The sequence below is a fragment of the Nelumbo nucifera genome, chromosome 2 (assembly GCF_055504915.1).
Source record: "Nelumbo nucifera cultivar China Antique chromosome 2, China Antique-T2T, whole genome shotgun sequence".
NCBI classification, from domain to species: Eukaryota; Viridiplantae; Streptophyta; class Magnoliopsida; order Proteales; family Nelumbonaceae; genus Nelumbo; species Nelumbo nucifera.
Genome location: NC_142650.1, coordinates 1792680 through 1853627, shown reverse-complemented (window position 1 = coordinate 1853627; position 60948 = coordinate 1792680). Strand labels below are relative to the sequence as shown.

The 60948-nt window shown below is 37.1% G+C and overlaps 3 protein-coding genes and 1 pseudogene across 6 annotated transcripts; all 4 read left to right on the top strand.

Moving 5' to 3' along the window:
* Nucleotides 1-2054: 2054 nt before the first annotated feature.
* On the top strand, nt 2055-26629 carry LOC104594499 (uncharacterized). 4 transcript variants are annotated; one of them, XM_088898684.1, is made up of 9 exons: nt 2055-2213; nt 2370-2488; nt 7331-7410; nt 7517-8431; nt 8646-9001; nt 12274-12458; nt 12661-12727; nt 17181-17290; nt 23580-26629. In XM_088898684.1, the coding sequence occupies exons 4-8, from the start codon at nt 7678-7680 to the stop codon at nt 17244-17246; spliced, it is 1428 nt and encodes a 475-aa protein (XP_088754810.1). In that variant the 5' UTR covers nt 2055-2213; nt 2370-2488; nt 7331-7410; nt 7517-7677; the 3' UTR covers nt 17247-17290; nt 23580-26629. The 4 variants fall into 4 exon arrangements, with proteins under 4 accessions (XP_088754810.1, XP_088754811.1, XP_010253095.1 ...); XM_088898685.1 differs by lacking the exon at nt 17181-17290 and adding an exon at nt 16482-16558 and having other exon boundaries at nt 23580-26619; XM_010254793.3 differs by lacking the exon at nt 23580-26629 and adding an exon at nt 16482-16558 and having other exon boundaries at nt 17181-17406.
* Nucleotides 12734-16475, top strand: LOC148801869 (uncharacterized). The gene has a single exon (XM_088898686.1). The coding sequence runs from the start codon at nt 14750-14752 to the stop codon at nt 15683-15685; it is 936 nt and encodes a 311-aa protein (XP_088754812.1). The 5' UTR covers nt 12734-14749; the 3' UTR covers nt 15686-16475.
* On the top strand, nt 25350-33828 carry LOC148801868 (purple acid phosphatase 3-like; annotated as a pseudogene).
* Nucleotides 33829-40906: 7078 nt separating this feature from the next.
* Nucleotides 40907-42127, top strand: LOC104594498 (non-specific lipid-transfer protein 1-like). The gene is made up of 2 exons (XM_010254792.3): nt 40907-41328; nt 41907-42127. The coding sequence occupies exons 1-2, from the start codon at nt 40979-40981 to the stop codon at nt 41914-41916; spliced, it is 360 nt and encodes a 119-aa protein (XP_010253094.1). The 5' UTR covers nt 40907-40978; the 3' UTR covers nt 41917-42127.
* The last annotated feature ends 18821 nt before the right edge of the window (nt 42128-60948 follow it).

Below are 60948 nucleotides of genomic sequence, written 5' to 3'. Positions count from 1 at the left end.
AATCTCCCATGCTCATGAGAGGTGATCATTTCAGCCCTGCCTGGAAATTCCGGGCTTGGGCTTGGGCCTGGTTTTGTATTCAGGCCCGGCCCGGGCCCACATCAGGCCCACATATGTATAATACTTCAAGCTCGGCCTGACCCGCATATATTTAAACTTATACATTTTGTATATAATGTATACATATGTATACAAGTTATTTTACATTATATTATATATTTTATATATAAATATTATAAATATGTAATGTTTGATATATATGAAAGAAATTAGCCCATAATCAAGCCCGACCCGGCTTAGGCCCGTATATACCTAGGCTAGGGCTTATGTTTCAGGCCCAGAACCCCGGGGTTCACTTAGCTTTGATGAGTGGCCACCAACCTCTCCTCAGTACAATTGTCGCCGATCTTTGTTCAAAGGAAACACCACAACATCAACTGTTGCCAGTCTCTGGAAGCAGACTTGCCGATAATCTCTACCGCTACCAAAATTTAGGGTTCCACCACTATTGAGGTTACTAGTTCCCTTGGATGCTGCCATTGGAGCTGAATTGCCTTGCGGTCTAAACCCAAAATCTCTCGCCAAAAGACAAAGGAACTCATCCATGATTTGTTAGTTTCTTTCAGCTTCCCAAAATCTGGGCGCAATTAAGATGGGAGGGAAGAATCCAAATAAGACATTATAATTCTCAATTGTGAATTAGGGTGAAGCAAGGTGGGGGGCTTATGCAATGCTGGTAGATCTCAGGTGATGTGATTTGTGATGAATGTAGAACAAGATAAGGTGGACCATATATCGAGGATGTAGTCGATGAGCCCAAACCCCTTGCTTTAGTCGACTCGTCGGAGATTGAAGATACAACTGGCGATTGAGAGAGTTGTTCTGTAAGCTGATGGACCAAAGATTGAGGATGCAGCATGTGAGCCCAACCCCCTTGCTTTCTGTCAACACGTTGGAGATCAAGGATGAAATCGACGATCCTAGCCCCCTTGCTTTAGTCGTTGATTGCTGCTATTTATTGAAAACTGAAAATGAGGAGAAAAACGAACTAGATCTCAGATTTGAGTATCTCTCAGATTTCAGGAGACGTTGGTTTGATCCCTTTCTTTCTCTCTCTCTCTCATTCTCCTTCTTCTTCTTCCCCTTGTCTCATCACCGTTGCTAGTAGCGGACCCCTCCACCTCCTTCCCCTCTCTCTCTCTCTCCCACTCTCTCCTTCTCCCCCTTCGTTCTCTCTCCCCTGTTGACCTGTTTCATCTCCTTTAACTTTGGTCACAACCAGGGATGAGGCCTCTACGTCTATGGATGAACTCAGAGAAAGGCAGTGATACAGAAGACAGTGATGTTGCAGAGAGATGATGACATCACTGTAACATGGTTGAAATTAATTTCTAATGATTCATCAACCCATGGACCACCCCTACTATAAATCAAGCATACGAGGGTTGGGGGGAAGATTTGGGCTTATTGTTGTCACTGTCCTCAACCTCCGGGTATGGTGCAGTAGTTGACAAAGATGGAGACGGTCGGAGGAAGATAAAGGGAAGAGAGAGGGGTTGGAGAAAGAAGGGGGTGTCGGGTTGACAGAAAGGGGATGGGGTAAAATTAGATTTTAAAAATATTTAAGCATCACATGGTGCCATGTGTGTATGGGTTTTGATGAAATATTAGCAGATACTAACGATAAGAGTAGAATTAAACAATTGTCATAAATAGTAAGGGTGGTGCCACTCAATTTTTAAACATGAGGGGTAAATTTAATCAATTAGCTTAAATCATAATGATAGTTTAAGAAATTTATCCAAAAAAAGCGCAGCCGTTCTTAAAAAAAAAGAAAAAAAAAATCGTTACGAGCGGGAAATCTGACGATTTACTAGCCTAGCGGCCTTAGCCCTGTGTCCCAAATTCCGAAATACTTAGAGTATGTTTGGTTCGCAGGAATAGAGGTCCGGAATCGGAATCGTCAGTTTGATTGGGTGGAATCGGAATCCGATTCCCATTCGGGGCGGAATGGCCATTCCCGACCCACCCCTTCGGAATCGGATTCCCATTCCAGCCAGTTAAGAAAAATTAAAATGACAAAAAAAACCCCACAAACCCCCCGATTCCGAGTTTCCAACCTCTTTTCTCTTCTCTCGTCACTCCCTCCTTCAAACCTTTTCTGCAGTTCGGCAGTTGAACTCTGAAGATCCGACCTGAATTATTCCGGCCAGGTAAGTCATCACGGATCTCTCTATCCTTTCCTCTTCTTCTTCTTCTTCGAAATTCACCGCCCATGCTCTGACTGAATCTTCTTCTTCCTCGCCTCCTCTTCCTCCTTCTTCCTTCTTTTTTTATCACTAACTGAAATATGGTTTTATGTTTTGCAGATCCGCTCCTACTCTATTTGGGATCGATCTACTTCTTCACTGCTACCATTAACGAGATCTATCTACTTCTTAACTGCTACCATTAACGAGTTTTTCGCACCAATCAATCCAGGCAATCGGTGAGTATAGTTCATAGTTGATAATCTACTGATTAATTTGTTATTTTGATTAAACTATCTGCGATAGTTCCTTGTACAAAGTTTCTTCCAAATCTCCCTCACCCAGTGAAGAAGACAATCTGGTATAGAAATTGTTCCTTGGTGGGAAGCATAACCAACCATAAAGCTATTGTTAACAGCAAACAGCCTTAACCAGATATTCCATACCCTCTTTGTTGAACTTCTTCCAAATTTATTTCTTTCAGCATTGTAATCACTAAATCAGAATGTGTCATATGAAAAGTTTAATTGCTAGGATCTCAGTATGTCATTTCAGCTGGGCTAGACTAAATTGATTAAAATTTAGGTTATTTCAGAGGAATGGACGGTCTGTTATTTTATGGTGGTGATTTGGGGACAACTCATTGTTATTATGTGTTCATTTAAATTGGTGGTTGTGATCTCTTATTTTATTTTATTTTATTTTTTGATCAATAAGTTGTGGTCTCATTACAGTTTCTCATTGACTGTCCCTTTCTAGTTTTTTTTTTTTCTATGTTTTCTAATTTCTTTCAAGGAGACTAAAAATATACTGCATTGTTTTTAGAAATAATCAAACCATCTAATGAAGCACAAGTTGGGATTTAAACAAAAGAAATAGTACATCAGCCCATTCTTAATCTGTACAAGCTCTACAAACACAGAAATAGTACATCAGCCCATTTTCATTGTGGGGAGACAAGAAAAGATTCCAAGATTGTATAGGATTAAGCTTTTGCAGGAAAAAGAATATACATTTTTTTCCTTCTGAAACAGGGCAGTATTTTTTCAGGTAACTGTAGCAGGAAAAGACTGATAAAAAGAAGAAATAAAAGAAAAAAAGAAAAAAAGAAAAAAAGGAAAACATTAACAGCTACAAGCAAGAGTCAAGACAAAATAACCCAAAACAGAAAACAAAAAACACAGTGTTGGCCATGGGGGGCAACTCTTCAATCTGTAACTGCTATCCTGTACCATAACAACTTTTTCACAGTAACTTTCAGAGACAAAGAGAATGTTTTTAGACCCAAAAGGATAGTTCACACTTCCCAGCAGTACTTCAGTAATTCAGCCCGCTCTTTTATCCTATCTGTACCAAAAACCAGATAGAACCTTCAAAATCAAATAGCCTAGTTGAATTTATAAACCGATCAATCCATGGTGTAACGTTAGCCGATGATCAGCCTAGTTGAATTCTGGATGGAGCAGGAAGCTTCATTGTGAATGGCATAGTATTACGAGAAGAACATTGAAAGATTCCAACTTCTCTGTGTCAGCTGATGTCCATCCATATAAGAGAGAAGCAGAAAAACTTTTTATATGTTAATGGGGTACCATGCAACATTGTATTGTCTAAAGTGTCTTATTGAGAATCTCTCTCTGTCTGTCTGTGGATTCCTTTCTCTTTTGGGTTACTTTTGTGCAGCTTTCGATATCCACATTCTTCCTCCCCCAGCCCCAATCCCCAATCCCAATCCCTGGCAGTGAGCTTCAAACCTCAAAGCTAAAGTTACAAACATAAGCGCTCCCTGCTGTCTCACAGTGCCACAGAAGTGCCCATTTATATATCAGAATCTTTTGATATAATTTGCTTATACATAATGGATTCAATCCAGCCAGGTCGAATCATGAATGGAATCAGGTGGGGCATGATATTTCACATAGTATCATGATGATGATCATAAGGTAGAGATGATAGACCCAGTGTAGTGCACATTTGTCTTTTATAGTTTAAAACAGATCTGCCAAACTACTTTATACATCAAAGTTCTAACTGGGTCTATCATACCTTCCTTCTACTAGGGGTGCCAATTCGATTGGGCTTTGCTTATTGTTGGAGAAATTGAGTGTTAAGATGATATAATTCTGATGAATACTCTAATCGGATTTTTCTACAGATTATTTCTTTTTTTTGTTTTTTTCTTCTTGCGTGGAATAGTCTAACCACATCTTCCTGGAAGCTGGAAATGTCAGAGACATGCCTATCCATACCGGTTGTTCTAAATTTACCATGATTTTCTTTTATTTTAAATTTCCCCAAAGCATTTCTCTTTGGTAGAATTATAGTTGCAAGTGGAATCTGTTCGTTTTCAAATCTGCATGTTATGTGGTTTTGGTGTTTCTGTCTCTGTCAAGTGTCAGCAGTGAGTGAGAGAGTCTTTGGGGGAAGCTTTGGAGATTATCAGCAAAGGGAGGTTTTAGATAATTTCTTTAAAAAAATCTCTATTTTTAAATGACTATTTATATCAATCTATTATGATGCCAACTGACGTGTTCTCTGGCTGGTTGTATGTATATGTCGGAATTTCAAGCTTGAGTTCTCTTTACCATTATTAGAGTAAAAGAAAACAAGCCAATTTCAAAGTTAAAATGATGCTAACCAGAACAATAGGAAATTCTTTTGATCTCAAAAGATTATTTCTATTCAAGGTAGAAATCAGTGGGTTGGGTCACTGAGATTACTCACAGCCAATGAGCCAGTAATTGAGATGGTCATTTGTCATTTTAGGTATAAGGGGCCATTTATTAACAGCTGAAATGGCTGAACTGAAACAATAAATAATCAATCCAATTCCAGCCATAGTCATTAAGGAAACAATAAGTCCATTATTTCCACATCAGCTTGTTCTCTTTTGCTTCTCAATCCCATGAGAATTTTGTGGCTTTTTATTTTAAAAAATAAAGAAAATCAGAAAGGGTTACTTAAAACATTCAGTTTCCTTAATTTTTATTAGGAAGCTGAATACAATCACTCCCTAAGGCAGGGTATGATTCAATTCAGATCTCCTACCCACAGGATACTACAGCTGTACATTGGGAACATCTTGAGTATAGTCATAAGCTGGTAAGAGGAGCCACCTTGAGTGTAGAAATAGTTCTTGGAATGGCAGACTTAGCTGGGCAGAGGAACTCTATCTGGAGGTAGGAAATTATTCCGTAAGAGGTTCAAACTGTCAGAGAGGTCTCCTTGGTTGTAACTCTCAAAGGAGTAAGAGTTAGCTCTATATCTGAGCTGAATATCTGAAGGGATAAACTGGACTTGGTCCTGGGATTTCATGTATAAGCTTGTATTGTATTCTGTCACTGTTTGTGGTGTTTTAATTATGTTTACATGTAATGTAGCAGTAAAAGGGGCCAGTTCTTGATACAATGGTAAAATTTCACACTGACAAGAATGGAGAAGCAGATTTGAATATAATAGTATCCACTTCGGCAAAAAATGCCAAGGATTTGGTCCTTATCTGGTCGACCCCTCCTAAGACCCCGGATAGCTAGGACCAAAGTGGAATTTAAAACCTGAGTTCTAATTTACTAAATGATATCATGAGGGTCTGTCTATGGGCTCAAATCTTGAATTTCCTAGTCTTTATTGGGGATCTACTCACTGCTGCTTTTGCTCCTGGATGGGTTTTTTCAGAGGCCGCTTTGACATGTCAGCATCATCATCATCATCATCCTTGCCTTATCCCAAGTTCCCAACCATATGGAGTCAGCTACATGAATCCTGTTTTTCCATACAGGGGATGGGACAAGTTTTATTTTGTTTATTTATTTTTTTGAACACGAAACTACAAAATTTATTCAGATGTAAATGCAGAGCCCATAATTTAATAATGAACATGACACTGAATAGAGTGAGATGATGGAATATACATCATACATGCAGTTGACCCAGAAGGTTGGAATAAGGCTTTATTGAGTTCAGTTGAATTTAGTTTAGTACATGGAAAGGTGGGAGGGATTACTATTACTTGGTTTATGCATTTTGTAATGTTTTGAACTGGTTTGTTTTTGAAGAATTTTGCTAATCTTACTTTTGGAATATGCTATTTGTACATTTTCCTAGAGCTTCTTTGAAATTGTTTATTTTTTGGGGTAATATAGTTTAAGTTGTGTGTGTAGATTAAGGAGAACAGTTCTTCATGGTTGGTCAGGAGTACCGTATGGTAATGGTAGATGAAAAGTACTGGCATCCAATGCCTGATGAGTAGCATACAACTAGAAGGTTTAACAGTCTCCTGTGAAGCTAAAGGCACATCTGCATATTATTTTCAAATTCAGCATCCAAAAACTTAAATTTCTTATTTTTATTATGGCTTCACCACAATGTTGTCTGCTGTCTACCATCAGGGATTGCAATCAGAACTATGAATTTTGAAGGGCTCAACAGAGGAACATCACATCTGAAATAGCTCTCCCTCTCTAACTCTCTTAAACAGCACATTATGCCACATGCTAACAGATAAAGATGGGGAGAACAGATGGGAAGTTTTTGTCCGCTGATGTTATCTATGAGGGGATGTCTAAGTCCAATTAGAAAAGTGAGGATAAATCTTGAACTTTAAGAGATTGGTAAAGTATGAAATGCCTGGAGAGTGCATACAAGGCTATATAAAAAATCTAATAAAAAAAATATTGAACTTTAAGAGAATGCTTTCCTTTTCAAGCTAAATCTTGACATGCATTACTAACTCTAGCAGTAGGGGTCAACATGGAACTTCTCAGATTGAAAAGGAGTAGGAATGGCACAGTTCATTGAGATCAAAAGGAGATGAGATATTCACCTGGGTGATACATTCTCTGCTGGACTGATGTTTTAAATGTTGTAACCTCCTAAACAAAAAATGTAACAATTAATTAATATTTTCAATCTGTTTCAACAAACTGATCTTTCTGTGCTTTTTTTTTTCTGTATATTTTGGAGGTAACCTATTGAGAATCGATTTACCTTCTTGCCCTCTGATTATTGGACTTGGACTTGGTGGGCTTTTTTGTGTTTTTATTGGACTTGTTTTTATTTGTTTATGTGTTTGTTTATTATAGGCCATGGACTTAGAGATTGATGCCCAAAAGTTGAAGAAAATCAGAGAATTTTGATCAGGTTATATTCCAGAATATATCAGGTATAACACTCTTGAATTCCTAGAACAAAGTTTTTTGAATATATTTTATTGGGAAGTTCCCTTCTTATGTAGAATTTTCTAAGAGTTTTATTTTTTGTTCTTATAGCCTGCCCATTGTTCATTTTGTCTTATTGTCCAATGGAGCGAGAGCAACCCTTTCCTTTCTTTGTTCTCTGAGCCTCCCTCTTGAGCAACCCTAACTCGAATCCCAGACAAAAATAAACATCCACAACTCTCCATTGAAATTTGGTTCATAATTATGCGCCAATGGACATACGAATCGCACACTGGATTGTTGAATTTATGATTCTACAACCAATCGAAGATTGCGTGGTGAACACTCTTCTTTATGTCCTTCCCCTCTCGGACAATGATCTCCGTCTCAAGAAGGCAATACTTTTAAGGAGAATCTCTTCAGAAGTATCCAATGGTTCCGTTTCGGAGAGGGTTCTTGAATCACTAGAAAGGATTGAAGAGTTAGAGTATATGGAAGGAAATTCCATTCTGGAATCGATGAAGGAAGCTTATTGCGCGGTAGCAGTTGATTGTACAGTGAGGTTATTACGGGAGGGTCCGGGCAAGCGTGCTGATTATTTTGATTCAGTCAAGAGGACCTGGATGGCCAGGATAGGCAAAATGATTTCAGGAAAAGCTGGGTTGGTTTCGGAACAATTGAAAGAGACGTTGGCACAGATCGAGGCGACAAAATGGAGTGCCACCGGTTGTCAAAATGTCTTAAACAAGGATACGCGAAATGATGCTCTTAGACTGCTAAAAATTTTTCTAAACGAGGCAAGAGAAGCAATGTTCCCCTCTTTTCTGGAATTCACAGCTGAAAAGATGAACGAGATGGGATTGGAAAAGAACGATTTTAGTAGTGTCTCAATACCTGATCAAGTTGGATTGGGACAGAGAGCAGCGAGTTCAACTCTCGTCCCCGAGGGAGATAAGAATTCTGAAATGCCTATAAATATACCTACGGAAGATGGCAAGAAAGTGATGCTTCATTCATCGTCTATTGGTTAGTGATGCCATTTCCTTTTTTGCTTCACTCTTTCCTTGCAAAATCATCGTGTTTTTAGTGCACTGGTTCTCTATTTTAATTTACTGGGTTCCTCCTCTTTCCAAATTCATTTTTTTTTATTCGTAAAATATGTGTGTTATTTGACTTTTCCAACATATAAAGCTATAGTTCAATCATTTAGCTTCTAAAGAATCTGAGATTACTTATGCAGCAAGAATGGGTGTGGATACTGCATGTAATAAATATGATTGCTTGCCGACACCTGAAGTTAGTAAAATACAAGAAGCTCTCAAGTCAAGTACTTCAGATCTACAAACATTGGTGAAAGACCCTCTTCTTGATGCTTTACACATTGCAGAAACTGTACTGTCAAACACTGCAAGAGAAAACATGAATCATAAACCTTCGGAAGAAAATCAAGATAAGGTAGATGCTGCTGTATCAAGCCATGATAATGAGGGCATCGTGGAGGTTCAAGCAAAGAACAGTAATATTGGAAACCAGAGTTATCAGAATATGCCAAGGCCTAGTTTGATGGAACGGAATAGTACTGCCCGCACTTATGAGGTGATGTTTGAATGACTCAGTTTTCTATTATACTTGATGAGTTATGGTATATGTTATTCATCAGGGTTCTAATTCTGTATTGCTCAAGAAATTCATTTACTTACTTTTTACTGCATTATACATCTTTAGGTGTCATTTCTTGGTGTTATTATCATCATCATCATCATCATTATTATTATTATTATTATTATTATTATTATTATCATCATCATCATCATCATCATTATCACTTATCTCTTAACATTGTACATATTAAATACTTATATTGTTTTAATTTGCTTCTGGACCATTCTTTTGGTTACAGATTTCAGGTAATTTTCGCTTGCATTTCTTTATACCCTTAACAGTTCATAGTCATACATGAAACTATTTGGTGCATGCACAATTGTGCCCTCTTAATGATTCACTTCTGTGTTACTATTGGATGGAAAGCCCTCACATGAACTGGAGATACATGAGGCATGCTGTAAATGTTGGGAGAAAAATTCTTTGGGTGAAATATGAACTTGGAGGGCTCAATTGTGCGTCCACCTGTATACACACAATCATATCTATGTAAGCAATAAAAGAGAAAATTGTTTAGTGACAAATGAATGGATAAGTACTCACATTTCAAATGCACCTTTTACCTGGGATGTTTGAAAATTCTTTCTGTATTAATAATTTGATGAACATTATGGTGTTTGAAAATTCTCTTGTATTTTAAATATTTCTGAGAATGTCAATTTAAGTGATTGTGCACTCTGTCTCACAAAATAGTGGATTCCAAGTGATATGGTTTAGAGATTGGTCATTGCAAAATGGGCCAGTCAACATAATGGCCAATGTTAAGGGAAGGGATGACACAGCTATATGTTGCATTGCCAGAAATTATCTGGGCCAAATGTGGGGATAAAATAAGAAAGAAATGAAAACTCTACAATTGGCATGCTGGAAGTGGTAACTGCAAGAGAAGCAATTGTTTTAGTGAAAGACTTGAACATTACAAACACATGCGTTGAAGGTGACTCTAAATTATTGAGTAACTGCTTGAATAGGAAATGCAACCTATCATAGTGCATTAGGACAATTGTTTTATACACTTCAGACTGCAAAGGTGTATGGATTAAATGTTAAAACCTCACATGCCTGTAATGAGGGTACTCAAGGAGTTGACTTTCTAGTGAATAGAAGATTCATGGATAGAAAGTGAATTAAGTAAACAAGATGGACAAAAACTAGATAGGATTGTAAGGGATGGTCCTGCCTAACTTAGGGCACTTCCTTTCTACTACCAAAAAGGGCCTTTGCACTATCTGTTCACTTTTGGTCAACTTCATCTGGTGTGCTTTTCTTGCTCCCAATTTTTCTTTTGGATACCTGTACCCAAATCCACTTTATTGTTCTTTCCAGGTTGCTAGGTCCCCCACTTTGGGGTTGGGTAGTTAAAAGTTGAAGTTCTGTTTAAAAAGAACCTCCCAAGTCCCAATAGGTGATGTGAAGGATAAAATGCAACTATTTACAGAAGTAAAGTTTATCCCACTCACATGTTGGATTTGTGTGTTCACTATATCCATGTCAGAAATCTGGGTTGCACAAAGATAGAAATTGGATGTCACTTGAATTGCGTTGAGTTTGCTTAGTGATGGTCACATGTCTCAACATTTTAACCATCTTTAATCAACTCAAGAGAGAAATATATCCTTAATAATTACTGACTGGTTATAAGAGAAACCAATAAAATGAGAATCTTCTTAAAATCATACCAGGAATAAATTTCAACAACTTCTAATTTGGACCTTCAAAATGTCAGAACTTAGTGGACTTGATTACCTCATCTAAACCTTGTTCGAACCATATGGGGTTGGCTACATGAATCCTGTCCCGCCATTCTGTTCTGTTCAGTGTTATATCAATCGTTAAACTATGGGTGCTTAAATGATTTATTATTATTTCCGCCCAAGTCCTTTTTGGTCTACACCTAGCTCTATTAGCCCCTTCAACTTGTAATGGATCACTTTTTCTAACAAGTGTTGTAGGTGATCTCCTATGTATGTGAATGATTTCTTATTATTTCCGCCCAAGTCCTTTTTGGTCTACACCTAGCTCTATTAGCCCCTTTCAACTTGTAATGGATCACTTTTCCTAACAAGTGTTGTAGGTGATCTCCTATGTATGTGAAGAAACCATTTCCATCTACTTTCTCTCATTTTTTGCCTATCGGAGCTACTTCTAGGTTCCTTCGCATGCCTTCATTTCTAAAACTGTTATTTCTAGTTTTACCACTCACCCATCTAAGTATTCGTATTTCCGTCACACTCATTTTCTGGACATGCTGTTTTCTTAACTGTTCAACACTCTTGCTCCATACAACATAGCTGGCCTCGCAACATTTTATAGAAATTTCCTTTTAGCTGAAGTGGTATTCGCCTACCACATAAGACTCTAGATGCATCCTTCCATTTTGCCCATCTTGCTGTATTTCTATGGACAACATCCTCTTCAATCTCTCCTTTGTTATGAATTATTGAATCAAGGTAATGGAAGAGGTCACATTGAGTTACCTCTTGGTCTCCAATCTTAAGTGTACCCTGAATTGCACTCCTATTATTATTAAATTTACATTGCACATGTTGTATTTTAGTTCTACTTATTTTAAAACTTCTTGTTTCTAATGCAGTTGTCTAATTTTGTATTTAATCATTCGCTAGTTTAGTGGACTTGAATACCTAACATACTTTTTGACTGAATTTCTAATTACTAAAATAACTAAAAGGATACATCAAATGATCAAACCAAACTAACTAAAGTTTAAGGCTATTCATGATCATATGATGCTCAAGAACTTCCCTTCTTTGGTGTGACTCCATGAAAAGCCTTGTATTGAGTTATATGTTACCCCATTCTTGATTCGGGAAGAGAAGCATGACTCCTCCAATTATCTTTTTATCTTAATCTTTATTTTTCTTGCTCCTTAATTATGTTTAATATTTATTTCAAGCTATTTCCTTGGTAGAAAATCATTTCAAACTTGTAGTAGCTCAAATAGTTATTGTAGAAGTTTTTTTATGAGTTCTAACCAGCTTTAAAGTCCATCCGATTTTAGGCATCTTTCAGGAAGTAATTTGGAGTATTTAGATTAGGGTGATAAATCTATCTTGGCAAGCTGTTAAACTTAACGTGTTGCTGTTGTTGAGAATAAAATGAATCATTCTTAAATATGTGCTGTGTCAAGATGTGCTTAATCTAAGTCTATTGTTTTTTCTTTAACTAATAGGATCTTCTCTCTACAGTGGGATGATGCTCAGGACCGACCTGAAGGATCATCAAGTCATTCAGAGAAAGTTCACTTACCTAGCCCAAAGAAAAGGTCTCTTTCTCCCTTAAAGAAGTACGAAACGATGAAATTTGCTAGGAGGAGGAAGACTAAGAGGTGGAGTTCATTGGAAGAAGAAACTTTGAGAGCTGCTGTAGAAAAGTATGTGTGCCTTTCAACATGGTTATTATTCTCAACATCATTGCTTTTGGTGGAGTCTTACTAAAAGAGATGCCTATCTACATGTCTTCTCATAAGTTACTTGGATGTTTATTTTACATATTCTTATGTTTCAGTAAATAATTATGCTGTAATTTGATGAGGATAGTCATTTTTACATTCACATTTTTCTTTTCATGTGAAGGTATGGAAGAGGGAATTGGAAGTTCATTTTAATTAGCTATCGTGATGTATTTGAAGAGAGGACTGAGGTAAGTATGTTTTGAACTCAAGCAGGGTAGGCAACCTATATAGAACTTCTGACATCCCAAGGCATTTCATTAATCAGACAATGTCTATTGACTAAAATTAGAATTTTATTTATTTACTTTCAGAGAAATAACTATATTGAGCTACCGCATTAATTGCATAGGTAAATGCTAAAAACAAGTATTAGCTTTACCACTAGGAAAATTGAAGTATTTCAAAATTTCATACATCTGTGTCAAGGTGTTATGTGATTCTTGGAAACAGTGGAACTCTTAAGTGCCCACCTGGGTGGTGGAATTTGACAAAGGAAAACTTAAGCTCTAGGTTAATTTCTTTGTTTTATATTATATACTAACTAGCAAGCATGCAAATTGAAAAGTAGAAAAATTTTTTGATAGATAAAAAAATTTCATTTCAAACCATGGTAAATCGTATCTTTATTTCCTGTCTTTTCCCTGCCTATTCCCTTGTTTCCCAGTCAATTATGAACCTTTGAACACCTTGTCTGCAAGAATGGATATTTTGTTATATCAATTACTATATTAAGGACTTCTCTAATATAAGCAAATGATATAGTATCTTTTGTTATTGTAAGATAATTAATATTAAGTAAGGATTTTGATGTTCAACTTATATGCTTAAGCAACTACTGACTGCCTGGACCCTAATACAGTAAATGGGGAGTAAGGGGTAGGGGTGATCATAGCTCGGCCTGGCCCAGCCTGGAAATTTCTGTGCCATGCTTGGGCCCAATACTTTAGGTCTGATCCACACTTGTGATACATGTTAATTTTTGTAATATTTTAGTTTTTTTTGATAGAATGTAATATTTTAGGGTGTATATCATAATATGACACCTATTATACACATTATATATAATAAATCTCTTAAACTTCCCCTACTGTTTATTTTAGCTATTGTCTTGCGATACCCTTAAGTTTTCTGACAATTGTCATCATCGTTAAATCGGGACGGAAAAGATGATTTTATGTTTTAAACCTTCCGTTAACTCTCACACTCTTCCGATCTGCCGTTGCTGTGAAACCCTTCCCGGCCTTCTCGTCTACGTTTTCTCCCACTGTCACCTGTAATCCGCGTAGGTGTGTCCGCACCCCCTGAATGGACAAGAAATAAAGGATTTCTCGGGGTAGGTCTGTTCACGGGTCGGGTTGGGTCGGTTTACTGCAGTTTTTCCAACCAACCCGACCTGGTCGGGTTACCTGACATAGAAACCGAAACCGACCCAGTGTTAAGCAAAACCGACCTGGTCGGTTTGAGTCGGTTTGGGTCGGTTTCGGTTCTAAGTTCATCCCTGTGATAAAATTTTGCTAATTTAAAAAACAGTCATAAATTGAACATCATTTCAGCCATCTCCTATGATAAAATTTACATGAAAAGTTAATCACAAAAGTTGTTTATTAATCACTATTCACTAATCCAAAGTTTCTTGCAACCATTCAAAAACTAGGTGGCCTAATGGGCTTTGGAACTTCATGTTTGAACTAGGAACTAAATCGGTTAAGTTCGCGTTGGTTTCGGTTTTCTTGTGTGGAAACCGAAAACGACCCGAATAACCGGTTTAAGAATTTGCACAACCCGAAACCGACCCGTGCTGATGAAAACCCAACCGACTCGGGTTGGGTCGGTCCGGTTTGGTCGGTTTGGTCAGGTTGGGCCTTCTTATGAACAGCCCTATCTCGGGGCAACCCCCCGGTTCCCCTACACATGGTTAAGCCATAGATGAATGAGCTGATGTAGAAGGCCATGTCGGGGTTCTCTCACTTTGTTCCGCCACTGCCGCTGCAAGTTGCAGCGGTGGATTTCATACTTTTCTCTCCACCACTCGCTGGTCAAACACCAACACACTGCCAATTAGAGAGGATTAGAGATATTTTTGCCTTGTATTCAAGGCCCTGTACCTAAAACACCACCGCCTGGTATTACTGGAATGGGCGAAAATCTCTTGTCCAATTTCTTCCAATTGAACGATCATTGCATATGGGGTTACGACACAGAGAAGACCAATGCCATTCTCAGCTTGTTCAATGTCACGAGTTACAGTCATAGCAGTGGAAGCAGGGTCCACAAGGGTTGATCATATTTTGGGGTTTCCGGAGCCAATAAAGGGAATAAATGCGATTGGGGAGGAAGCTCCAAAAATCACTACAAAATACATGATAGGGGAGGACATAGAAGACGGTGAAGACTATGTGGTGGACAACCCCTTCACCAACACCCTCGCCAGAAAACGGTTCCTCGCCAGAATCAGGAAGGATGCACACTGTGACGTCTCTAGGAACAACATCTGTAATGGGGTTTCAGTGAACAATGGGACCGGGCTTCTTCAGTGCTGCAAGACGCATTGCCGCAATGTTCTTAGAGACCAGAACAACCGTGGGCAGTGCGGGCACAAGTGTGGGTTTGCAGAGCTTTGCTGCCATGGGAGCTACACCAATGCACCCTACAACACCAGCAACTGCGGCAAGTGCGGTAACAAGTGCCGTTCATTCTCTCTCTCTCTCCGTCCCTTTCATTCTCTCTCCCCGTTCGTTCTCTCTCTCCCTCTCGAACCTGTTTCATCACCACCGCTGCTGCAAGCAGCAGCGGACCTCTCCAGCAGCGCCTCTCTCTCTCTCTCTCCTCTTCGTTTTCCCTATTTTCTTCTTCTTCCTCCGTCCCTCCTAGATCTACAACTCCCACCGGTGCTTCTTGACTCGCATTCGAAGAGGGCACTGACACCCCCTTCCCCTGTTCGTTCTCCCTATTTTCTTCTTCCTCCGTCCCCCTCCCAGATCTGTAACTCCCTAGGGAGGAAAAATAATTTAAACCAACAAGTGTGTGGATGCCACCGACACGGTTATTGGAGGGCTTTGATGGTTTCTTGTCCCGGAAAGACATGGGTACCCTTGTTTCCGTATCTGCCCTTCTGCATGGCCTCACTGGCCGATTCCCCTCACTGAGCGAGTCAGTTAGCAAACCTCGTTTATATGCTGCATGGGTTCTGCTTTGCTCTCTGCAGGTCTGCATTGGATTAGGCATCGAAGAGACAACCGGTGGAAACCAACCGCAACAACCCTGTCATCGGAGACAGGGTTCTTACTGCAACTCCACCGTCCACTAGTTTATTTTTATAATTTTTTTTGTCACTGGAAAATCCAAAAGATCTCTACGGCAGGTGCTGGCGGTGCTGCTAGTGGAATGGTTGCAGAGTGGTTCACTGTAGCTGCCGTCGGGGAGATGGATGGTGAAGAAGAAGGGAGAGGGACAAAGGGCAAAATTGGGTTTTGAAAAAAAATTATACATCATGTGGTGTTACGTGTGTATGAATTTCGACGGAACATTAACGGCAGGGGTAGAGAACTAGTCAATTGTCAGAAAACTTAAGGGTACCACAAGACAATAGCTAAACAGTAGGGGTACTGTGTGTCATTTCGCTAAACGGTAGGGGTACTTTAAGAGATTTACCCTATTTTATATTATATAATGTAACATAAAATTTAAACACATTTTATATCTCATATAATCTAAAATATTATATACATTTAATATTTATATTTAAAGTCATAGGCCAGGAACCTGGCCCAGGCCTGAGCCTTGGCTATAGCCTATAGCCCTTAACATAGGTGTTAAGCCCGGTCCATGAACACCCCTAGTAGGGGGTTTTGGCGTTCTGGCCAGTGGGGTCAATTGCCATAAGTGAACTTCATTACTGTTTCAGAGAGTTAGGTTGTTCTTATTAGAGATTGCACTGTTCAGGTTGATTTGAAGGACAAGTGGCGAAATATGACACGCTAGTAATATTTTTTGCTCCTTTTTGGATCTTTACATAAGAGGTATGATGTTTATATTCCACTTCTTTTATCTATTGTTCATGTGAAAGACATTAGCATTTCTTGGATCGTTGAATCATGACATTTTTAAGCAAAAAAAAAAGAAAAAAAAGAAAAAAGAAGAAAATCAAGAAACTTTCCATTACTTTTTTTTAAGAATTTCTCTGTTCAAAGTACTAGTTATGCACATGGTTCAAAGTATTGATACTGTTGATACACAAATTTTGTGTATTGAGAGTTGAAAATGATCAAAACTATACTGTTTGTTATATATTTTGTCAGACATGTTGTCACATCATATAAAATTATATAAAACAAACCAACCTTGAAAACTTTTAATAATTAGTGTTTTGGAGAGCCAAAGATACGATATGGTACACCTGATATGTAGTGTATCGTATCAATACTTTGAACCTTGGTTGTAGTGCTATATTTCTGCTGCATCTAAAATTGTGGTGATAACCTGAATGTTGTTGAGAGATTGGTTAACAGTCATACTTTAAATTTGCTACCCATGCATTGTATGATTTAACCGAGGACCTCCCTAGAGATTACTCAATAATGCTTCAAATTCTCCTTTGGCGTTTGGTGTGATATGGTGGATTCTTGGTTTTTCTTGCATCAGGAGGTTGATGGAGCTTGGCTGTACTGTGGATATGTTCAGGGACACCTCTATGTAGGATTTAAATGACAATGATGAATCGATGACTCATAGGCATAAGAGGATTGTACAAGGTTAACTTGGTGAATTTTCCTAGCTTCCCCTTTTTCTATGTAAATGATTGCTGTCTGTAATAGCATCCTGTTTATTACTGAATGAAGAACAACAATACAATCTTGTGTTCAGACTATTTTTATTCTTTTTGACTTGAACTCATGAAAGGAAAGAGTTGCATTGATCAACAATAGAATCATCATGGAAGTGATGATTGCCAGTTTCCATTGTGATCATTGTTAAAATAAGCAACTTGAAGCAGAGGTGGGCCGGTGGCCCCCCTATGCCTCAAAAGTTCCTCACTTATATTATTAGTGTTGGAGAGGTGGTGGTATGGTAATGGTAGCTGAGAATCACAGTCACAACGCTGCACACATGCAATTGGGAGTGGGGCATACTAGAAATACTTTGTTCCTTGTTTGAATTTTGATATGTTGGCTGACTTGGGGGTTTTCAAATACAAAACCAACCTGTCAAACACTCCTTTGAGAGTCCATTAAATGCAATACTGCTTCCAATGATTTAGAAGATGATGAGCAAATAGCTGATAAGAAGGATGAGAAGAAAATTGATTAAAGAGGGTAGAGGGTGCAAATTTATGACATTCCTCTTGAAATGATTAATGAACAAGTCAGGCATTGTCTGGGTTCTAGGATGGGGACTGTGAGAGAAGTGATACTTCCCACTTACTATATTTGGGTTAAGGTAATGATTTCAATAAAGAATCCAGAAAAGAGGTGCTTTTATAGGTTCTCTGAATTGGGTAGTTTTTCGTTATAAGGATATTCCTGTTCTATGTTATATTTGTGGTAAAATGGCTCATTTATTTATAAGTTGTTCTACTCCGTTATCTTCTCTTCAAGCAGATAACTTTGAACAGTTCTTTTGCTCTCATACTGTGCAACACCCAGGGCCTTGGTTGAGGGCTGAGAAGGCCCCTCTTCACTGTGATGGGAGACACCCTTCTTCAATGAAGTAGTCATGGATTCGAATCTTACTTCATCCACTGATCCTAGAGTTCCAGATAGGACTCCATAACCTAACTGACCTACTTTGGATCCAGGAGGTGCATCTTCCTTGGTGCCTGTTAATAACCTTCATGCAGGGTGTTCAAGCAGTGAAACTTGCCATTTGGATTCTGTGGGGTTCTCTAATGACTTTTTACCTCCCGAAGCTCGAGGAGACCCACATCTTGAACAACTGGCTTTACATGCTCAAACTGTGTTTACACAAGTTATTCCCAGAAGAGTCCCCTAGTAATTCCTGGTCTGCTTTTGGTAAACATCCTAGAGTGGAAATAGGTATGGACCATGATTCAGAAAATGTTTCAAGTATTTGGTCTGGGTCTAGTGCCCCTTTATCCCAAGTGAGCCCAAGTTTGGCTGGACATAGTGACAGATTCAGAAAATCTCCACAATGTCTTGGAAGCCCAGCTGTTGGTTACTCTCATCCTGTGTTTCAAGATGACCAAGGCACTTCTTAGTCTTAGGAATTTCCTTCTGCTAATATTCCTCATGGTATTCAGGTTAGCTCCTTTTCTTTCTTCATATCCATTCTTTTTTTTTTTTTTTGTGAACTGGGCAGTGGTGGCTGGTCCCAAACAGCCACACCCACTGCCCATGGAGATATGCAGTTGGAACTGCCACGGCGGTAATTGTCCTAAGGCAGTTCAAGGGTTGTGGAATCTAGTTTCAAAATTTAATCCAGATGTTATTTTTTTTTTTTGTGAAACTATGGCTCCAAAGGAGAAAGCAAATTGTTTGGGTGAAAAATTGAAATATACTGATTGTTATGCTATTTCTTCTGAAGGGATGAGCAGGTGGTTTAGCAGTTTACTGGAAATCAAATCTGGATGTTTCTGTTTTTGTTTCAACCGACAAGTATGCTTTTTTCAATATCATTTTTTTTCCTGCTGGAATGCCTTGGCTGCTTGGCTTTATTTATAGAGAATCTTATAAAGGTGGGCAAAATAAATTTTGGTTTGATCTAACTAATCGGATTAAAAAATTTGATCTACCATATGTTCTAATTGGAGATTTTAATGAGTCTATGGTAGTTAATGCATCAGATATGAGACTTGATCCTGGTCCTAGTCCTTTTAATAAAGGTTCTAGAGGTTTTTGTAATCTGTTGTTGGAACTGGGTATAATTTAGAAGGGTCCTATTTGGTGGAAGCTATGAGGCTCTAGGGTTTCATGATGATTGGTGGGCGAAGTAAATTTTGGTTTGATCTAAGTGGCTTAAACAATTTGATCTATCATATGCTCTAATTGGAGATTTTGATGAATCTATGGTAGTTGATGCATCAGATATGAGACTTGATCCTGGTCCTAGTCCTTTTAATAAAGGCTCTAGATGTTTTTGTAATCTGCTGTTGGAACTGGGTATAATTTAGAATGGTCCTATTTGATGGAAGTTATGAGACTCTAGGGTTTCATGATGATTGATGTCTTATAATTTATGAGTGCATTTCTACTTTTTCTTATTCTATGCTCATTAATGGCTCTCCAGAAGGCCATTTCATCCAACGAAGTGTCTTTGACAAGGGGACCCTTTGTCTCCTTACCTATTCATTGTTGCCAAAGGAAATCTCTCCAAACTTCTTTTAAAAGCTGAATTGGAAAATAGAATTGTTGGAACTCAAGTTGCTAGAGGGGCTCCTATTATTTCTCATTTGTTTGCAGATGATGTTATGCTTTTTTTTAAGGACCCATAGAAATGAGATTGCAAATCTCAAATTAATTTTGGAGGATTTTCAATTTCTGTTGAGTCAAAGAATTAATTTTGATAATTCTGGCATAATGTGTAGAAAATCTGCACATCCTCTATGTCAAAGAATGATTAGAGGCTGACTCGATGAAAATTTTAGATAAATCTAACAAATATTTGGGTTTGCGTTTACATTTTAATAAGAATAGGTCTCAGCCTCTGCAATTTATTTTGGAAAATCTGAAGAACAAACTTAACAGGCTGAAAGCAAACTCAATCTCACAAGCAGGTAAACATGTGCCCATCAAATCAGTTTTGCAGTCAGCTCCCCTTCATTGTATGTTGGTTATGCAACTGCCTCAAGATTTTACAGATTATTGGTAAAGTTCAAAGGCAGTCTGGTGGTCTAATGGATCTCAGGGTGCCCACAAGAGTAGATGGTCTTCCTGGTTTAGACTGTGCTGTCCAAAATCTGGAGGAGGATTAGGATTTAGGAAATCAGAAATTGTTAATTTAGCATTCTTGGAGAAATTATCTTGGAGATTTCTCACTGAGGATCAATCTATTTGGGTTCATTGTGGAAAGCTAAATATTTGAAAATTCAAGTTTGTTTTCTTCAAAGGTGATGGTGCGCAATCCGGCCGGTCCTAGCTGTCAATGACCTTGCCTCTGAACGGAGCTACAAGGAACCTGAAACGGAGAAGATGAGGAAGCTCCAGGGGGAACCCGGTGTGATTGCTCCGAAGCTCAAGTTAGAATTTTCTCAAAGGCAAGATAAAACCAGATGGCGCAAAGTTCGCATACCTTGTTCTTGGGGGGTAGGGAGCATTTTATAATCACCTCGTGCACTCACTTCTAAGCTTCTGTCAGGTCGGGTATGATTATCTTTGAGCTCCTGCCAGTTCGGGTGTCATCCCCTCTGCTGGACAGAACCGCCACTGCCCTCTTTGTCGGAGCCGTCTCTGCGAGTAGCGATGACGGTGGCAGGTGGCCGTTGAAGTGCGGCTGTCAAGCGTCAGATCCCAAGTCAGTCAGGTGCGCCGCCCTTGGATACGGACCTCCTTGGTGTCAGGTATGGTACGTTTGTTTAGTTCGGCGTCCTGGAGGCGAAGTGCTGGAGTGGTGAGCGAGGTGAAGTCTTGAGTTCGGATAGGGGAGTGTCCCAAACTGCCATGAGGCGGGCCAGTTCGGGTCATTGCTTTGTGTGAGGCTCGGGGCCTAAGGGAGAGTTCGGTCTCCTTGTAGGGAGTTCGGGCTCCTAGTAGGGAGTTCGAACTGCTGGTAGGAAGTTCGGACTGCTAGTTCCTCCCTTCGGTGCTCGCGCCTTGGGCGCACTGTTGTGCCGAGCTGTTTGCCTTTGCCACGTGTTGAGTGATTACGAGGTCGGGCCAAATCTTCCTTCATCAAAAGGTAAGTAGCAATGCTTTTGTTTGGAAATTGGTTTCGAATTTTGCTTAAATTTCATATTGAAGTGGGATATTTGATAAAGCAAAATGATTCTCGTGCCATCTGGCATGTTCCTATTAATTATATTAATTGGTGAAAACTGAATGGTAAAAAAGATTGGTTTCAGCCACCCAATAAGACATTAGCCAACCTCAATCGATGTTAAAGTAGTGCCCAAAAACAACTGCTGTCTAGTTTTTCCAAATCAAAGTTACAGTAGTGCCCAAAACAACTGCTGTCTATAGACATCTTATTTTGGTAAAGTGTCAGCCATTCCATTTGCAGTCCTTCTTACCCAACTGAAAACATGGCGGTGATAAAAACAGGAAAACTTCCAGTTTTCCAAAGCTCCTGTGACAGGTTCTCTATTTCCCTAAAAGTGTGCCTATAGATCCCATGATGATACCACCTCTCGTTTGTGGCCAGACAAACAAAGTGGATGCATATAGGCTGTTGGAAGGTGTCCACCTATAACCAATCAAAGCAAGAGACCACTACCAAATACCAGCAGCAAATGGATAGGGGATTAGAAAGTGAAAGCAGGATTCACCATTAGCCTTGTAAAAAACACACCAATGAGGAGATAAGTAGGAGTGAGATCTCCTTTTCTGTAGCAAGTCACGAGTGTTAAATTTTCTCATGATAAGCCTCCCAATTGAAAGCTCCTATTCTAGGTGGAACTGGTTTAGCCCAAATCTCTTTCACTGGAAAGTATTGTTGAGGGGTCAACGGATAGGCTAGAGTCTTGAAAAAAGAGGCACACGGGAAGGAACCCAAAGAAGAGAGAGTCCAAATTTGGCTATCAAATTTCAAAGGATCCAAGCAAATACCATCAAGGATATTTAAAAGGTCTAGCACCAAAGGAAGCTCAGAATCTCTAAGTCTTCTTCTGAAATCCCAAGTCTCATCCAAAACCATTGCTTGAATTTGAAGGAACAATTAATTTTGAGAAAAATTCCCCTTTAAGAGAAGATAAAGCAAATAAAAGAAGGAAATTAATCTTTCAAAGAGGCTGAACCCCACCCAGGTATGTACCCAAAATTTAACTAGATTACCCGAGCAAACATCATACCTCATAAAAGGAAGAAACTGAGGGAAGATCTCACTGACAGCTTTCCAAGGAGATCTCCTTATTAGTTTGGAAGCAGCTCCGGCCTCCCAACCAATGCCCAACTAGCCATGTATACTGAATATCACCTTATGCTAAAATTTATCCCTTTCTAAAGGCAGTCTCCATAGTCACTTCCCCAATAATGCTGATTTTCTCAGCTCAATGTTTCCAAACACCCAAGCCACCTTGTGATTCGCTTTTTTCATACCACCTCCCATTTAATCAAGTGGTCTTTGACATATATGATGTTTTTATACCACATTATACACTTCTTTGCTTTATAATTAATAAATTTGATTTTGACGGTTATTGATAAAAAAAGTGGAAAAAGACAAATCAAACTAGTTAAAAAAAGTTACTCCAATTTACATATTTATCTAGAATAGGCCAAGAATCAATTACTAATGAAATAAAAGCTAGAATACCTCATTTTCATCTGGAAATTTAGTACTTTCCATGAAGAGCATATGTTCTGCAAAACACAAGAGTTGTCATGTGCTTGTATATCATAATTCAAAACCAAATATATTTGCATAAAAAATCTGGAAGCAGAAAAATGACGAAGTTAGCTTGGTTAAATAGAATAAAATATTTAAAATGCACATGTTGTCTATTATTCTTTCTTTTGTTCTTTTGACAGGGTTTCTTTCTTTTTTTATCAGTGTTGTTTTTTAATGTGCTTTTTTATCAGTGTTGTCAGCTTTTAGCTTTTAGATTTTCGCCCTCAAAGAGCATGACAATGATTCATAGTACCATTCAAGACCTTTGATTATATCTATCCACCCAAAAAAAAGTTTTTTAATTACAACATAATGAAATTTTCAGTTAGTAGATTGTGTATGATTAAGGAGTAACCTCCACTCCAGTCCAGGGTGTTTTAAAACTCAACTTCATAATCAAATACTGAGCCCATCGGATTAATAGTGAGATCTTTACAGTACATTCTAGGCCAATAGGTGATGGTAACTTTTTCATAGCTAAGATTTTGTCTCTGCTACAAGGACCTGAGTTTTTGTTTCTTGGCTTTCTTTCCACGAGTAAAGGTGGACGAAGAAACACACAGATTGTAAGCAGATAGAGGAACAGTGGCCATGGTAGCCATGGAATTAGCTTTCAGAGTGAACGTCTTGTTCAAATGGATGATGGGTCCCAAAGTTTGACAATTAATTGGCCGATAGTCAGGATAGTTGTACTTTGTTCAAATGGATGAAGAGTGAACGTCTTCCAGCCAGGGACAGCATTTCAAGGTCTCATTTATAATGGGTTCTATATAGCCAGGATAGTTGTACTTTGCTCTATTGTTCAGTTATGTTTTTACTCCTTATTTGACATCTAAACGCTATGCTTTGGCCCTTGCACCTCACTGTTGGAAGTGATTCCTTATACATTCTATTTACATATATGGTGCCTTCTATTTTGGTCACTAATGAAATGTTATATAAGTTTTATTGATCAAAAAATATCATATAATTATAAAGTGGCGAAGTTCTTGTTCTTTTATCAGCTTCATAAAAGCTGCAGAGGGTGGGCCTTGATGCAATGGTTTGGTTGCTCCATGGTCTTGGAAACAGCTTCTCTGTATGTGCAGGAGTAAGGCTGTGCATCTGTCCCTCCGCAGACCCCACATTGGTGGGAGCCTCATGTACTGTTTTGCCCTTTTTAGCTTCATAAAAGTTGCAGACTTGCAGTTGAGGATTAAGGCTGATCTGAGCTGATTTGAGTTGAGTGTCATAAAGTTTCAAATGGCTCAATATATATATAGTTTGACAAGTAAGAATGAAATTTTACTACCATCTTATTGGAGAAGAAAATGTAAGAGGGTAACAAGGATGGGAAGGAAGATGAAAGGAAGAAAAGTTTTCAATGAGAGTTGTTAGTTGGAATGTGGGAGGTCTGGGTAGCGCATCTAATTAGAAACCATGAACCCTGGGTTCTATAAAGCAGGAGGTATTTTAACCATGTGGGATTAGAACAGATTTGAATGTGAAGAGGATTTGGTTGGGGTGGGGGATTTTCAGTGACAGATTGAAAGACAAGTTGGACGGCTTTGCATAGAGAAATTCTAGGAGGAACCGTTGACTGTCAGAGGATGGGTCCAAGAAGCTTGGTTGATTGGAAGTGATTTCATTGTCACCCATTGTTGTTACAAGAAAAGCACCATCTCTTCAAGGCTAACCATGAGCATGAAAAGATTCAATAAAGTAATCAATAAATACATGATTAAGCATGTTCCAATGGTGAATGAGAAATATAATTGGTCAATTTTGCAATCAAATGTTGTTTTTGCAGGGCAAACAGGCTTTTATTGACCACAGATTGGAAGGAACATTATGGTATGCGCAATATCAAAAGCTTTACCAAGGCTAGTATCTGATCACTGCCCTGTTTTGATGTCCTATGATAACTGATGGAGAGGGCCAAGAGGCATGGTACCTTTTAGATTGAGAACATGTGGATCACCCATCATGCTCTAAACCCACCTCTTGATGGGATTAATGCCACTTTGAAGGATGGGAAGGCTTTAAGTTAATGCAAAAAATTGAAATTGGTCAAGAAAAAGCTAAAAATATGGAATAATCGAGGTTTAAGAAGAATTGAGGAATGTAAAGTTAAAATACTAAAGGAGATTGAGCTGATTGATAAGAAGGAACTAGAAGATGGGAATGGATTACATGAGGCAGAGAGAGAAGCAAGAGTTAAATTAAGATTGAAACTTGAGACTGTGCTGAGAAAAAAGAAAGAAACTGGAGACAAAAACCAAGGTGCAAATGGTTAAAAGAAGATGGTAACTCAATTTTTCCATCAATTGGCTAATGGTAGGAGGCAAAAGAAGAATATTTGGAGTGGTTGAAGATGGAAGGAAAATTCTGGATCAGGAGAAAATAAGCAATATTTTTGTCAATTATTTCAAGAATCTAATTGCACTTCTTGTGAGACTAAATCAAGTGATTCATGGCGTGAACTGGAAAGATTGCAAAAATGTGGGAAGAAAATTAGAACCAGAAGAGGAGGTAATAAGTGGGGACAAAGCACCTGATCTGGATGGATTTGCTAGGGCTTTTCTTCAAGGAAAGTTGGGATGTAATCAAGGACTTAATGAAGCTATTCCAGGAGTTCCACGAAAGGGGCCAAGTAAGGGCATGAACACTACCGTCGTTAAGTTGGTACCACTTATCAATCTCTTGTCCTTTTGTTGTAGGTCTTTGGGAGAAGCTTTTTGATCTCTTTTGTTGCAGGTGGCTAGAATCTTTGCAGATTAAAAGCCTATTTGACCCTACTACCTTCAGGTGGCCAAAGAGAAGAGGTAAGAGTCTTGTGGAGGTGTCTCCTTTGGTTTGTACTGTGTGGGAGGAAAGAAACGCCAGAATATTCAGAGAAAGTGAGGGATAAGACTGGTGTTTGGGATTGCATCATAAACAGGGCCATTATGTGGTCCAAATCTCTAGATCACTTCCTTTCCTTATCCTTTGATGGTATTTAGAGGAACTTGGATTTAGTGGCCAATAGCACTGTTGTAAGAGATAAGCCAGTGGTGGAATGGAGACCCCCAAACCCGGAGAAGGCATCATCAAACTAAATTTTGAAGAAAGCAGTCTAGGCAATCCAGGGCTATCGGGGATTGGGGGAGTTCTCAGAGATGCACAGGGAAAGATTATTGCTTTATTTTCTGGTCCTATTGGAGAGGCAGATTCAGTTAGTGAGGAAGTCCAAACAGTTCTACAAGGAGCAGACATTGCTAAAGAGCTGAACATTGAACAGTTATTAATTGAAGGTGATTCCAAATTAGTAATTGCATGGCTGAAAGATGCAGAGGCAGAAACAGTGGCCTGGTCGTTTAGGGAAGCATTGAGGAGATCTAAATGGCTAACCACAAACATTTCTGTCAGTTTTCAAAGGGAGAGACAGTGACCTGGTCGTTAAGCAAGGGTTGTATAGGATTTAGGAATCAACTCGTTTGGTCTATGTTGTAACTTTCAGGGTTTTCTGGAGGCAGCATCTCGCGCCTCTTGAGGGAAGCATCATCTATGTACTCCTTCATTGATCTTTTTTAATTAATAAATTGTTTTACTTGTAAAAAAAAACGAATTCTACCGTCATTTCATTGATGCCTATGAAGCCAAGTTCAGCTTCCCCTAGTGAATAGAGACTGATAAGGCTCACAACTAGTGTTTACAAAATAATTGCCAAGGCATTATCCATGAGATTTTAAGCCCGGTCCATGATCACCCCTAGTAGGGGGTTTTGGCGTTCTGGCCAGTGGGGTCAATTGCCATTAGTGAACTTCATTACTGCAATTTCTGGAAATTAAATGTAATTTTTTGCTATTTATACTTCAAATTATAATTACTGTTAAATGTTATTTTAGTGTAATTTTTTAAAAGTTATGTAATTATGAATACTGTTTTTCAATTAATACTGTCATTATTAAATACTGTATTTATTTAAAATAAAGTAATTATCTAAATGTAGTTTTCTGGAAATAAAGTAATTAAATTATAATTAATCTTAAATACTGTTAATTAATAAATACAGTAATTTCTGGAAATTAAATGTAATTTTCTGCTATTTATACCTTAAATTATAATTACTGTTAATTACAGTTTAAAAATAATTTAGTTACAGTTTAAAAATAATACTATTAATTAATGTATTGAAAATACAGTTTTTATGGAAATTAAATGTATTTATAAAATTATAATTACTATATATTACATTTTGAAAATAATTGCTGTTTCTAATAAATACTGTTTATTATTTAAAATATGGTTAATTAATAAATTTCTGTATTTATTAAAGTAATTATTTAAAAGAAATATAATTACTGTTAAATTAAATGTAATTTTCTGCTATTTATAGCTTAAATTATAATTACTGTTAATTACAGTTTAAATGAAATGTAATGCTGTTTTTTAATAAATACTGTATTTATTGAGAATATGGTTAATAAAATGCTGTATTTATTAAAAATACTGTTATTATTATTATTATGGTAAAATACAAAAACCTCCCTTTCATCATCATCCCAGACGAAAAACGTTAGATTGATGCACCAATTTTTTTTCCAAATATCCATTATACTCTTATAAATTATTTTGCATACAAAATTACTGAAATAACCCCGATTTAACTTAACAAAAACCTCCTTTAACGTTCATCTTAGTAATTTTACATAAAAATGACTGAAATATGTATTTTTGTCGAGTTAAAATGGGATCATTTCAGTAATTTTGTATGTAAAATAATTTATACAAGGGTATAATGGGTATTTGGAAAAAAACTGGTTTATCAGTCTAACATTTTCCCTCTGGGACGGTGACAGAAAGGAGGCTTTTGTCGAGTTTCTGAAAATTTCAGGGGAGTTATTTGTTAAAATGAAACTATAAAGAGGTTTTTATGATTGTCAAAAACTTCAGGTGAGATTTTTGTATTTTACCTTTATTATTATTAAGCAACCCGTGTACTATACCCATGTCCAACACGAGTTGTTGATCCCCCACCCACGAATTGCATTGCTCGTGTAATACACGGATTGCTTTACTCGTGTAATACACGGGTTTCTCAACCCACACCGTTAGTTGAGTTGGTTTGGGTTTCATCTGCAATAGGAAATGACAGAACCGACTTGAACGAAGTTTAATCATGCCTATTTATACCTGTTAAAAATTCAAGGAAGAAGGCGCAGTTGATCTGACTTGAACGAAGTGTTTCTTCTCTATTACTGAAGGTGCAATTGAAAATCAAAGGAAGAAGGAAAACCTGGAAATGAAAAACCAATACAAAAAACCTGAAACATATCTCAGAAATGGAAAAAAATACCAACGTTTTCAGAAATGGAAAACCGATGCTGGAAAATAAAGTAAGAAGTCTTACCTCTTTGCTTCCTCAATTGTATGGACCGCTTCTTTTGCAATTACAATATTATCAATAATTTGCCTTCCTAGAGAGAAGGCATTTCGGTATGGGATGGGCCAATAATTTTTTTGCAAAAGAGTTACCATGATTTTGGCAATGAGTTTGTACGACACATTACTTAGCCCAATGGGGCGAAGGCGAAAATCTGAGGGAAACTCTACACGGTTAGATTTAGGAATCAGACATATATGAGTGTTTGATTTATAGAAGAAATCGCCTCTGGATTGGAGAAACAATGCTGGACCAACTTCACAAATATCACTTCCTACTATATATATCCCAACACCGTTGAAAGACCGCTATAGGAATACCATATGGTCCCGGTGCTTTATGAGTACCCATACTAAATAAAACATTCTTGATTTCTAAGGCCTCAGGTAGCTTGCACAACAATTCAGTATCTGTTTGTATAAGAACTGTAGGAAGTCCATGAAAATCATGAAGGACAGGATTGGTAGAAGTAAACAACTGCTGAAAATAAGATGTCATAATAATAGATATTTCTATTGCAGAGGAAGTCCAGATACCATCAGAATTTTTCAGCCAATTTATAGAATTTCTCCTTCGACGATTTGAGGCTGAAAAGTGGTTTCTTTATTGATGAGAAATAAGCTATTTCTTCAAGGAAAGTGGTTTCTTTATTGATTAGGAATAGTTGTAAAAGATTGTATGCTTGAATTTCAATATTTGTCTACAAGTTTGAAACAGTCTATGCCTTGGGTTCTCTTGCTTTTAGCTATTTTGATTTTTGAATATTGATTAGGAGAACATTGTAAGCATCCTGAAAACAATCATGGAAGGAAGACGGGCTTGTCCAAGTAACCAACAAGAGGACATAGTATCTGATGACTCATTTCAAAAAATTCTCTGTAATAACTAATAACAGATTGTAATCTAGTATTCAATCCAAATCTGATTCTGATATAACTATGATGGATAAGTTTTGATTCAAATTAATATTAAAAGATTAAATACTACTATTACATCCATTCAATCTGGAATCAAATGCCAGGTAGAAACCAGAAACCGTACACTAAGAAAAGTTGTTTGAGATTAAAGAAGATGATTCCATCTTGATTTCCTACTTTACTATGCCAATCACAATATAAGATCTATGATATTCAAGAAGATGAGAAATGTCCAAAGACTTACCTATAAGCTCTGATCTACACGTGATTTGAGAGCTCTAAGAAATAGTAGTGATGAGAATAGTGGCATTGAAGCTAAGAGGATAATAAACTTGCTTCAATGGCGGAACTGACATAGAGTTGAGAGAATTGAGAAAAAAACTTCGATGGCAAGCGGCTTGAAACCCTAACAGTTTTTGACCCTGCCCTTGATTTGGTGACTGGTGGAACAAAGAACAAAAATAAGAAACTTAGGGCTTAATCTTCAATGGTGGAACAGATTTCAAGCTGTGATAGCTCCGGTGGTGGCAAAAAATGAAAGAACTTTGTTCACATCGACTGTTTTGGCTTGCAGTTGCAGAGTTGCAGGTAAGTGTTTACCATGTTCTCTCTCGACCCTCCCCTTGACCCTCTCTCGACCCTCTCCTTGACCCAACTGACTCTGACCCATCATGACCCATTGGGTGGGTATGGGTGGTTTTTGAAGCGGGTGGGTCGAAAGGGTTAGGGTCAAGGTTGCCAGCCCTAAGTGTTATTATCTAAAACTCACTATGATATTTTCATTTTTTTAAATTTATCATGATTTTTCAAAACTTTAAGCGAGCACCCTACTAGTGAATTTTATTGTCCAAAATTCACCTTTTGTTAAATTTCTGTTGAATCACTGTTAGTGAGCATTAATAGAAGTGATCCACCTAGGCATTTAAGTATTTTACATAGCCAAACTATCCCTAAAATGGCAAGTCAACCTTATTAAATATTTTTTATGACAAAATTACTCTTGATTACTTATATATAATAATTATGTACATATATATTTTAAATATATGTGGGTTGAGTCAGGCCCAGGCCCGACTCTAAAATTTACAGGTCTAGTGTGGGCCTGGGCTCATGTTAGTGATAATTTTGTTATAAAAAATATTTAATAAGCTTGATCGACCATTCAGGGATAATTTGATCATGCAAAAAACTTAAATGATTACGTGAACAATTTCTATTAATGATCACTAACAATGATCTAATGGAAACCTTAAAGGAAGGTAAGTTTTGGGCAATAACTCTTTGAAGGTTTTGAAAACTCATGTTGAGTTTAAGAAAAGTGTGAAAAAGTCATAGTGAGTATTAAATAATATCCCTTAGGCCTTAGTTTTATCCAGGAACTTAACTGGCCATTAGCCCTTGGGCTCCACACTTGCTACTTGCTGGTATTGTAGCAGACGTAGGCCAAAACTAAAAGCCTAATACTATATGTTGGGCTGTGGCCCATCCCTTCCATAAGTCCATAACCCCTTTAGAGTAGGGGTTTAAACAGATTGAATTAGAATTTGATTAAAAAATTTAATATCCAAATTCAATTCAATATTTGATAGATATTAAAAATTAATATTTGAATTTGAATTTGATTAAGTATTCAAATATTCGATTTGATTCGTATTCGATCAATTAATTATTTTAAGTAATTAATAAATATATAAAATAAATATTTCATTTATATAAAATATATAAATTATTTATATACTTTAATTATTATATATATATATTATATAAAATATTTAAATATTTTATATATTATATATAAAAATTAAATAATTGGTCGAATTCAAATATTTATCGAATCGAATTAGGTCATATCTGAATTTGATCGATTAAATATTTAAATTATCCAAATTTGATTCAATTTTATCGAATTTAAAATTCCAAATCGAATTTTCAAATACCATTGACACCCCTACTGCAGAGTGGCATCCTAGCCTCCTCTGGTTCAGTAGTTCCAAGTGCTACGGCATATGGATTATGGATAGCCATTTGCCGATCAATATCCAATAAAAGGCATGGAGATTAGAGAAGTCAACCAGTCTTCCTGCTGCGACCTGCGCTAGGCTCTACCTTCGGTTATCGCTCTCCACTCTCCTCCCTTCTGGTTTAACTCTGGAAGTTAATTAGGGCCTCGGCCATGACTGTCCCCTGCGTGGACCAACCAACAAAATCTAACCCAAAATGTTTGATTAATGTATCCAGCAGACCAATTGATTCCAGTACATCCCCTCAAGAGAGAGAGATCATAGCTCACACCACAGATATTGATGCAGGAGGTTAGTATTTCTCGTTCATTCGTCGTCATCCTGTCAACATTTATGTTAATTAGGTTGAGGTTCCAATGGTACTGTACCAAACGGAAAAGAGAGCGATTATCAGATTTCATCATTTCATCCGCTTCAGAATCGTATATTAGGTTGGAAAACGTCCTCTTCGTAGGAGTGTAGGACATTTACAACGTTGCACGCGTTAAAAATTAAAAAGAATAAAAATCTTGTTATCAATTTCAAAAGAAAAAAATAACAAGATTATTTTACTGGGCGTTCTTTTTCTGGATATTGAGAGGGGGAAAATTGGTTAATGGGATTTTGATTTCCATTGATCAAGAATCTTATATATATATATATATATCTTTTTTCAAATTTATGTAGGGATCAGTAAAAGTTTATTTTCTTGGCTGGTAAGTGATATTCATCTCTTACATGGAGAAAAATTGCCAACACTTATTGAATGGGATAAAAATGCTCCTTTTAATAATAGATTTTTATGACTAAAACTATTATTACTTTATTTACATGAAAAAATTGCCAACACTTACCGAAAAACAAATGGGCCTAGATACAAATTTTTTTTTTCCATTTACTGAAAAACTTTTATTTACTGGTAATACAGAAACTTTTACTGAAAAAAAAAGACAAGTACCTGAAAATTTTCTTGATAGAAAAAGGGTGGACCAAAAAGCCTACCTTCAATCTTGTAATAGATTCTCCTACCAAGTAGTTCTGGGCAACCATTAATAATTTGAATTCATAAACTCTCATCATAAGTGATATGCGGGAGCGAATTTATTAGTGTTAAATTCGCTTACTTCTTATTCACTTAGTTCCTCTCAATTAGTAGTGTCAAAACTATCCCCCAAACCAAACGAGGAGAAAGGAGTCTATAAACTTTATTTCCGCTTTTCACCGTCCCAAACTCCCAATACTTGCAACAAAATCAAATTACTTGATATCCCTTTTCAAGTTGATTTGGGATACAATTGATCCTTGCGTCGGACCCATCAAGTAAGTCAAGTTTGTTTTCTTGGTTAACCATCCCTTTATACTCTACTAAAGGGGTTACATTACTTTGTTTATTGACACAGTCCGAACGAGGTATCTTTGATCGTTCCATAGAGCTCCTCTACCCATCCCACAAATGATGATGGGCCACTGAGTTTCTTGGTCATCGGAGACTGGGGAAGAAGAGCTAAGTCTGAAGTTTCTATTCAGATGGCAAGGGCGGGAGAGAAAATAAACATTAATTTCGTGATCTCTGTTTTATGACAAAGGCTCGACGGGCGAAAACGATCCTAACTTGGAGGAATCATTTACCAAGGTCTATACCGCTAAGAGTTTGCAAAAGCAGTGGTACAGGGTTTTGGAAAACTATGATTATAGAGGTAATGTGAAGGCGCAATTGAGCCCTGTTCTTAGGCAGATAGAAAGCAGATGGCTTTGCTTGATATCTTACATTATCAATGCAGAAATTGCAGAAATTTCTTTGTGGACACAAATCTATTTCTGGGCATGCACTTTTATGACCCAAAGGACCACATCTACGAGAGGTGTTCTTCCACGAAGGAAGTACATTGCCAACCTTCTCAGGAATGTAGACTCTGCACTGAGTCAGTCGACGGCGACATGGAAGATTGTCGTGGGCTATCCACTCTATTCCTTAGTTGACCACACTATAACAAGGGAAAGAGAGTGCTGCAAGACTCTTCTACATCTTCTAAGCTCAAACTTAAGGATGTCAAAAACAGGGGGAAGAGTGTTGTGACTACTAGAGAGAGAACGAATGAGGGAGTCGTTGGAACATGAAGAGTTTAGCCATCGAATGTTTTTTGGGCGACCAGGATCTTCGTTTGTGGGAACGCGTAATAACAACCAAACTCTCGAACGGTTGTTGCCGGCGAACTTACCGGCGTCCACTGGTCCTCCTGTGTCACTCCTCTGATCGTTTGTCTGCGAGCGGCACCAAAGCTTGCTCGTGGTTAGGGTTTTACCTGATGGAAACAAAGAAGAAAAAACATTATGGGACGGTAGATCTAGATTGCACCGGATCAAAACTTCTTGTTTCCCCTTACCACTCAAAGCCGATGAAAATCGTCGGGGGGAAATATTTTTAAGCATTTTTTTATTAGACGCTCGTGCCAAACAGTGGTGGCACTGAGGTGGTAGCATTTTTTCAATAAACGTAAATAAAATCAAACATCCCCTAGTTTATTACCGGAAATCGTACAAGATCCAAATCCACGATGCTGAAAAGGTAATGTTATTGGAATAGCTTTTATCAATCAAACTCCACTGTGAATTTTGGTGAATATACCACTTATATAATACCGATTGGTTGGTTGTTTATAAAATGTTATTTGACAAGTCTTTTTAAAAAGATATTCCAACAGTCCAAATGGCTAAAAGACATATTAAGCTTTTGTAGTCTTATCTTTAAAAATAAAGACTGTTTGGCAAGCGATTCAGTCTATTGGGCTTTTAAAAACACATTTAGAGGCTATATATCACGGAAAAAGGTCAGAAAGCTTGTTTTGAAACTTCTTGAAATTTGATGTTTTTGGTCTTTTAGGGTCTTTCTACGCATACCTTTTTCATCTTTCCAGCTTTTGGATACCAAATGGAAAAAGACCGATTTTTGGTCTTTCAAGCTTGTAAAAGCCAAAAGACCACACGAAAAAACTTGCTAAACACCGCCTAAGTTTTTCTGGTATCATAATGATTCAAATATTCACCATGATTGTCCATTTAATATACAAATACCTAAAATTGATACATCCCCACATCCACATACAATTTGTTAATTCAAATGGGTCCATGTATGGAGCTGCCGGTGGGTTGGGTGGACCTGGCAAAATTGAATTGAAGTTATTGAACAAAACTAGTAAGTCATATTTTGTGTTTAGTTCTATTTATGTTTATTATTGATGAGTTTATTTCAAATAAACAATTTATCTAAAAATCATCACTTTAGACGTTTATTGGTTTTGGCCGTTTAATAAACATTTTATCCCATAAAGGCATCTATCACCTAAGCAACAATAAATATTTTTTCATTTTTTAACTGTTTGGTGCATTTCAAGAAACAACACTATACAAGAACCAGAAAAAATAGTTTATCTAACCGTATAATTAATACCTATCTTTTTTTGTAATATTATATATATCATGTATGTATCAATTAAGTAAAACAATCAATTATAATCGGACCAGTCCTGTCCAATTAGTAACTGTCAGTTGTGGGTTTGCCATCACATTCTTAGTTCATGCCGCAGGATCCGCTTCGAGCCGGACTATAGACATACTACACATGTTCATTAATGGGCTAGGGACCACGTACGTACATGACTATTGACTACTACATCCTGGCCGGCTCGTCCCATGCCAACACTAGTATCCATATGTGAAGTCAGTGGGGACATTGTGTTTATCGATAGGTCGGTCACAAAAAAGAGTCTGTCATGGCCAATGGTGCGATGTACCCTCATAACCCATATGTAAGTCGGTGCCAAATTAATTTTGTACATATTCAGTAACTGGTCGGTACGAAAATTTTTAATCGAATTGCAAATTAGGGTTAATGGGTTTTTAAATATCTATAAACATCTTATTACAAAGTTTCATCATAAATATCCTTTATCTGATTAAGATTTCAATTTATTTTCCAATTTATCTTCAGCATCAGATCAGACCATTTTGAAGTACCTAAAAACAAAACCCTAAACACCGCTGGCAACGATAAAGATTGCCGAACAGAACAGAACAAAACAAAACAAAACAGGAAGAGAATTGAAACAAACCAACGAAAATTTTCCTATATAGTGTCGTGCTCCAGCCTTAAGTGATAAAGCAAACTTTAATTGCTTCATTTGCAAGAATGTCATGCCCTTTCCTAAGCCTACTTGAGTCACTGTTTGGAATACTCCCCATGAAGATCCATTTTTTGATGACTCTGTCTTTTTCTATCCACTGCTTTGGTCAGAAATGTGACCAGTCTGAGCCTCCATCCTTCCCCTAATTAAATGAATTATTACAGAAAAAGGGAAAAGATGGCTTAGACGCTTAGTTGAAATGAAATTATCTTTGTTCGTATTTGGTGGAATTTCTCATGTTGGAACAGGTTGCAGTGATGAGTATCAAAAGTTCTTTTAGATGGAAGAAAAAAGATCCAAAAACAGAGAAAAACGTTGGAAGATAGAATTTGAGAACTCGATTAAAATCTCTAGGGCGGTATGAACAGTGCTATGCTAATTCCAGGAGCTGATCTCTGTCCCTTTTGATTTTGTTTGATTAATTAATCATTTTTTCTCTTTTATAACTTTTCATATAGTGCAACGAGGGTCTAGAAAACATAACAGGAGCTTAGCAAATAACCTATTTAAGATTGAAGATTAAATGTGGGTTGATTATTCACTGTTGGAATTGTGTTCTTTTTTTCCTAATTGTCTTGGTGGTTCTCAACAATTAGAGTTTTTTCACTAAGGGATCTATGGCATTCAAAATATTGTTCCTTTAATTTTACATATGCCTATATAAACTATGTAAAAGCATAAGTGGTCAGAAAATTTTCTTTTGCTCAGATGTTGGTGGTTGAGGGATTTGAATTCTTATAAGGAAACGCAAATTAGTGATAGACTATGTCAGTATTTGACTTCAAAAAACTGAGGTCATTACATGTCTTACAACAAACTCTGTTATCACATTGTTCCCCAGGAATATATCATTGTCTTCCACAGTCACACTCTGATCACCATTGATGTTAGTGGTGTCAACGTATACTTTTTTATACTGCTTTGAATTTGAAAGTAGGAAGAGTGAATGGGGGAAGCTTCATAGCTTTTGGTTGATTAACTACAAATTCCCATTATTTAATAGTGGAAATTTTATTGCTTATATTTTGATATTCTTTCACGCCAATCTTTAATATTATGATCTCTCTACATAAGGCCATACCGTATTAATGTCATATACCCACAATGTCACAACTGTCTTTACTAACTACACTAGCTCTCTCGTTTTGGGTCGGCGCCAATTGCACCATAGCAGTTGGACTGCCTTTCTGGGTCTCTCCAAGCACCAGGTTTTCTACAAGACTGCATTGTAATAGCATCTTTGGGTAAAATGGGTTTATTTGCAAGTTCATCAGAGACCGGGAATACGTCCCCATATGTGATCCGCTTCTTTTCCGGTGAAAATTAAGGTATTTTTGGGTCGGTTAGGTTTTAAAAGAAAATGGCAAGAAAAAGAAAATAGAGAAAGTTTAAAGGGGTATTTTGGTAATTTAACACTTTTCGTAATTTGACTTAATGATTAAGGGAAGGGGGTCTTTGTTGCAAATTAAAGTATAGGAGGGGTCTTTGTCACTAACCCCATAAGATCGGGGGGGGGTCTTTGTAATTTACCCTAAAATAAAATAAATTGTACATGAACTTTTAGGCTCCGTTCGCTTTTCGTTAAGTTGCTTACCCAGGTAAATGCAATTACCTGAGTAAGTTTTTCCTAGGAAACACTTACCCGGGTAAATGCATTTACCCATGTTCTTTTATTTCTCATGTAAACAAGGCAATAACCATTTTAGCCATAAAAATCCATTATTAAAAGAGACATTTTTGTCCCATTCAAGTGTTGGCAACTTTCCCCTTAAGTGGAAAAGTTATTTACCCACTTAGGAGATGGGGGTAAGTAATACACAGGAAAATAAACTTTCTCTAATCCCTTACATAAATATGAAAAAAGAACATAAAATTTTTGATCAATAGAAACCAAAATCTCATTGACCAATTTCACCCTCTCAAAATCCCAATAAAGAACGCCCCCTTAAAGAAAGAAGAAGCGAAAGCTCTCAGCGGATGAAAGATCCTTGTCGTTTAATTACATTGAAATGTTATTTGGAGTCCAGACAGCCGTTAGCCTGGACTCCGTTACTTTTTATTTCAACAAGGGCTGGGCTGCCTGGAGTATGTTGTCGACTTGCTTAATCCAAGCCAAGGGACTAGAAGATGCGAATTCGTCTCTCCCCCCAGTATGGGCCGGTATCCATTGGTTGGGTTTGTACAAGGTTGACCTTTTTTATAAATGTCTGTACTCTGGACATATAAGTACAGAGTACAGAGTACAGACTATGATGGGTGATAACTCTAGATCTCTCCTTCTCTCCAGATTGAGGTAAACTTTACAGGTATGATACAAACAGAAAGTGAACGACGGTAGTAAACCGTGAGAGTGAGTTTACTTATCAACTGCACGTTGTATGAATGATGAATATTTGCCCTGCATTACACATACGGCCGGCCCCCATGAAAACCATACTAGTGTTAGGCTCCTAGAAGTAGAGCCCATGAAAACCCATCCATTAATCCATTATCAGCCCATTAATGTTGGGTTTCTTTAACGTTTGCTCAACTCCACTAAAGACATATTGGGCTAGCTTTCAAGGTAGAAGTTTTTGATTTTGCCTATCTCTTGTTTTTTGAATTTCAAGTTTAGCATTGCCACGGGATTGGGGTTTCCTTGCCTTTGCCTTGGCAATACTTATGTTTTCAAAAAACACCTCAGCCTCAAGTTAACATTGGTTTCGGTGTATTTAAAATGTGCCGTGCAAGATTGGTAGTGGGTTGGAATGTGTTTTTGTTGACAGGTCGGCACTCTTTCATTTTGGCATTTTCTATCTTTTTTTACGTCATTTGCAAAGGCCTTATATAACTGATCTACTCCCGCCGGTGCTCAGTTTACCTTCTCTCAACCGATCTCATCAGCAATTTATTTTGCTCCAAATGGTTTTTAATGCCTTTCCATCTTCTTCATTCCTGGTCTTTTGCTGATCATGTTTGATCTTCTGAGTATAAATTAATGAATTTTGCCTTTTTATGGCTCAAAAAAGAAAACCCATTTATAAATATAATAAAGCCTAAAAAGGATCGATATAACCTGCAGAAACTCTTTTCTATTTTTACTGAATAGAGTATTTTTTTTTTCACCATCTATTTTGAGTCATGCATAAGATTAACTGAAACGAACTAAACTCAAGAACCCAAAACATAAAGTGTGGGTGTACGTAGTGACCCCTTCCTACATAATCCACCAACAAATAAGAGCAAATATCCGTAGGCGGATGTTCAAAAATTACATACATTTGGGTGTTAAATATGGTAGGTTTTATATATTATATGCGGTGGGATCCATGAAAAACCACCAGTCCATTAAGTTTTAACAATTCATTTAATATTAATCAAAATGAGCATGACCCAACTCACATTAACTCTGCTAACTCATTTCAACCCCTTACCTAACCCAACCTACCCATATAAATTTAAATTGATCTAATGAGCGATATTAAGGATGGGGTGACAATATTTCTAACAATAGATGCCAATTGCCAAGCTATAACCAGAAAGAAAATAGTAGCTTAATTAAAAAGAAAAAGAAAAAAAAAGCTATAACCAGAAGAAATGTTATATAGTTAGAACCGTAGACGACACCAGTCACACACACCACATTAATTGCCGATCTTTCATGTTTATCTACCCCCTCTCTCTCAAAACAAGAAAAAAAGAAAGCTTTCTAAGGTTTTATAATTTTATTTAAAAAATGGAAGGACGGAAAGACCGAGGGTTGCTCAATAAGTCAAAAAGCTCATACTTCCAGGAATTCTCGTCTGAAATCCTCCACCACTAGGTCCACTACTATCATCACTACTCTACTTACCCAACTACTACCATCACCGTCCATTAAATGCAAGTAGTTGGGTTGGCCGGAAAAATTTAGGATGCCTGATAATTACGGTGGAGCATCCGCTTTGTTCAATTCAAAGTTGGCCACCTCTCCACGAAACCCACTTACACTTAGCATCCAATATTTAGTTTTGATAGAAGACAGCGGTACTGATTAATCTCTAACGCCATGCTTGTTGGGCCCCCTGTATAACTGTATTAATTAAATAAGTGAATGGTTTTTCCTTTGAGGCTGGGTTTGTTTGCTGTGCAAGTTAAGACATGCTAATTGCATTCAAGATGAAAGCAAAGTGTGTAAATATAAAATTTACGACTTAAATTGATTAATGTAAAACCCATTTGACAAAAATACAAAAGTCATCAATGTAAAAACGAATCAATTTTAATATATTTATACTGATGTGTGAATGGGGTTTTGCTATCTCTATTTCTTACGAACACGGCCACATGGTCCCAGAACAAGCCAGAGACCTTTTTCATAAAGACAAAAACTGGTGTGTGGTTTAGAACATTACACACTGGCGTGGTAACATTTGATTGGGTTGCAGGAAATCTTTTCTGATCAGGGAGCATTGATAGAGTTGTCTGGCGGGGGGACAGATGTCCTATTACGTACACATGTATAAATCCCATGCATGCATGTAACAAATTACACACTGAATGGAAGTTTATGATAAATACAGCAATATCCCCACCGACGACAGAACAGAACCAATCCCTCTCAGGCTCTCACAAATTAATGCATCATGGTTCGCGTAAACTCGAATCGAGTGCAAGGCCCTTTTTTGCGTCGAAGACATGGGAAAATGACGGTCAGAATTGTTAGACTCAAACTAGTGTTAAGATAGATATCAGCTTGGAATTGATGTTAATATATAAAATGTCAATATTTGACATTGTGAATGTTTATAAATTTACAATGGAATTCAGAGATTTATATTGGATCTGTCCGTAATTTTCTGTTTCAAGCAAGGCTATAATGACTGTTTTAATGGACTTTGCACCGACTGAATCCGGTTTCACTCGAGTCAGCCTAGCTTGAATAGAACTTAATTAATGATGCGGTCATTTCACTCTTTCTTTTTGGGCAGTGGAAATTAAACAACTTGTGCTAAAACTCAAAAGAAGCTCCCAAATTAAGTACATAAACCTCCTTCTGTGTTAGACACATGCATGAATCTATGGGAATGAATGATAAATCCATCTGTGACTGTGACAGTGTCTCTCTGACTCTGTGAAGTGAACGGTACCATATAAAGCGGAATTCTGTGGAAGTGGAATTCTGTGTTTCCACTTCCAGTTAGCTAGCTGATAGGGGGTTAATTTACTAATTTTATAAACAAAATAAAAAATATATATATATATATCCCATATAAATAAGGTAAACATCAAGAGCATTTAATTACACTCAACCACCAACTATCACTTCATTACTCCATCTTATTGCTGTGTGCCTGTGTGTGTTTCTCCCTCACTTGGGAAGTCTATATAAACACTAGCTGGAAAGGCTTAGGAGTCACAGAGTCTACAAGAGGTAAGTGAGTGAGTGTAGAAAGAGGAAGACAGTAATTGTATAGCAGCGATGGCGAGCTCAGGAGTTGTGAAGGTAGCCTGCCTTGTTGTAGCGGTGATGGTGATAGCTGCACCTCATCAGGAGGTGGCTGCCATAACGTGTGGGCAGGTAGTTAGCAGTATTGCACCATGCCTGAATTACCTGCAAAAAGGCGGGGCTGTGCCACCCGCCTGCTGCAGCGGTGTGAAGTCTCTGAACAGTGCGGCAAAGACCACGCCGGATCGTCAGACCGCCTGCAACTGTTTGAAGTCCGCAGCCGTCAGTAATCCTTCAATTCAAGCCGGTCTGGCTTCCTCACTCCCTGCCAAATGTGGGGTCAACGTCCCTTACAAGATCAGCCCCAGCACCGACTGCTCCAAGTATGCTTCTTCATTCACACACCTACCTACAAGGCTACAACTACAATTCTCTCTCTCTTTCTCTCTAGTGAGTCGTGAGTTGTGACGGGTAACTCGGAGGGGAGAGACGAGGGGGTGTTTGCCCTCAACTACATTAATTAGATAGTGAATAAGTGATGTTAGGCCCGTCTTTATAATTAGATTAGAACCCACGTAGAATTAATCGCAGGTTTCCCATTGATTGGTCAACATCAATCACATCAAATTCTAAAAAATAGGAATAGTAAGCAAAACGAGACACGATTAGATGAGTCCATTTATTAATTTAAAAGGCAACGATTTTTTTGGTTGTCTGGAAATCGACATATCTTCCAGGAGCAGACATATATATATATATATATATATGTGGTGGTAGAGTGAGTGCTATACTGCTATTTATGTAGCTACACGAATTCATATTTAGTTTTCTTTGCTACATCATTGAATTCATATTTAGTTTTCTTTGCTACATCATTGAATTCATATTTAGTTGTGCGTCTTTATTGATTGGAAATTTCACTTGTTTTCTGAGTTCTGACATATATGTAAATTTTTTACAGGGTGAAGTGAAGGTGAAATTGATGGAAAGTTTTAGATTTACTACGTAGAGTTATTACGAGAATAAAATGGACGTCGTTGAGACGCTGGAGGGCCCCACCCGAGCGAGTGCCCTTTGCCCATTCCATTTGTAGTGTCTGTAGTGTTTATTGTTGTGGTTGTGGTTGTACGAAATAATATTTTATATATTTATTAAAGAGTCACACCACTCTTTAATATTTTATTCTCTCTCTCTTCATTTCGGGTTCTTCCGATTCCAAATGCAATTTCGGTCTTTCAGCCTTCTGCGCGCTAGGCTACGTGCCTGGGCCGGAATGAATTTGAATTTGAAGGCAGGGATTACGGAACTCACTCACTTCTGACTTCTGACTAGACCTGTTCATAAGTCGGGTGGCATTCGTATATGCACCGCACGTGAATAGGTTTATTTCTGACGTGACATGGCATTCGTGTATGCATTGCACTATTAAATGATTCTATGATGGCCCCCACAAGTTACGAAAATAAAAGGGGTAATAACATATAATGGCAACTTTTGGGATATGCTGCGGGTTCATAAAAATGGCTATCAATGAAATGCGTAAACGCGTTTATGTTTAATGGATTTAGGGAGTGTTATGTAAAGTTGATGAGAAATTGGGTGGTGTGATATAGTGTGGACGAAAATACATCATACTCCAATATTGTATACTGATCCTTAATGCGTATTTTTTAAGGTTTGGCACATCTCTGTACATATCTTGTGATTGATTTCATGCATTTCAACTATAACATATCGTTAATCATTAAAATACAATATTTTATTTTTTAGTAATATATGTACTAGAAAATATTAATAAATTATAAAAAAATTTAATAATTAATAAAAATAATATTAATAATAATTAATAGTACTAAAAATAATAATAATAATATTTAATAACAAATAATGATATTAATATTAACTAAAATTAGTAATAATAATTAAAAAATAATTATTAATATTAATAATTAATGATTAATAAAATAATATTAACAATAATTAACAATATTAATAAAATAATGTTAACAATATATCGTGGATAACCACGATACCGAACACCACCTTAAACGCATAAAAATGGCCTGAAAGGTAAGAATCGTTACAGATTTTTTTTTTTTCAAATTTTAAAGATATATACTAATGTTCGGAATTGGAGGAGCTGAGAGTGATTTTTTACATTTACTTCAAGTTTTGGGAGGGGCAAGGGACAAGGACCCACTTTATTGCGATATTTTGGCCCATTCTGAACTAAATAATCCCACCAATACACTAGTACTCCTACATCTACCAATCTAGTAGATCGATCTGCATCTTTCTTTTCAGATGTCATACATGGGCAATATTATCACATACTTCATAAAAAAATTAATTTAATTAAATATTGGTTTGGTTTTTATTACCCGATTTTTCTTGCACGTTGAACCTGCAGATCCAACTGAATGAAATACACAAAAAAAGACAATCATTGTGTGTGTGTGTTTGTTTTCTCTTGAAGATCCTCTTGTGGATTAATTTACGTACAAATTAAATTCGAATGGTTGACATGTAAATTAAAGTAAACATGTTTGTAATTTTCAGGTTGTTCAATCATGGTCTATTTTTCATGGTTTTTAAAAACGAACTGATGATTGAACCGATCAGGGGTCTGGTTACTTATTTGAACGGTCTGATCATTTGACTCGAACGACCAATCTGTTTTGACAAAAAATAAAAAAAAAATGGAAAACGATCAAAACTGTTTGAACAATTAATCAGCCAATTCAGCGGTTTATTGACCAAACTCAACAGTTTTAGAGAAAAACAGAATCAATCAAATGATCAATTCCCGGTTTTTTCGATTCGACTGTCTGATCCGATCCGGTTGTACTATAGTTAACCATACTATTCATTAATGTTGATAAGAATTAATTTTAGAAATGGTAGTGATGAGGTAGGAAGCAGATTCCAAGGAAATAGGTTGATAGTATTAATGTGGTAGGGTCTAAAATGAAGACTATATTCAATGCTACCCTTTACGGGGAAAGGGAGATGTTGGTTAAACTTGTCGTCGGTAGAGTCTACTTTTCAACGGTGGACGGTGGTGCATCTATGTAAATGAACTTGGGCTGGGGCTGGTGGTCAACAATTCAACATTATAGATGGTGTACGCGCACATGGCCCGGACCAATAGTATGCATGCACGTGGCAGGTGGCGGCGCTCAGGTGGACCCAATGAGGGTGCATGTGGAATAGAGCTCAGTGCATGATGCGGGGTCAATAGCTCGGCTGCACATAGTGGCCTTGGATGGCCACGCTCCTTAGGGCTAGACTGCATCCTGACCGTCTAAGCCTATTTACCTTCAGGCGGCCTCGAGTATAAATAGGGGGCAACCCTCTCAAGGTAAACATCTAGACTCTGGATTAGTAAGACCTCTCCAACTTTTTGTGTGACCTCGTCTGAGCACTTCTTACTCAGACTTCGTCCACCTCCTAATACCCTTGTACTAATTTGACTGTCGGAATCTCTACCTCAAGTTAGCACTCGAGGCCTCTTATGTCCTCTCTCTTCGTAGTCTGACCTACCAGCCCTCGGGCATATCCGACCTCGGACTCTTCAACCAGCCCTTAGCTTGAAAGCGAAAGTACTTAATTGCATATTTTATTGTTACACATGCATATGCTAGTGGTTCATCTGTATCGGCGATGAACCATGGTCTATGGGGCACTGCTTCATCCACGTTGAGTTTCAGCCAATGTTGGTGAGGAGAGTTGGGGTTAATTCTCGCTTTTACCGTTTATTTTTTGTATGTATAGATAGTAACTGATCCCAAAATGATTTAACCCTCCCACGCTGGTCCCAATGATCTGGCCTCATGGAGTCAAAGTAGAAAAAGGTATAAGACATCTCTAAACAGTTTTAATCAACTTCCCAAGCATCCTATGAAATAACGGTGATGGTCATGGACCAAGCTGGGCTCAGTACATGTGATAAAGGCTGTAGTTTGTGCCCCGACGTGCTAATACGGTATGATACCAAAATAGCTTTTACCAATAGGCATTAAAAAGAAAAAGAGATTTCAGGGCTCAAAACCCCCTGAATACCATTTGATTTGTTACTACTATCATGATACTGGTTATTTATAAGTTTTTCTGCTGGTATCATATTTTTTTGAATTAAACATATGTAATATATGATTTATAATTATGTAAATATAAATTATTGTATTTAATTATGATGCCAAAAAATATGACATCGGAACCTTGAAATGTGATGAACACCATTGCCAATGCCAATGTTATGATATGGTTGATTGGTTTGTAAGATATTTAGGCAGTATGCCTTTCTGGTGTCAGTTAAACTAAACCAACACAAGGGCTACAAAAGATCAATGCTCCCATGAAATCATCAACGTAACTCGAATAAGCTTGATTATTCTTAATAATACCTGTGCGATGTACGTGTGGTATTTGGTGCCATGCACCACTGATAATTCCTTTTTTCTCAGATTCAGGAATGATCCTACGTATTTGCAAAAAAGCTAACATACCAATGAGCCACTCAATTAATGCACGGATAGGAACTAGTATATATAATGGAAATGAAATATAATTATACTCAACTAGGAACAAAATCTGGCTTTAATTTACTACTCCCAATTCCATTTGCTACTTCATTATTCATCTTTATTCTCTCTCTCTCTCTCTCAGTGTTTTCTGCAAAGCCTAACAAGGAAGGGATAGGAGTGGAGTCATGGCCAGGTCATTAGGAGTAGTTAATAAGCGAGCCAGCCTTGTTCTCGTTCTCGGGTTCATGGTGATCGCTGCTGCACCGAATGAGGTGGCTGCCATATCATGTGGTCAGGTAGTTAGCAATCTTAGTCCATGCATCGTTTACCTGCGCACGGGCGGGCCGCTGCCACCCAAATGCTGCAGTGGCGTGAGGACGCTTAGCAGAGCAGCTAGAACCACGGCGGACCGCCAGACCACATGTATCTGCTTGAAGTCTTCCGCCGCTGGTGTCCCTGGAATCAAACCGGCTCTCGCCTCCTCACTCGCTGACAAATGTGGCGTCAATCTCCCTTACAAGATCAGCCCCAGTACCGACTGCTCAAGGTAAACACCTACCTTACCTGTGTTAAAGCTTAAGGGGATGGGGATGGGGATGAGCTTCGCTCAGCTCGATCGATCGGTTGTGTTTGTATGTGTAGCCCCATGGAAAGAAAATCTCTGTAACACAGGATGCCGGATGAAGTAGATCCTCTGAATATTTCGCGGGGCGGGAGTGTTCTTTCTTCTTTGATGTACCGACTATACCGAGTGGAACAGTAATCCCGTTGTTTCATTAGAAAGAATTTAGGACCCATGATTGATTTCAGGTTTCCAACCTTGCGGCTCCATTTCCATGTGTACAACGGTAACGGACGATGAAACCCAATCAGAATTCAGGATTAAACAAACAGGTCATCAGTTGTTGTATATTCATCTGGTATTAGTATGGATTATTGATGTATTTAATTACTTCTAAATCTGAATGGGTTCAGTAGTCCGTTGTATACTTCATGTTTGTACCAGATCCGCAGGTGTTTAGATCTCATCTTCCAGCCACTAGCTGATCAGTGGCCGGGTTTTATCTGTTTGTGTGTTTGTCGATTGGGTCAACTTGGGGGGGGGGGGGGGGGGGGGCGGTAATTTGAAATTTAATTACTCGTCTCTCACCTTAATTTGTCTTATTGTTTTACTTTTACAGGGTGAAGTGAAGTGGATGAGTAAAATTGATGAAGCAGCGTTTTACAATTAATGTAGAATTTAAGATTACAAGAAGGTTGAGAGGAAAGATCGAGTTGCTCATCTGACTGATCTCAGCGCCTGTGCCAGTGTGTAGTGTCTGCTGTATTGTTTTTACTTGAATGGTATCATGCTTGTTTGATGTTGAAATTAAATATCCTATGTAATAAATTATATATATATGTATGTATATATTTATTTAGAATTATATATGCACCTCTCTGCATATGTGGTACGTTTTAATTATAGCTTTCCAAGATTCAAATTAAGTCTTCTCTTCTCCTCCTGTGGCTTCATTTGTTTTCGGTGTAAATGCGATTTGATGGAGTTTACACTGAAAAAAACTACACTCTATGTAAACCGAATATTCCATGACCTACAAATTAATCACAGTTTATATTTATAAGCAAACCCCTTCAATCCAAATTTTAAGTATATCAAGGCTTTGTTTGTTTTTTTGGTAAATAATTTATCCGGATAAGTGATTCCTATCCTGCATTTATTCATGTTTTTAAAATTTTCAAGTAAATAAGATAATGACCATATTAATTATAAAAATCTATGATTAATAGCGACATTTCTGTCCTATCCAAGTATTGACAACTTTCTCCTAGGTGGAAAAGTAATTTATCCACACTAGAAGTGATACCAAAAATAAACTTTCTTTGGTCCCTAGATAAATCTGAAAAGAGAACATGGGTTTCTTGGTCAATAGGATTGTGAATACCATTGACCAACTTTCTTCCCTCTCAAAATCCAAAAAACAAATGCACCCCCCCCCCCCCCAAAGATAAATTAATAGATTATTATTATCAAAATGTGATATTCAAAAAAAGGAAATGGGTACAATTAATACATGTATTTTAAGACTAATTATTGGCTTAGTTTCAGCCTAGATAGCAGCAATTTTATATCTACCAGTACTACTAGGCCCCGTTTGGTTCATTGGGATAAAGGTCTAGAATCAGAATCAGAATGGGTCATTCTAATTCCAATTGTTTGGTTGGGCGGAATCGGAATCTTCCCGTTCCTGTTGGAATGACATTCTCCCATTCGAGGGAATGACCATTCCCTGCCCCTCCCTTAGGAATGAAATCCCATTCCCATTACTGTCTAAACCAAACAGACTTTGGGAATGGACCATTCTGGTTCCGACTGTGAACCAAATGAACCCTAAGACCCGTTTGATTTGTAGGAATAGGGGTCTGGAATTGGAATCGGAATGGGCTATTCCGATTCCAACTGTTTGGTTGGGCGGAATTGGAATCACATTCCCATTCCTATTGGAATGATATTCCTCCATTTGAGGGAATGGTCATTCCCTTCCCCCCCTTGGGAATGAAATCTCATTGTTGCTGATTCCAATTCTTATTCCCATTCCCATTTGAACCAAACAGATTATGGGAGTAATCCATTCCAATTCCGATTCCAACTGCGAACCAAACGAACCCTAAGATATGAAAATAATAACAAGATTAATTTGGGGACGAACCGATCAATAGAAAATTGTTCGGAGGCATCCAGAGGTGTTGACAGTGATTTATGAAGCGAGGAGTTATCGGCAACCGGGTACAATTAGGTCTTCGAAATGAAATTGTAATCTTATATTTTTTTTGAAGGCTAAAATCATATTTCATTCATTCAAAAAATTGATACAGGTACATACATTTGCCAACAAGGCCAATCAGGACCCAAATACAATTTCTCAAAAACAAAATATATAAATGGATGTAGGAGAATAAATGACCTTTTGCATAGTTGGGGTAGATCCGCGGAAGAGGACAGAGCCCCAAACATTACAATCGATACCAGATATTATAACTGCTTTCCAAAACGACATTCGTCGGAGAATTTCGAATGGAACTGACTATGAATTACTTCTGCCAAGAGAACCACGAACGGATTTAACCATGGACGGAAAAAATGTAAAGCAACACCCACCAGTATTGAAAGCCCAATACAAAATCCAAGAACAAGTAACCCTTTTGTCAAAACGCATGTAAAATGAAGAAAAAAAAAACAAGAAAAGAAAGGAGAAAATGAAGGAAAAAGAGGGACTTTTAATTTGAATTTATTAACCATAATATATAGAACATATTGGGTGTATTATTACTTTGTCGGCACTCGGCACATATATCACAGCCAGCAAGGTTCAAAACCGTATCGGCTAATACGTATAGGTTGAATTACGGACACATGAAATATAAGATGTTCTAGACATTGGACATATTTTAGAGGTAGGTTTGTAGACAAGTCTAAAACCTATCCCCTGACAGGTTGAACTTTTTTTTATATAAAAATAACAAAAAAAAAAAGAGTAGGTGTATGCTGCAAAGTACATACAGACCAAGATGTATCTAGGTGTGATTAAATGAACAAGTTTTTACCTAGAATTGAATGAAACTGATCTTGAATTGGGTTTAAACTGATCTAACCTAATTTGTTATAGGTTGGTTTTGGTTTTAAATTCTTGTAATTGATCCCCACATAGGCCGATTTTAGGGTCTAAGGGTTTAATCTATCCGAACCAAGTCAATAAACTGGACTTAGAACTGAATTTGTTTTGAAATAAACCCCAAAATAATCTTGAGGATGTAAAGATTTAAACCTAAGCACTCAGTTACAAAGGCCATGGTCTCACACTCTCACTTGACCATTGACTTAAGTGATTTGATTATTTGTTTACATTTTAATATTTGAATGTGTATAAAAAATAATGAAATAGTTAATATTTAAGTTTTGAACAATACATTAATATATCATGATAATCTACATATTAAATTACTAAATTTCATCAATAAAAATAATGTAAAATTTAAACTATATATTATATTTATTGAAAGACAAGTTTTTATAAAAATATGTTTTATTTTTTTCCAAGGAGGATAGGAAAGAAAGAACAGGTTCCATGGATAAACCCTGAAACTGACCCCAGAAACGCTAAAACCAGAACCTACCCTAGAACCGACCTTCACAAGGTAAGTTCCAGTTCTAAAAACTTGAAACCGACCCCTATTGGGTTGGCTCCAAGTTCTGCCATGAACCTAATCAACCCATGCTCACCCATTATGAATAGTTAATAATAAAAAGTTTTATTTTCTTTTCAAGCGATGAATAGGGTAGGTGGATTGTAACAAATGCAAGTGCACTTTGTTGGAGGTATCTTTATTTTCTTGTCACGAATTTATTGCCACTAGGTTTAGCAAATTTTATTTACTTTTCTTCATACATTAAAACGCGTAATATGTAATGTATGTTATCTCCTGAGACATACAAGATACAACGTTAATTTTTGGCTTGGTCATTAAGGTTGCGTTTGGGTAAGCTTCAAGATTTGTGCTTTTACAGCCCCTAAGTATAAAGCCTAGGGGTGATCATGGGCTGGGCCACGTTTTAATTTGCATCTGTGGTAAGGGCTATAACTTGGGTCTAGAGTTGAAACATAAGCTAGTTGGGCTGGGTCAGATCTGATTATGGGTTTATAAATTTTGTGTATAAAATATTAAATATATAATACCATAAAATATGCATATAAAATTTATTTTATATCGCATATAATATTACAGGTATCGTTATAAATTGACCAACCAATAGTGAAAATTGGCCAAGTCGAGTTGCATTGGTTTGAGTCAAGTTTCAGTTTGGTCAATCAGTTCAAAAGATTTAAACTTAATTAAAATTATATTTGAATTAGAAAATACAATGGTATTATTAAAAAATTTAAATTTACAATATACAATATTTTAGACTAAGAAATATGAAATATTTCACACTTTTCCATATTAAAATATAAAATATTAATATATATCTATGGTCGGGTTGGTTTGATTTTGATCGGTTTATAAATGGTCAAAATGAACTTGACCCGACTTAGTCGGGTTGAGAAATTGCTGAACTGAAGCTGAACGAAAATACTAGAAAACTGACCAACTCAGGTCGAATTGGGTCGGGTCAGTTGGTTTGGTCGATTTTATCAATTTGATGAACAACCCCAACTGAAATTAATTATTGTTATTTTTGTATTACAAAAAATATTAAAAACAGAATATAAAGTATAAATAGTTATTAATGATTTAAAAAGTTAAAATGTAAAGCAATTGTCTACTCTTATATGTTTTTATTGTTTAGCTTTCGGATAAATTACAGATAAGTATCTTGTACTTTGGGGGTAGTAACACTTAGGTACCCCGACCCCGAGCTTTCAAAAATAGACACTTGGGTCCACTTGTTAGTATTCCGTCAGTTAAACATTTTATAATATCAAAATTACCCTTCTCATGTGTTTATGGACTGTTTTGCCCTCCAACTTTTAATCAGGGTTATTTTGGTCTTTTTATAATTTATGATTTAAAAAATTTAAAAAAATATGGGCATTTCAATAACTTTACAAAAACTATAACATGAGTTAATGAAAATGGACCAAAGTGTCTATTTTTGAAAGTTCGGGGTACCTAAGTGTTTCTACCCTCAAAGTACAAGGTACTTATCGATAATTTACCCTTAGCTTTCGCTTAACAAAGCTCACTAGCCTTTACTAGTTTATATATAAAATATAATATAACATATATACATAAATTTAATTATGTTTATATAACATATATAAAAATGTGTGGACTGGGCTGGGCTTATGTGGGCTAAAAGTGATCACTCTTAAATTTGTTTTAAGCTTTGTGCATTGAGGTTTAAAAGCGTTTCCACTTTAGATTATAATGCTCAAATTTTTTTTTTTTTTTTGGCTCAAATTTGGGATTGAAATACAGTTTGGGTAAACTTAATGACACAAAGTAATTAAAACCTTGGGAGTATTTTGGTATGGGAGAACTTACTCTCGGAATGTAGTGCATATTTGATTATTCAATGAGCAAAACAAGAGGAGTGGCACATGGAGGGGGTGGGGTCGAGACTCGTGACTGGAATTAATTGTAGTAAACATTTCTATTAATTACATGTGTCTCTGAAGTCTGAAGCAAGGTAAGACAAACATGTGGAGCTCTTTTGGGCTATCCCTAGCTGCTACATTGCTATTGGGATGATTACTGGGCCGGTCGTTAGCGGTCAAGGTCAACATAGAACAATTCGATAGGCATTTCCTATTTCATCTGTCACATGGGCAGATGATATGATCAATGGAGAAATCCGATTTGTTAATCAGAGGCTCCAATTAAACAACTCCACATCATGCTTCATGGGTCAGCGCACAAACACATCACTTGTTTTTGTGTCTGACCTAATACTTCAGCCTGGGATGTTTATGAGGATCGGTGAAGGTTAACAAGCAGAACCAGAAGGCTAGAATGCTAAGTATATTTTATTAAGAATGGTGTAATGGCCTGTAGTCCGACCGCTGAAAATAAGAACGGATTCATGAGACGGAATTTTATTGATTTCTTTTTTACAAGGTTTAAGATTTGAAAGTAGAAGAAGAATTAATGTTGCCAGAGTGTACTGTAAACTCATAAACGTATTTGTGTGTTTTAAAATCGAAGTAAGGATGCGATATTAAGCAGATAAAGATTAGGCCGGGTCGAATTAATTAGAATTGTTTCAGTACTATTAACAACGTCTAGAATGATGCTTTTAATTAACGGAAAGATAGCTGGGTGCAATTCCCATTGCCATCAGATGTTTAAGGCACCATAATTGCTAGATGGAAATGGCCACCGACCCACAGAGAAGAGAATATGGGGGGGTAGTTGATGACAGAGAGTTTCCACTCTCCATTGCAAGAGAATATTGTACCTAGCACTCGGCAGTTCAATTCGTGGACATGGCCGATCGAAGGAATAGTGTTTGGTTTTTCTCGTACGACCCCATGCATCAATGATCGATTGAAGCAGAAAATGGGAAAGAGCATTAATTAAAAAGCGAAACATAACTACCACAACTTCCCAGGCCTGCTCTGCTCTCAAATGTCGATCTATAAGAAGAGGGCAGGAGATAGAGGTGATGCAGCCAATAGAGAATAGCTAGCTATTTAGAGATTAGAGATTAGAGAGATAGGTATTATTGATATATATATATATATATATATATATATATATATATATATATATATATATATATATAATAGGTAGGCATGGCGAGGTCTGGAATGTTAAAGGTTGTATTCATAATAATGGTGGTGGTAGTGGGTGTGGATGCAGGGATATCGTGTGGGCAGGTGACAAGCCAACTGGCTCCCTGCATCACCTACTTGGTGAGGGGAGGGGCTGTGTCTCCTTTGTGTTGCAGAGGTGTGAGGGGACTTAGCGCTTCGGCGCGCACCACGCGGGATCGTAGGACTGCTTGCGGATGCATCAAGTCCGCCTCTGCCGGCATACGAGGTCTTAAGCTTGCTCTCGCTGCCTCTCTCCCCGGCAGATGTAGGGTCCGCATTCCTTACAAGATCAGTCCCTCCACCGACTGCTCCAGGTTTCTCTTTTTTCTTCTTCTTCTTCTTCTCCTTCTCCTTGTTCTTATATTGCAAACTAAAGTACGTTGTTCTGAATCTGATCTAATTAAGCCACCTCTACTAATTTCAGCTAGCTTTTGGTATTTGTGTAACAGGGTGAGATAAGCTCGCATCTAGCTCCAAGGAATTTGGACTCCAAAACTCTATGGGCGTAGTGGGTGTTATGCAGGATGCATGGCTGATAATTAATAATAATGTGGAGATGTACGCAATCTACAATCTATATAGCTATCTATCTAGTATTAATTAGTTACAAAGTACCTACTCTTGCGTCACTTAATTTGTTCTGTTTTATGTTCTTGCTTCCATTAAAGCCTTGGGTCATGTAACATGACACGGCCTCGATCGGTACAATTAATGCCTAATGCCTTGTCAAGTAATCAAATACCGTGGAGTTAGTAAATAAATTATATATGTTTATCGTCTTGTGCAAAACATATTTACTCGTTAATTAGCCCCAGTTTAATTATGGCAATTTAATTAGAAAATCAAAGGAGAAAATAGATGTGATTTGGCTATATATTTACCATAAAATGAAATCAGGGCTTAATTTCTAGGATATGATATATGCAGAGATTATTTAATATATATATTTACTATCATTTCCGAAAGCGAGCGGGATCAATATTGGTAATGTGGCGATATATATATATATATATATATACATTTGGAAAAGGAATGAAAACTATTCTATTCTCTCATGGGGTTTTTTAGTTAATTAATCCATATGATAGGATAACAGGTTTTTCATTTCCCTTTTTAAATTCATTCACATTATTATGGGTTGTGTTTTGTACTTTTGTTTACCCAAATTATAAGACTTGATTTGGACATGACATCTTGTTTTTCACTTTCAACATATTGAATCCTTAGCTTAGGCTGAGACAGCAGCAATACGTACGAATAAAATAATCACTTGCGCTCAAGTTCCTCTACGGATATCACTGAACCGAAAGAGAGGCAGGCCCACGTATCAATAACCAGAAAATGGTACCTACACACATTGAACCTTGGGAAATACATGTCTCAGGTGGCAGGAGACAGACCCTAATTCAAATCATCACATCAATTCAATTTTCCCTTTATTTTATTTCAATCGGTCGCTGCTGCTGTATTGCATTTAATTCGGTCGCATTCGCATGTGACAACGTCATAGGAAATGTTTTTCTCACATTGAACTTCAAGTATGCCAATGGTTGTATTTTTGTTCTCTTTCTTTCTTTTTGGAAATTAACCTAATTACAAGGCCATAAGCCCATAATTCATTCATCTATCTGTAATCTGTTCAGTAAATAATGGTCATTACAACAAAAAATCGGGAGTTCCAGACCAAGATTGTATATAGACTGAAACGTGAGAGAGCAGAGTGGGCCGGCCATGAGATGCGCAAAGATCACTCAAGTGGAGACACTGGGAAATAACTCTCATGTAAGCTCTGCAATCTTGGAAGCAGATGAATAATTAAATTAATTTGCCACGGAGGCACGGGGTTGTCCTTTGACTGAGCTTTTATTGCCACATGCGCATCCCCTTGTATCTGGAGATATGGGAGATGCGCATGCGGTGCCCGATGTCATTGCAAATTTCAATCCTTTTTAACATATATATAGTAACAATGCATGGACGATGGACCTCTCTCTCTCTCTCTCTCTCGGGCCTAAACTTTGCAAACAGGACGTGCCAGACCGTCAGATTGCATAGATTGTAGAATGGTATCGTCTGGAATAATAATTGATAAGGGGACAAAATAGGCAAAGACAGGGCATAGGAAATTTCTAGAATTCCAAAATCCTAAAATCGGCCCCACATCCAATATGGAGACTCATTAACATCATGCCCATTAACAATACACCCACCCTAGGGGGAGGAGAAAGTGAGAAACCCACATGAATTTCTCTCTCTCTCATCTCATTCTCTGAAAACCATCTCATCATCTACACTGCAACCACCAAGAGATCTTGATCCACCATTCTCCTCTGAATTTACGGAGTCAGACTATCACCACCACTTCACCGGCGGGAGTCCCACTCCCACCAGCTTACACTAATACACAATTAATTCCTGGTCTCAATCTGCTAGGTCTTGCTAACTCGATATATAATCCTTTTGTCCTCTCAAATTAAAAGTCTATGTCCTTTAATTTTGAGTCTTAAGGGCTAAAAATTGCGACCCCAGACAAAAAATTTGAGAGGGGAATTTATTATGGGCATGAATATTGAAGTCGCAACTATGTCACTATGTCAAAGGAAAACCGGATTTGGTGTGAGATACAGAATTCATGCTAAACATTAGCTAGGCTCAATTTGGGAAAAGTACAAATACACAAATATGTATACTGAAAATACAGCTTTAGAAATATAACATACTGTAAGTGATAGACTCTACTTAGATCCAGACTCCTTGAGCCCTAATTTAAAAAGTGTGCAAAATAAATATATGTACAGTGCAAATTAAGCCTTATATGTTGTATTTTCAAACCTTGTATTTACACTCTTTCCAAATTGAACTCATTTTGAAACAAGTATAAATAACAATGCAAATACAGGTTTAGAAATACAAAATATAAGGCTTTGCACTATTTACACTTTTTACAAACTGAGAATAAGCACCCTTAAACTTTGAAGGAAATCAAGTGACAGACATTTTTCTTGCTGTAACGTTTAATTTAAAATCTCTATCATCTCATCAATCTCTTTAATCATTGAACATCATTTTCATCTGTCAATGCAAGTAAATTAGTATCTACAAATAATTTTCTTAGGCTCAGTTTGGAAGGTGTACAAATATAAATATGTACAGTATAAATACATACAAAATAATATAAAATATAAGGTTTTGCGCTCTATATATTTACATTTGTACTTTATTTGGAAAGAGTACAAAACCTTATATTTTGCATTATTTTATATATTTATACAGTACATATTTGCATTTGTACTCTTTCCAAACTCACCCTTACAGACTAATTCATAATCTAGATTGACAAGTTTGTCTTGTTAACAACTAATACGAGCTGCAATAAAAAGGTGTATACTGCAGTACTAAAAGGTACATGAAAATCAACGTAATACTACAGCAAGCGTTGATTTTTAAATCACAATACTTTTATATATGGACTTCCGGGGGAGACGGCCCCGGCATTTGGTAGCCTTTTCTATTTTTTTCTTTTCACCCAATTAAAATAGACTCTAGACCTCTTATCCATATCCACAATAACTCTATTCATATTTATTCATGAAACATTATTTCTGTGCATTGGGAATATCTTTTTGTATATAATAACATATAAGAGAATATGAGATATTCCCCACGTATGGTTGCAATGTTATGTGGATAGGCATGGGTAGAATTGTCCTGGATAGGAAATCCAAACTCATTATTAAAATAAAGGTACCGGAAGATGGAAAACCTTTAGCTGTCGAGGGCCAACAGCATAAGCTGTTGAGAGAATTTCTGATAATACCACGTCACTATAAGAATGGATAAATTAACAATTATATATTAATTTATTTTTATTAAAAATCAAAGTATGGGCATGAATGGATGAACTGCCCAGAACGTGCCCTGCCCAGAAACTGTCTCAACAGCCTCCTTTGCTATTGGGTCCCAACAGCCAAAATTAACCCTTGGAAGAGAATGGTGAGGGGGGTATGAAAATGAACATTCTTTTTCATTTTCTAGGATAATAAATGGACTTTTATAGTAGCAGTTGGGAGTCCTTTTCATCGTGAATCAGATACATGAATCGTCTTTGTCATTCCATTATATTCGGTGCGAGTGATTAAATCATTTCCATCCAATTTCTTTTCAATCTGCCCCAATAATCTCTTCTATCTACTTTTCTGTCACCTATTGGAACCCTGTCCGATATAGTTTTGCCACTCATCTAGGGGAGCAATCAAATTGGGCCGAGTCTAATTTTGGCATGTCTTTGCTTGATTCAACTGAAATATTTCTATGATAATATTGGCTGTACTCTTCAAATTGGTTTGCTTTCGTATTCCAATCACAACTGCTGAATGCAGCTGATACGCGGCCAATAAATTTCTTAGGTTTCCTCATTTATTTCTACTTACTACCCAGCTATAAGTTTTAAATACATGAGGTGACAGGAGTTTTAGATGTATTATACTATTTGTGATGCTTTTTTCCATTGGACATACTAGACCTGTTTACGGGTTGGGTTGGGTTTTGTCTCTTCATTCTCTTTATTAATAGAAAATGTCTAGGCCTGAGACTGAGTGTGGGTTCATAAAGTCAAAAGTCTGGTCTGGACATAAAAGTCCTATATATGGTGTACTTTAATAAATTAATATATATTGTATATATTTATTATATTTTTACTCAATGTAGTATTATTTGGCTGAATTTGACCCCAGGCAAGGTTTATTTGAAAAATTTTGTCCAAACCTAATAAAAAATGAGCCGAGCCAGAATAACCTGTTGGGCTACCGGACCCATGAATAGGTCTATGGATGCCTAGTACATCTTTCCCATTGCTCTTTTAAAGGAGAACAAATGAGGGCCCATTTGGGGAGAAATTTAGCTCTATTAAATTGTTTATACAATCACTTTTCAGTAGATGTTAAAGCCACCCCATAAAAAAAACCCTTATAATCCACCATGAAAAGCGATTGTAACCATAATTTAAAACAAGAAAAAAAGTCTATTTGGGAAGTTTGAGCAGAAAGTTCAAACTAATAGTTCATATACTTTGAATCACTCCCGATAAGCTGTTCAAATAAGCTGAAATGGACAGCCTTTTAAATAACTGATTGATAGTTGATTTGGGTTAATTTGGATTAACTGAATGCCATGGCTGTGTAGTGGCTGGGGAATCAATTATAATGCTCCATACCAGTGATAAAATATATAAGCCCATAGAGAGATTGTGGGGCATATGTATTTTGTGACTGGTGTGGAGTGTTATCATTAGTTACACAGCCTGCTGAATAGTTATTGCATTCAGCTAATCCTATTTAGATTTGGGTTATTTAGATATTTTATCAACATAATTTATAGAATGTCCATGTAGGACCCATCTTGGAAAGCCAAAGCTGCTGTTCTTTAGCCCTCCCAAATGGGCACTGAGATTGAAAGGAAGGAAGTAGAGCAGATAAGAAGAATCTGATTAAGATACTGGAAAGGCAATGATACCTAAAAAAGTTAATTACTTATTTATCCAAGAAACTTACAATTACGAAGAAATGTTACAGTGTGGTACACAGTTCCACTTAGGCCCCGTTTGATTCGTGGGAATAGAAGTCTGGAATCAGAATCGGAATTCCATTCCCTTTCCTGGTGGAATGGCATTCCCCCATTTGATGGAATGGCCATCCCCTCCCCTCCCCTCCCCTCCATTGGAAATGAAATCCTATTCCTAATACTGATTCCAATTCCCATTCGTATTTGAACCAAAGAGACTATGAAAATAGACCATTCTGATTCTATTCCAAAGAATACAGATTTCACAATTCTGATTTTGGCTGCAAACCAAAACGGACCCTTTGTGCTTTAAAAAAGATTATTGAGATGATAGAGAAGGAGGTATTAGCACCACCAAACAAGGTGCCAAGAGCTTATGAATAAGGGCATGGAGCATGTTGGCCTAACACTCCATATCCATACTCATATTCAACAGTTGATATCCTCTTAAAAATCCCAAAACCAATAATTTGAACACAGTTTGGACCAGATATGAATGCTGTCCTATATGCACATCCTTGATATAAGGCCTGTAATAAAATTAAAGAATGGACCGGATATGGATGCACCATATGGGACCTGTATGCAATCCATAGAAAATACAATTTCCCTCACCCTAATGCTATATATGCCTATCTAGATTTGGAACTGAATCCAGATCCTACCCATTTGATGTAAAATGGGCACGGACTACGGGATAGCATCACTACTAACACATGCACAGTTGCACCTTGCACTCGCACAAATTAGAGGAAAACGAAAATATCTCGCGAATTATGTATCTTATTCTTATTATACTTGTCACCCATGGTTCAAAGTATCGATACGCCCCTGTGTATCAGCAGGGGCGTATCGGTACTTAAAACCACATGTTCAGTGATTTTTTTTAGTCTTTTTTTAATATGATTTTCAAAGACGATTTTTAATGATTTTTTTATTAAAATAAACCAGGGTCTCGAAACACCTGTAAATAGGTTATAGAAATCAAAAGATATGATACAATATGCTTGATATAGGGCATATCGTATCGATACTTTGAACCTTATTATCACCTATCATTCTGATTTCTACAACAGGAAGCCATGCCTTGATTTTATTACAGGAGCATAACACAATAGCCACATTAGGATGGTATCTTAAAATTCCATAATATTCTTTTTCCCCATTTGTACTGCCTCATATTTATCCTATTAGGCTCCATTTGAAAGGAGTACAAATACAAATAGTAGAGTGCAAAATTTTGTATTTTGTATATATTTTTACTGTATATATTTGTATTTGTATTCCTTTTAGATTGAGTCTAAGGCTGTATTTGGTTGCAATGTAATTTTATTTGCATTAGTACAAATGCATGAGAGTGCAAATGAAAAAAAAAATGCAAATTTTTGTTTAACTTTGTTTTGGGTTTTAATTTATTTTGCTTCATGTCTTGATTTATTTCATTTGTATTGCAATCAAACAAAATAAGCTAAAATTTGAAACAAAAATAAGTTAGAATTTACACTTAAGGTGATGTTTGGCATCGATGTCGTTTTATGAGAAAACAACTCCATATCAGAGAAAGTGGTGCTTCAAACAACGATCTCTTATTTGGTACCACTTTTTCAGAAAAAAACGTTGCTCTAGACCACGCTTTGAAAATCGGGAAAGTGTGGTTTGAAAAAATGCCAAATTCAATGTTTTATGAGAAAACAACGCATTACTACCAACGGTGCAATGATGTGGCATCATCTTAGACGTTGGATAATATAGATCAATGTTGAAAACATTGTTGCCAGCACTGGTACCAAACAAAACCAATGCTGTTTTCTCAAAAAATTCCTATGTGGCAGCATCGGTTTCAAACAAATACATGCCCAACATCATTTTAAGAGAACGATACAATATTCCCAGCACCGATGCCAAAAAACCTACTAAATCATTTGCATTGTCATAGTTTTGCATCAGTACAAATTTATTTACATTGCAACCAAACACAGCCTAAAGGACAGAACTCTGCTTATGTGATGGAATCCTAATTTGGACTGAAATGGTTGGTATGCATGCATAGCCAACCAGCCATGCAAAGACATTTTTTTTCCTTACTCTGTATTCATTGTTCATTTGGTATGCATTTATACTTGTTTTACATTTTCGATGCATATTATATGTTATATGCGATTAACATGAGGTCATATCTTATTATGGTATAGATTGAATTGCACCACAGATTGCAGAATGCAGTTGGATGTGACGTGGTTTAACCCATGAAATTCATCCTCCACGGTATAGAACACTGTTGGGTATAAAATAGCTCAATTCATGTGGATTTAACCATGCCTCAATTACATAATACCCCTGTATTAATTTGATGGTGGAGCAGTAGCATGAGTAAAAGCGAAGGTAAGTGACAGTGTACAAGACACAAGAGGTGTCATTGAAAATGGTAGTGGAAAAAATAAAAGGAGGTAAAAGGTGAGATTAAACAAATAGTGGCGTGTAGTCAATGGTGATTGGTGAAAGCAAACATTACAAGATTGGTGGAGTGTTGAGGATAGTGATGGTGTGTACATCGTTTGTAATCACTTCATTCGGATTGATATCAACATTATGAGACCATTTT

Excerpts from the sequence above, each read along its gene's own strand:
- LOC104594499 (XM_088898684.1), top strand. The coding sequence starts at position 7,678 with ATGGACATACGAATCGCACACTGGATTGTTGAATTTATGATTCTACAA. Across the intron at positions 9,002-12,273 it reads GTACTGCCCGCACTTATGAG|TGGGATGATGCTCAGGACCG; the intron begins GTGATGTTTGAA and ends TTCTCTCTACAG. Across the intron at positions 12,728-17,180 it reads TATTTGAAGAGAGGACTGAG|GAGGTTGATGGAGCTTGGCT; the intron begins GTAAGTATGTTT and ends TTCTTGCATCAG.
- LOC104594498 (XM_010254792.3), top strand. The coding sequence starts at position 40,979 with ATGGCGAGCTCAGGAGTTGTGAAGGTAGCCTGCCTTGTTGTAGCGGTG.
- LOC148801869 (XM_088898686.1), top strand. The coding sequence starts at position 14,750 with ATGCCATTCTCAGCTTGTTCAATGTCACGAGTTACAGTCATAGCAGTG.